This window comes from Neltuma alba, unplaced genomic scaffold (assembly GCF_004799145.2).
Source record: "Neltuma alba isolate B1F8T4 unplaced genomic scaffold, ASM479914v2 tig00011740_pilon, whole genome shotgun sequence".
In the NCBI taxonomy this organism is placed as follows: domain Eukaryota; kingdom Viridiplantae; phylum Streptophyta; class Magnoliopsida; order Fabales; family Fabaceae; genus Neltuma; species Neltuma alba.
In genome coordinates, this window is record NW_021636368.1 from 64,940 (window position 1) to 137,028 (window position 72,089).

The 72,089-nt window shown below is 33.2% G+C and overlaps 2 protein-coding genes across 2 annotated transcripts; one reads left to right on the top strand and one right to left on the bottom strand.

The window, feature by feature from the left end:
- Window positions 1–6,270: 6,270 nt before the first annotated feature.
- Window positions 6,271–11,014, bottom strand: LOC114717488 (outer envelope pore protein 24, chloroplastic-like). Its single transcript, XM_028902627.1, has 4 exons — window positions 10,811–11,014; window positions 7,474–7,842; window positions 6,538–6,612; window positions 6,271–6,430 (listed from the first exon to the last, which is right to left on the bottom strand). The coding sequence occupies exons 1-4, from the start codon at window positions 11,012–11,014 to the stop codon at window positions 6,350–6,352; spliced, it is 729 nt and encodes a 242-aa protein (XP_028758460.1). The 3' UTR covers window positions 6,271–6,349.
- Window positions 11,015–19,722: 8,708 nt separating this feature from the next.
- On the top strand, window positions 19,723–22,209 carry LOC114717500 (probably inactive receptor-like protein kinase At5g41680). Its single transcript, XM_028902643.1, has 3 exons — window positions 19,723–19,801; window positions 20,151–20,957; window positions 21,337–22,209. The coding sequence occupies exons 1-3, from the start codon at window positions 19,738–19,740 to the stop codon at window positions 21,999–22,001; spliced, it is 1,536 nt and encodes a 511-aa protein (XP_028758476.1). The 5' UTR covers window positions 19,723–19,737; the 3' UTR covers window positions 22,002–22,209.
- The last annotated feature ends 49,880 nt before the right edge of the window (window positions 22,210–72,089 follow it).

Sequence of the window (72,089 nt, forward strand, 5' to 3'; positions counted from 1 at the left end):
TTGGCCAAAACTTGGCCTAAAGGGAGGGCAAGGGGTATATATAAAAGCAAGCTTAAATCTTGGCCATTGATCTTGTGTATGTGTGGCTTAATCTTAGCCATCCATTTTGCCTCTTTGTCTTGTGATGACATATGTTCTTATGATATCATGCTTATATCATCTTGCTTATATCATCAAGTCATATGCTCTTCCCTTATATCTCATCTTCCATCCAACCGTATACGTAATACCTTCTGCTCCTATCTACTTGTACATATAACTCCTTACATGTCTCTTCATCATTTTGGCATTAAAATAGGGAGAAAATTAATAGAAAATTTGTGCAAAATGCAGTCCATAGATATTCATCCACCTATCTTTCCATTCTGCATAATATTTGGTACTTTTTCGAGTCTTGACTTACTCGGTACCACCAAGACATGTTCTGGCACCTTTTCTCATCTAAAATAAGTCCACATATGGACCCATCTCAAAGGGGCATAGAAAAAAATAGTTAGCTCTACTGACAGGCTACTTAGCCTAACTGAGTCATATAGTAGAGATTTTGCTGTATCAGATAGACACAGGGCTGTCTAAAACGTACCCGTACTGTATTTTAATTTTTTATTGTCCATAAATATTCCCTGGTGACTTAGTATGATGACTCGTAGGCTCATTAATAGTATCTTGATTCATTTGCTGACTTAGTATGCTGACTCGTATGCTGACTCAGTATTTTCATAAATGCGCCATCATCACTTTTAGATATTTTCTCCTTTTTTGTGGCCATCATTTTTCTGGCTTATTTAAAACAATCCAGAGCTCTAAAAATTCATCTATCCATACCACAAACTTCCTTTAATTCTAAAGAAAATCTATGAATTTTCTTGGTCCATAACTCGATCCATAAGTATTTATTTTTTAATTTTCCAAAAATTGCCCTTTTTCAGCATAAATAGGCTTTAAATATTTTTAAAGCCATACTATTAGTCTTCTAGGGATGAGACTAATTTTATAATTTTCTACAGCCTCTTCATTCCTGAATCCCCATTTTTACTTACTTTTGTAAGATTTTCTCATGGCTCAAATAATTAAATTTGACTGTATACCTCAAAATGAGTCAAAATTTTTAAAATTCATTTAAAGTCAAATCAAGGACATTTTTGTAATTTTTCTAGAATTTTTGGTCATAATTGCAATCTTTGTCCTTTTCGGCCCAAAACTTTATAAAATTATGATTTTGCCTTGGATTCGGCTTAACTCCATAATTTACCTCATAGAGGTTTCTAACATAACTTTTAGCCTACATTCATCTTTATTTATTATTCTTAGGGCTCAAGACTTCACCAGAGTATCTAACTTCCTCTTATCTCAGTTCCAGAAAATTTTCTTTTTGCGATTTAGTTCTTGGGAATCCCTCTGTCCCTTCAGAGAACCTCCGGGACTGTTGCCACAAGAAGTCTATTAGTCTTCTCATTTCAAGCTAATTCTTATATTTCTAGATCCAAAATTCACAATGTTACAATTTTGGGCACTTAGAATTTGGGTGATACAAATTTCCTAACCCTAGGATAGTTATGTTTGAATGTCATATTCAAATTCCACTGTGTTACTAGGACTTAGGATATTAAAAATTGGATCGATAATTAAATTAGTCAAAACAATGATTCCATAGTTAGTAGTCTAATTGTGGTTAAACTATGATCAACTCAATCCTGAACAAATTAACATGATGTAGGGGGTGTTTGGGTAACCCAATAAGCACTTTTCCTCAAATTGAGACAAATTACTCTACATATTTACTTTGTATACCGTAAAAGTACTTCTGAAATTATGATGTTGATTTTACTCAAACACCCTATTAATTAAAATATACAAAAAATATATAATGAAAAGTTAAAATATACATAAAAAAAATTAGTATACAAGTAATTCAACAAAACAAAGTGATTGAAACACAAATTGATGGACTTCCACTTTCTCAACTCAAAACGATGTTATTTCAAGTTGAGCAAGAGGAAAAAAATCAATCAACTTATTCAAAACTTTTGACCAAATGAATAAGAGGACTGATTTACTAATATAACCAAACGATGTGAGTTAAATTTTAATATCATGGAAAAGTCATGGTCCTTTTTTTTTTTTTTTGGTAACAAACGAGGGCTAAGGTCCAAAAAGAAAGGTTAGACTAAATGGGGACTAGTTCCCACAGTCTGCTTCCACAATTGTCCCGAGATAGCTGGGCAAATATCAAAAAATGAGGATTTAGTATCCCTTTTTTAGGTAGAGCATCAACAACTCTATTGCTTTGTTTGGGAGTCTGTTGACGAATGATATCTCAGTTGTACTGGAGCATACTCCGGATTTGTCTGATCATTAAACTACTGTTGTTGTAAGGCTTTCCATCCAGTAACAGATCGATAGCAACCTTTACATCTGATTCAATCATAATCTGTCTAAACCCAAATTGCCAAGCAATATGAAGACCTTTATAAATGGCCCATTTCTCCGCCTCTTGTGCACTGCATTTCCCAATCTTATAGGTAAAACCGGCTATCCAGTTTCCATTGTGATTCCCAAACACACCTCCACATCCTGCCGGACAAGAATTTTTTTGCCATAGCTCCATCCACGTTGATCTTAATCCAGCCTATTGGTGAGGGAGCCCACTGCCAACTCAAACTAATGCCATTCTTTTCCACAGGTTTGACAATAGCCCGCTGCCGAGAATAATGCTACCATATATTCAAAATCACCTGCGCTAGTTGATGAGGTTTCTCAAAGCTTTCAGAAAAAATAGCCTCATTTCGCCAACTCCAAAATTTCCAAATAGCTACACCCCATAAACATTCCCAATCATCAATTCCAGATTTTCCTAAATCATGTGTCAAATTGGCAGCAATCCAATCTTGAAGAGGGTACTAAGTACCTTTGCTTTAACACACCAAGCCACAAGGACTTTGCATAATCACAATCAATCAAGATGTGCAAAACAGTTTCCGTTTCAGCATTACAGTGAGGACAGATTGTCGATACCTGTGACCAGCTGCTTCTCCAAGCATTAGTAGGGAGTCTATCATTAAAAGATCTCCAAAGGAACACTCGGATCCTCTCTACACCTTTCCACTTCCAGATGCGTTTGTAAATGGGATTACATTGGTTGATAGGATTTTCCTCAATCAGGAAATATGCACTTCTAATACTGAATTTGCCGTCAGGAGTAGCATTCCAAACCATGATATCATTTCCGGATTCCTCACAAGGAGGTAGAAGGCTAGCTAAACGCTGTAGGACATCCCTATTCACCATCTTTTGAAGTTTCTGAAAATCCCAAACTCCATTTACCGCGCAATCTGCAACAGAGATTTCAGTTTCTTCTGCTGCAATTTCCTTCACACACATATTCTTTAATTTTTGATTATGGAAGAGCCAGTTATCATTAAAGCAATTTATGAGCTTCCCATTCCGTAGTCTCCATCTGGTTCCTTCTTCAATAATTTCCCTTTGATGACAAATAAACCGCCAGATTTTCTAATCGCCTTTCTGGACAGCGAGCAAGCTTTCTTCATTGCGCACCATGTATCTATTATTTAGAAACTCCATCCATAGATTCTTACCATGCGACTTTGAGTGGTGCTCTTTTGCAACCCATTTACATCGTCCTCAGTGAAATCAATGGATCAAAACACGTAACTTGAACAAAACAGTTTTAATTGGTCGAGGCTTTGATATATCTTTGTATATTGAGTAAATTTAATTGAGATATTGGTAGAATCTTTGCTCATAAATATATTTGCCAAAAAGAAAAAAACAAAGAAACAAAAACATGTAACTTCAACAGCTGCAATATGAAACCTTCACTTCCTTCTTTAATCTCTACGGTTGAACACTTTCTCTAGCCCTTCATTCTCAATCCAATCTCTCTTGCATCATTATTCAATAAATTATGAATATATACCATTATAACTACATATTCTATTTAATATATACAAAACACCATCATAGTTTTTTTTTTTTTTTTGGGGCCATCAATTGTAGTGTTAATAAGAGCTACAAAACTGCGTTCCCAGGTCTATTGATTTATTATGTTGAATATGTCTGTCAACATGTGTGTCTATGAGAGGCGGCACACGCGCGCGCACACACGCACAGAGTTAGCTAGTTAACTTCTGTTCCTATTAATAAATCAAACTTAACTAATTGGCATAAACATAATTAGTTAGTTAGTTAACATTAGTTGCCGATGAAAAAATTATATTAATTAAATATAAATTCTTGATTAACTATATCAATATCGTTCCCTCCATCATAATTATCCAGCAATATCCATATCAATGGCATTATTAGAAAAAGTTATTAATTTATTCAAGTATTGAACAAAATGACTTACAAGAGGATAATAAAATTTTCCTTCTCTTGTCCCATTTATCAGGCAGAATGAATTTTTTTGTCATATTTATAAATTACATCATTAAACTTTTCATATGAATGTACATTTTTATCTTTCATATATCCTTGTATAAACTTTGTACACTTGGAATAGAATGTGTATATTTAATATGGGGACATTGAAAACTTATTAAATTTTAAAATGAAATTAATGAGGTTTAAAATATTTTTTGATTATTGTAAATTATGTTAAAAGTGACTTATAAATAAAAAAAAAATTCTTTAAAAAGATACTTAAGTAACCCAAAATTTTGTTTGGGTTATTGAATTTATCGAATCCCTAATTACGTCACATAACCTAAAGAGGGATTTAAAAATTTTATAAAATGACTCTAATATCCTTTTCACTAGAAACTTAGAGAAATGAGAATATTCTGTTTCTTTTGAAGTTGTTAATTTAAAATTAAAATGTGTTAATCATGTAATTGAACTTGTTAAGTTTGAAATTGTATCGTGATCATTTTTTTATTCAAAAACTTATTACAAGTATATTTTAGAGACAAAAACTTGTTAATTTATAATTGAAACATGTTAATTATGAAATATAACACGTTACTTTTCAAGATTATATTGTGATAAGATTTTATTCAAAAACCTATAATAAGTATGTTATGGAGACAGAAAATTATTAATTTAGAATTAAAATGTGTTAACTATGGAATATAATGTGTTAATTTAGAATTCTCTTTTAGTTTCTAATTTTAAAATTTCTCTTTAAGTCATATGATCTAATTAGGAGTTTGATAAATTTAATAACATAAATAAAAATTTGGGTTATTTAAGTGTCTTTTAATGGATTTTTCCTAAATAAAATCATATGAATATGGCATATTGTTCAAACGAGAAGTTAAATGATTCTATGATGTATTAAATAAACTTTCAGGAATAAGTCACACTATTAATAACACATGATTGCCATTAGGTGACTTTCAAAATACTATGTCAAGTATTAATTATAAGATATTGTTTGTAGTCTATAAATAAAGTCTTATAATTAGGACTGGAGGTAATATTAAATAAGTAGAGAGACAGAGTAGAGTAGAAAAATAATTGGAAATAGAGATTATTGCTCTGTTGGGTTAGTGGCGACGGCCATTTATAAGCTACTTATGGAATTTAAGCATAATTGAGTAATCTCTCGTGTTTGGAGCAACTTTTTGTCTATTTGGCTTTTGAATCAAAAGTTGCTTAATTTCATGCGTTTGTAAGAAGCAACCTCCACCTATTTTTTGCTTTTAAATCGTGTGATTGTGTGCTTCTTTGTCAGCACATGTATTTCACTTCTTTCGTTTCTTTTATCTCTTCTTGCTTGTCCCTTATTTGCTGCGTCTGAAACTATCTGTCACTAATTTGATGTAGTTTTTTCTTATAATATTTTTAATTTTTTAAAATTATTTTTCATTTTATATTTGCATAAATTATTCTTTATAATGTTTCTAATTTTTTAATTATATTTTAGTCATTAAATTTAACTTCTTCACATTAAAATAATTTTAAATTATTATATTATGTAAATTGTTTTTCATTATTTAATAAAAATCATACACATTTTGTAATTTTACAATCTCAACTTACTTATTTAACCATAATTCAAACAACTTTTACGTTTACAAACTAACTTATTTATAAAAGTCATTCCAAACATAAATCACATTATCTAATCTAAAAAATCACTAAAAAAAAGATTTTGAAAATTGAAAAATTACATACAGGAGCCCGTTCACAAAAATTGTTATCATTTGCTCATCAATTGTTATCAAAACCCACATTAATATTGTAATGGGTCCCTATTTGCAATTTTTCTATTTCCAATGTCTTTTTGTGCAATTTTTTTTATCTAATCTAACTTTTACTCAATCTTACTTTTTTAAAAATCAGATTAAAAATAAGTTATTTTTTATACCATCAATCCAAATGAGCTCTATATCTCCAAATGGAAAGTGGTTTTGGCACTAACATTGGGAACTCTCGATTTCTCCCCCAAGTTTAAAGATGCATTGATCTGAAACACAAAAGCCCAATAATTGAGAAGTCAAAAGAAAAAATAGTGCAAAAATGTTTGTTCCAAAATCATTAAATAATAAACGGGAGAAATCACTATTAATTCACCTCGAAACTTCCATGGGGCTTTGAAGCCAGCAACCATTTCAACCCAAGGATCTTGCTCGATGTGTGGTACGAAGTCTTTTAATTTGAAACACAAATGACAAAAATAATTTAATAAGTCAAATAGTTCATATATATTATTGTCCGAGACATTATTAAAAAAATACTTTGTTTCCTAAATTTATAATCTTTTTATTATAGTGGATCTCTAAAGTTTGATAGAATTTTGATTTTGATCCCACTACTTTCATTTCAAATCGTAGTTTTTGCTCTCTAAAGTTTCATAAAGGCTTGATCTTAGTTAATGCTATTAAGTATGAGAATCAAAATCAAAACTCATTAAAATTATATGGACAAAAATCTAAACTTGTCCATATGATCCCATTCTTTTAATGAGTCTTTACTTTTGCCCTTACACTTTATAAAATTAAAAAATCAAATTGAAAACTCCTATAAAATCATATAACTAAAAACATACCTTTACCTAATTATGAAAAAGAAGCAGACAGATTATTTTTGATTTAAACTCTATCCTAAATATCCTTAAATCACATAAAACAAGGAGAAAAGTAGTTTCGTTATTCCAACAAATTAAAACAAACAAATAATAAAAGAATACTATTTCTGATCCTTATTATAAGAGTTACTTTGAAATTTAATTTGATCTTAAATATAGGATCCTAATTCACTTTGTCTCTTATATTTATTTATTTTCTGCAAAGTAGTCATTGTAGCAGTTACACATGTCAAATGTCTCATCAAATAATAGTTCTAGCTAATATATATGATTAGAAAGGATGTTTTAAGAAAGATAATACCTATTTATGATAAATAACTAACTTAATAAACTTTTTTAATTTACTTAAATTAATTAATTAGCTCTTATATTAAGGATGCAAATTAGTACACATGCACATATATATACACGCGCGCACTTACCTTGAAAGTACCGTTGTGCTTTGAAGCAAGCGCCCACCCAAGGCCCAGATTGTTGTCTGATGCCTTGTAGGATGCTTCAAGCGTGTGAATATCAAGAAGTTTCTGAGAAACTGCAAGATCCCAAGAATCGCTAATCACTTCGTATGAAGAGCTCACTTTGGTGAGTCCCTTGTGATTGTAAGTGTACTTCAACTTGTACTTATTGTTATTTTTGGAGCCCAGCGTGCAATCTGCGGAAACCTTATTATCTTCATCCAATTCCAATGTTCCTTGTAAATCTGTGCCTTTTTTGCACCATTCATGTCCGTATGTAAGTTTCAATGGCTTCTCTAAAACACTAATTGTGTTCATGAACTTGAAATGACAATCCTGCATGCAGAGGCCGATAAAGAAACCATATTCAGCGTAGAAGAAATTAATCCTATAGAGGCTATATGAGAGACACCCCGCATCTTTTAAATTGTTTTTTTAAAAGAAGACCAATAAAATACCATTGAAAAGGGACTGTAATAAGAAAAATCCTAAATTGGTCACTTGTACCAAAAAGGCATTTCAAAATGTTGGTGCATTTAAAATTTTACCCCTTGCTTTTAGGGGGAAAAAAACTCTCATATGAAATACTTTTCCAATTTTAAATATAAGACCCATTTTATAGTGCAAATTACACTATAAAATGAGTCTTATATTTAGGACCGGAAGAGTACCAAGTATTGGCCAACCACTAGTCAATGGTCTAACCAATGAACCATCAAAGCTCTTTTTAATATAATGCAAAATTGTAAAAGTAATATGGTGTGGTAAATTATTAAAAATTATTTACCCCACTATTAGCGGCATTGACAACACTTTCACCAAGTTTTACTATTCGTTAACACCCTTTACAATTACTTTTTTAAATTCAACACTTTGAAAGGGTCCTCTTAATTTATGATACTACTAACGGTATTGTTAACATTTTTACTGAATTTCACAACTTTGTTAACATCATCAACTAGATGTTTTTATAATTCCAACTCTTGAAAAAAAGATCAAAATAAAGGGCCTTGTTAAAAATCATTTACCACACTACTAATAGCACTGTCAACAATTTTACCGAGTTTCATTATTTCATTAACGCTATTTACATCAACTTTTTTTAAAAACAATTTTCATACTTGAAAAATCAATTAAAACTAAGGGCCCTATACTACTAACAGCATGAACTACATTATTACCGAGTTTTACTATTTCATCAGCGCCATTTACAACAATTTTTTTTTTTATAATTTCAAAACATGACCATTTACCCACATTTCTAGAGGTAATCCCATCCTTTATGAAATTAAATTTAGGCCCCGCGTATTGCGTTGTTGTCACCACAAATGATTAGAAAAAAGGGGTTCAATACTACTTTCAGTCCTCAAAATTTGATTTTATTTTGATTTTAGTCTTTAAAATTTGAAATCAGTAGTTTTTGTTGTTAAAATTTGATCTCACATTTAGTTTTGGTCACTGAAATTTTAAACTAGTGGTTTTTAATTTTTAAAATTTGATTTTATGTTGGTCCTTTAAGATTGTTGGCCCTTAAAACAAGGATCAAAATCAAACTAAAGTTAAATTTCACAGATCAAAACCATTTGTTTCAAATTTCAGGAACTAAAAGGGTGTTTGGATGAAACCAAACTGTGATTTGGAAAATAGATCCTGGAAAATTGATTCTGGAGATAATAGATTTTGTGAAAAAGTGATTTTGAGAAATGAGAGTGTTTGGATGGTTGTTATCAGAAGCACTTTTTATATATACAAATTACTAAAAAAAGTATAAGTTAATATGATAATTACATAAAAGATAGATTTTATGATATATTTTAATTTAAAGGAATAAAATTGTTAATAATATATTTTTTACCAATATAATTAATAATACATAAGATAATATAATTAATATGTGTATATATACTTATAAGATATAAGATTAAATATCTTTATAAAAAATAATTGAGGGGTATTAAAGTCATATTATTGTTGAGATCTATTTTGACAGACACAGTCATATTCTCCAATTTGAGCCAGAAGCAAAATAAATTCACTTCTCTTGAAACTATGGTTTTCTGCTCCATAATTGATGCTGTTTGGGTAACATCCCGTCGAAACTATGGTTTTGCCTCCCAAATCATAATTTTGGGGGATACCCAAACAGGCCCTAAAATTATTTGTTTTTAAGTTTCAGGAGCAAAAACCGAAATGAAGTTAAGTTTTAGGGACAAAAAATTATACTAATCCAAAAAAAATATGAATTAGAAAATATGAGCTCAAATTTTATGGCAGATATGAGAGTGGCTGCTCATTGCATATACTCTTATTGTCCTATTTAAAAATTATTTCCAACATGTTTCAATCAATAAAAACCTTAAACTTAATTTTTTTATCAAAATTTTTTTACATTTATTAACTTTACTTTAAAATTTAATAACTTTCTAATATTATTTCTATTTTGTATACATCATACTCCATGAGAAACAAATTTAAAACAATAAAAAATAAAAGATAAAATTGTACATTATATAAAAAATTTCATGATGTGAGTGATAAATATAATTAAAAAATTCTTTCTTTCTATGCTTTGTGAATAGAACTAGAGGAAGATGGTAAAAAGATGGGTGGGTTCTGTATGATTTATACTTCATCTGTCCTTTTTGATATGATCTAATAATGTATAAAAATATTGTTTTAAAAAAATCATATTATATATATAATAATTAACTAATTTATTTAATTTTCTCGTCTTTGCTACTAGCTAGTCAAGTCATAATTCATTATCTAAAGCATCCGTATAATTTGAATTAGTAAAATTGGTCAAAAAGCCATATCCATCACTTCTCAATAAATCACTGTCAACAAAATGTCTAAACAGAGAGCAAACTGAAACACTCTGTTTTTCAAAATAAAACATTTAAAATTAACATTTTTTCCTTTTATGGGGTAAAATACATGTAACAATCTGCACATGTCATTGAAGCTACCAGAAAATATGCTCAAATTTAGTGAAAATTATATATATATGTGTGTATGTATATCATTTCCGGTTTTTAGTATAAAAACCAGATAACTATTTGAGCACATTAAAAAATTAAATTGGTTATTTATAACAAATATATATTGATTTTTTTAAATTATCTTATTTAATCATATACAGTAGAATTAGCTTCTGGTGAAAACCTCTTGTATATTTTGAAAAAAATATTATAAATTTAGAAGATAAAATGAATTGAGATCTTGTATTTAAAACCAAATTCAACTCCTAATTAATTTTTATATTTAGAACTGGAGATATTATATATATACACACAGTACATACCCGTTTCAGAACATGGTAGTCAACGACGAAGGCGTCAGGTTTCTCGAGAGCCAGAACCACTCCTTCTAAACAGGGACCTTTGCTTAAGATAGAGGCATCTGTAACTGTTGCTCGAAGCTTGACGTCTCCGGCAGGGACGGTGACCGTCGCTTTGGCGGTCGGAGATTTGCCTCTTTCAAGATTCGAATCCAGAGCCACCTTCATTGTAAGCAACGGAGAAGAAGATCAGATGAAGCAGCAGCGAGTATGGGAATTAGGACAGACAGTTCTGTGATGAATTTATATATATATATATTAAATAAATCATAAAAATACCTTGCTTGCTTGCGGAAAAGAATTAGAAGGCTAAGCAGGACAAAAGGAATAATATTTATTTCAAGTTGTTTATGTTGATGAGGTGAAGTTTTTTTTTTGGATGAATGATTAGGTGAAGTTCTTTAATTACATATAACCATATGTTCTATTTTTAAAATATTAGTATTTAATAGTATTAAATTATAAATTCACATGAAAAAAAAGAACACATGACGATCTGTTATAAGAGAACTTGATATAATAGATATAAGTAATTTGGTCAAGTCTTTCTCTAAAAAAAAATAATACCCCACTTTTCTTTTCTTTTTCTTTTGGGTCTTTTGGATTCAAACTGTATGATGATTTTTTTTTAAACGGTCAGAATTTTGAAGCTTGAACTTGAAGGACATAAAAGCGACAAAGCATTTTTTTAAGTTTGAACAAGAAGGGTCTTGTTGCTTCATATTTCTGGACTTTTTTTTTTTTTTTTGGGGGCCTTTATATGTGGTTTCTCTCTTCGGACTCTTTAGTAAAGAAATAATTATTTATCAGATATCAAAATCAATATTAAGAAATAGGAAAAATGGCAAATAAAAACCCTCCAATATATGAAATTGTGATATGGGACCCTTAATTTGGAAACTAGCAAATAAAGACCCAGTTCTATATAGTAATTATGAAATCTTGATGAAATGTCTGAAATGCCCTTCGGTCAAATGACAAGTTGACTATAAGAAATGACAAGTTCACTTTAGCGAATGACAACTTCAGTAGACTAAATCACAACTTGACTAAAGGTATATTAAATGACAAGTTGACTATGGAAAATGACAAGTTCACTTTAGCAAATGATAACTTTAATAGATCAAATCACAACTTGGATGAGGGACATTTCAGACATTTTACCAAGATTTCATATTTGCAATATGGGACCGAGTCTTTATTTGCTATTTTTCAAATTAAGGGTCCCAAATCATAATTTTATATATTGGGAGGTCTTTATTTGCCATTTTTCCTAAGAAATAACAATAAGAATCATCCTTTTTAGAAGCAAAAATATATTTTGGTCATCTAATTTTATAAAACAATTTCATCTTAGTCCTTAATTTTGTAAAGTGTTTTTTCAATCCTCTAATTCTAACACCATTAATGGTTTTTATTAAAAAATGTCACTATTAAAATTTTAAATATTAATAAAATATTATCAAATCTTCATATATTATGTTTATTATTTAAAAATAATAATAACTAGCATAAACAATAATCATTTGTGATTAATAGTGTTGAGGTTAAATAACTGAAAAGATATTTTACAAAGGGAAAATGGCCAAAAAAACCCCCAATATATAAAATTGTGATTTGGGACCCTCAATTTGGAAAATGACAAATAAAAACCCAGTCTCATATTTTAAATATGAAATCTTGGTGAAATATCTAAAATGCCCCTCGACCAATTGATGAGTTGACTATGGGAAATGACAAGTTCACTTTAGTGAATGACAACTTCAATAGACCAAATCACAACTTGACTGAGGAACATTTCAGACATTTCACTAAGATTTCATATTTACAATATGAGACGGGGTTTTTATTTGCCATTTTCCAAATTAAAGGTCTCAAATTGCAATTTCATATATTGAGAGTCTTTATTTTCCATTTTCCTTTTATAAAATTAAAGGATTATATTGAAATTTTGTATAAAATTAGATGACTAAATATACACTTTCATAGTTGATGAATTAGTAAATTTTTAAATTAGATAATTTATCATTATTGTTTTTTTAAATAAAAACTAGGTTAAATTATTTATTTTTGCTAAAAATAGTTTAAATGAGTCAAGTCCCAGGAGTTCACATGACCAAGGCATGCTTCTAGGTTTAAAAAATGTTCATAAAAGTACTTACAGATGACTCACTAACAAAGTCCTCATACAAATATACTATTTTTAAAATATTAGTATTTAATACTATTTAATTATAAATCCACATAAAAAAAAGTACACATGGCTATTTGTGATAGGAGAACTTGATATATAATGAATATAAGCAATTAGATCTAAGTCTTTTTCTAAAAGAAAAGATTACCCCGCTTTTCTTTTCTTTTCTTTTCTTTTTCTTTTGGGTCTTTTGGGTTCAAATTGTCTGATGATTTTTCTTTAAACCATCAGAATTTTGAAGTTTGGACTTTTTTTTTTTTTTTGACCAAGGAAGTTTGGACTTGAAGGACGTAAAAGCAACAAAGCATTTTTGAAGTTTGAACATGAAGGGTCTTGTTGCTTCATAGTTCTGGACTTCATAATGTTTTTTCGGCACTTTATATGTGGTTTCTCTCTTCGGACTCTTTAGTAAAGAAATAATTACTTATCAGATATAACAATAAGAATCACCCTTTTTAACAGCAAAAAATATATTTTTAGTCATTTAATTTTATAAAAAAATTTCATCTTAATCCTTAATTTCGTGAGGTGTTTTTTTTTTCAATCCTCTAATTCTAATTAACACCATTAATGGTTTTTATTTAAAAAATATCACTATTAAAATTTTAAATATTAATAAAATATTATCAAATGTTCATATATTATGTTTATTATTTGAAAATAATAATAACTAGTATAAACATCATTTGTGGTTAATAGTGTTGGGGTTAAATGACTAAAAAGAGACTTTATAAAATAAAAGGATTAGATTGAAATTTTGTATAAAATTAGATGACTAAATGTACACTTTCAAAGTTGATGAATTAGTAAATTTTAAATTAGATAATATATCATTATTGTTTTTTTTAAAAATAGGTTAATGATGATGCCTCTATCATTAAAGCACTCAATTAAATTAGGTTCCAATTAATTTGTAGTTTAGGATCAATCTAGGTCCATTACTTCCAAGGAGCAAGTTATGGGTTTCTTTATTTAAAAATTTAGGTGATGAAAAATGCAATAAATTGGATCTAAACTAAAATGCAAAATTCTAATTTTAAATGCAAAATACAAATGTCCTAAAATCTATATGAAAATTAAATTAAACTAAATGAATGCAAATGCAATTTTTTGGGGGGATTTTTTTAGAAGGAAAAATTAAAATGATAAATAAAGAAAATTAACTAGGTAAAATTGAGAAGTTTCTCTTTAGGTACGGTAGAGGGAGCAACTTAAGATTCGCATGGATTTAACCTTCATAACCTTAATCAGTTAATTAGACCAAAGGGAAGTGATAAGAGAGTGAAATTAATAAGTCTAATTACCTATTTGAAATAAAAGGAACCCTCAATTTCAAAAATCCTTAAACCATTAGAGAACTCATAATGATATAAGATTGGTTAATTAAACTCATTAAGACCAATGGCAAACAATTCAAATTAATTCTAGAAATTATGTTTAGGGTTATCCAATTAAACCATTAGATAATTTACCAACTTAATTAAACAATGAAGAGGCAAAAGAACCCAATTTTGCAATTCAAACCACATTGATAATTAAATCCATAATAAAAACTTAATTATAAATTCAATTAACAACACAAAGGTTTATAAACATATATTCCAGCAAGTGTCTTAGCACAAATAAAAACCAAATATCAATCTAATCTAAGCATAAAGATGACAATCTAGAACTAAATTGTCTCAAGAAAATACAACTCAAAATTATTTAAAACTAAATAATTTCAAATCTTTGAATTAAAAATATAAATGGAACATCACTCCCTTGTGATCTTCAAGTGTTAGCCTAAGGCTTAAGTCTCATTCATGCTTCTCCCAAGTTATCTCCCTAACAAGCTTAAGCTTCCACCTCTCAAGTTGTCTCCCTAACAACCTTAAGCTTCCATCAACATATCTCCTCCTCCAAGCTTCTTGCTTCAATTCACAGACATGTGACACCGGGTGGATGATTCAAGTTATGGGTGAAGTACGCGTGGAGCAATATAATTGATGAGAATGGACGTTGCTGTGTGACTATGGAATGGAATGAAAGAATTATGAGAGGGCGTGAGACTAGAGGGACAGTGGTGAAGGAAGAGATTTGACGTTGGATGATTCCCGTGGGTGTGAATGGAGAAGGAAAAGTGATATTAGGCGTGAATCCTAGCTCTCAAATAAGAGAAATATTTTAAAGGGAGAAAAAAAAATTTTCTGGATCCAAAGCTCAAGCCCGTTAATTTAATTGACCCACTTAATATTAGCCATTAGATTATACTTGAATTACAAAAAATAATCTTACATCATTGGATTTCCTATATGCTATTTCTTGACCTACAAGAATTTAAATGCATCCATTAATGTAGATTATATCTAAACATAATATAATATATATCAAAATTAAATATTAGATATGCATAAAAATAAGGCTAGAAATTGCAAAACTCTCCAAAAATCAATTTTTCTAAAAATATGAGAATTGTTTCCAAAGAAATCGGAAAAATTTATTCCAAGCTCAAAATAGGAAATTACAAAATTTGATATTTTCAATCAAAATCTCAATTTTTATGAAAAATCCAAAATCAACTAATTAATCCAATAATGCATAAAAATCTATTTGAGCTCAAAATTATCATTTAAATTATAAATTAATGTGGGATAAAATATATAAAAATTGAGCTTTATCAATTAATTTATTTATTTTTGCTAAAAAAAAGTTTATGTCAGTTAGGTCCCAGGAGTTCATCAGACCAAGGCATGCCTCTAGGTTTAGATAATGCTTATAGAGTTACTAACGAATTACTCACTAATAAGGTTATTATATCAGTAACAAGATTTAAACTCATGACTATGTGATTATGAACTAATATTTTATTAAGTGGACTGGGTCTTGTTGACAACTAGGTCAATTTATTCACAAGATCAAATGATACAGAATAAACTTTGCCATACTGCATCACACCAGACAAAACTCAGTGCAAACGAGGCCCAAATTGTATTAAAACATTAAACTAAACTAAACTCACTATAGTTCGAACCAATGTTTTGAAAGCCGGACCGGACAATGAACCGGTAGAGACAGCGGGTCATGGTTCATACGGTCGGACCGTGGTCGAACCGCGGTTGGATCAGTTATAATTAAATATATTAATATATTAATTATATATAGTATAATACTGGTCACAACATAAAAATTTAATTTATTTATCATTAAATTTTATTATAGTTTTTAGAAAAGCTAATTTTTATGTTGATGATTTTGAAAATATGGTAGTTATGTTATTATCAATGAGCCCACGTGAAAAGAAGGGGATTGGTGAAAACGTGTGGCAGGTGAATTGTCAGCAGTGGAAACGTGTGGCAGCGGATAGAGATTTGAGGAACTGAAGAGGTAACACAGAGTGAACAGTAGTATTGAGGAATAATGAGGATTTCATTCGAGATTGAAGAGCAAGGGAACTGGGAGAGACGAAGACCATCGGAGGCTGATACATGCTTCTCTTCTTGTAAGTGATTTTCTTCTCTCACTCTCAAAGTGGTTTGTTTCTGCATTACAAAGAGACTGAGATTGAAGAGTTGAGGGTGAATTGATGTCAGATTTTCCTCCTGTTTTTCCTGATTTCATTTTCCATCTCTGCCTTCTTTTTTCTCCCTAGCCGGCTCTCTTCCAATCGTCCCGGTTCCCGGGTTTTTACCGATTTTCGGCCTAAATACCGGCTGAAAACGGCTTAATCCGGGCAAACCTTTGAAGCGGCTTAATAACATAAAACGGCCCGCCATTGTTGCCGGTTGACGGTCAGACCGGTCGGACCGTCCGGTCCGGTCCGGTCTCAACAACATTGGTTCGAACGTCCACAATAAAGGGCACCTGCATTTAAGGCTTCACGGTGCCCCGAAAATTGTCTTTAATAGGAGAGAGCATATCCTAATTAAAGAAAAAAGGCCCAAGCAATCTTAATTATAATTTTTTTTGTGAAATATTAAAATTACCCTTAATAAAAGTCATTAGTTAGAGGAGTTCAATTAATTAATTAATTAATTACAATGTCTCATGTTTTTTTCCTAAATATCTAAGCATTAGATATTAAAAATGTTAAGTAGAGTAAATAGATATTAAAAATGTTTGGTGGGAGGGGTTTAGAAATAATTTTCTTAGGGGTATAAGATGAAAATTTCTTATATAAATCTCTGGCCAATCTTTCTATAAAGATATCTTTTGTTAACATCAAGTATATTGGCACCGGATAAAAAAATGATAACCTCCCTTTATCGTGGTTTAGTTCCGGAAATAAAATCTACAAAGAATTACACTATTTATAAGTTATGAATAATATGCATGGATTATTCTTACCGGTTAAATTAATCTCTATGGCGAGACATTGATCATTATTAAACCAAATAAATTGTAGTGCAACTTACTTATACATTTACAATTTAGTTCATATGAATGAAGCATGAATTAGGATGCTTATGGGTTGAATAAGAAACCTAATCTTAAAACCTTGGGTGGACCAGCCCATCACAACACAAACTTCTCAGCTATGTATGTATGCGTGCATGTGTAGTGGGAAAATGAAGAGGATATGTTAGAAAAATAAAATAAAAGAGAGGAGAGAACACGTATTGAGTTTAATTAGTCTAGGTTGGATCATCGAAACTTTACAGGTTGGGTAATTAACGCTCATACAAAGTTTAGACTATTAGGATCTAAACTGGGGTGACACAATAAGTACGCACAAAGAAAGGCGAGGAATAATTGAAGGAGACACTTTCAGTTTACCATGTCAGAACCACAAAATACAAGGAAGATGTAACTTCTGATATATTTTAGGAAACTTCCTTCAACATATTTCACACGCTATGAGGAATATTCCTTTCTTCCCTCCCTAAACTAACAACCTCGCAATAAATATGATATTGAGCAATAATTAAATTCTGGTTTAATCTATGTTTTTTTTAATTAGAAAAATTCTAATTAAAATAAACCGACCTATCAACCTATCAAGAGCAGAAAGCAACTCCAACAGGGTGAAACTCACTGCTTTGTGTTCAACAGGTTACCCAATAATGGAGCACTACCACGACAAAAATCTAAGAGATTTTTGCAATCATTATAAGTAGCTTATAAGATGAAATAGCTTATAAGAGCAACAGGCTCGTTTGGAATAGCTTGTAAGTGATTTTTCAATTGTGATTTATAGAATACGATATAAATATGTGAGAGGAATTTTGTCTCGGCTTACATGAAATGTGTTTATAAATGATTTCAATCATGATAGCAAATAAGGATGTTGTCTACTCTTGAACATACATCTATTTTTTAAAAAAACAGTCTTGACTGATCGCGACTTCCAATGACTCATCAGCCGTTCCTTATAGAGTTCATTCCACCCAATCTGTTCATCAAATAATTTATATATATATATATATATATTGCAATTAGATAATATAGTAAGTTGGGTTGCACATGGGTTTAGCTGGGCACAGCTAGATCCTTACCTGATGTCCAACCCAAACACTACCCTACCTTGCCCTGCTTGATAAAAGATTAAGTAATTTTGGGCAGAGCTAGGCTAGGCAAGGTAAGCGTCCTTGTCCAAATGGTAACATCTTGTTCATATTATGTAAAGACCTCCATAGCCGAACTCAATATTTTGGACTTAAGTATATTTTATAATTCCACAACTTAAAATATTTTAAGAGAAGAAATGTAAACATTATACTACAAATCCACATATTTATCTTTCACTCCATATCCCCTAGTAAGTTATAATTACAAGATCAAACACAACTTGATATTTTTCTACACAAATCCATGATCAAATATGTCAACAATTTAAGTCGTGAAATATTTAATTCATATATATTTAATACAATTACATATAATGAATATATGCATACTATATATTAAATTGAATTGTATATATAAACTTTGAGTAGGGCCAAATGGACAAAGTGGCATACCTTGCTCGATGACTTGACATTTGGCCCACCTGAAGATGCCCAGCTATTTTTCAGGCTGTTTTTTCGGGACAAGACTGAGCATAATTTTAATAGACTTAGGTGGGTATTATGGGTTTTTAGGCTTCATGAACACCTATATATGTGTGTCCAGGTTAATAACGTAAATAGTTAAGAATTCAAAAGAAAACCTTCAACTTAACCCAAGTTTCCCTTCAACTCACTCAAAGCCTTGTTTGGTTCATATTTTCCCCTCCAGAATGATATGCTTGTGTGCTAGTCTTACTGTATAAGGACGGCGTGCTACTTGGTGCTTGCTTACAAGGTCTCAGAGCGCCATTCATATCAATTTTACCGCAGATCCCAAAAGCCCAAAAAAAAAAAAAAAAGAGTACTTACACACATAGAGAAAGAAAGAAAGAACAAACGAAAGCCTATCCTTGGTGTTAATGAAAAGTTAGACACCTCTTGAGAGCTTCACAAGTCGTATCTAAAAGCCAAGTGTTTTTCAGATGTGGCCCAATGAGCTTCACTCAAAGTTCTGAAACATTCTTTATTTTGGAATGTTTCATATGGACAATGAAGACGTATATAGTGATAATAACAAGAGGAATATGATAATCAAACATTGTAATCTATGAAAAAACTTTTGTCCTTATCCAACTGCATAAAGAAAGAAGCCAGCCGGAGGAGTGTATGATTCCAGTTTTTGACTCGTGAAGAAATTTGTTATGAAAAAGAAGGAACCCCACTAGCAGAAAATGGAGAAAAGCCTGGCTTATTGCATTCTTCTTCTTCTTCCTCTCTTTATCATCGTTTTTGCAGGTGAGTTCTCAGAATCTGAATTTTTCTTCAGTTTTATCAGAGTTAATGATCCTCAAAATGCACTTAACATGAACTAAGTGGGTTTTTCATTACATCCATGCTTGCTTGATCTCAATTTTATCATAAGATGAAACTCATATGCTTCCAGTATCATAGAAATAAGCCTTCACAACATGAACCTCGATCTATGGCATATTATATGTCTGATGGCCCCACATTGAGTGATTAGAGAATAAATCACAACTCTATAACTGGTCAATCACTTCAAAAGAGCTTAAGCTATTTTGGTGCGAGTGACTAGCCTTTAAATGTGATTAATGCAAACTCTAATATGGCAAAATCAATGCAGATTCCTCTTGTCGGCTTCAATATCTGGAAAGTGTTCCTGACTCAGTTTTGCGCTGCACAAGGTTGGTGCATCTAAATCTAAGGAGCAATCAGTTGAGTGGGAGGGTACCTAATAAAGTCTTAAAAAAATTGAGATATCTCAGAACATTGGACTTCTCTAACAATGATTTTTCTGAGGATTCAAGACTACCAAAGAGGAATACTTTTAAAAGTGAAGGGTCAAGGTTAAGGAAACTGATGCAAGATACATCAGAATCAACTCCTCCTGCCAACAGTGAATCTGGCAGTTCCAGCAACAAATGGTATACGGATTGGAAAAAACTAACACCAATACTGGGTGGTGTTGGACTGTTAGTGTTGGCTGTTTTCTTTTTGTTGAAGAAGGGACCTAAGTTAAACGAAGAGATGGAGAAGATGAAAACCCATGGAGAATCTTCGGCATCCTTGCCGAAAAAAGACATTATAGAAGATGTGAAGCTGAAGAAGAGAGATTCAGAGCTTGTGTTCTTTGTTGAAGAGCATGAAAGGTTCACACTGGAGGACTTACTTCAAGCCACGGCCGACATAAGAAGTGAAAGCTTTTGCAGCAGCATGTACAAGGTAATACTGAAGAATAATATGCATTATGCAGTGAAAAGGCTAAAGAATTTGCAGGTATCCCCTGATGAATTTGGAAAAACATTAAGGGACGTAAGTAACTTGAAACACCCAAACATTCTTCCCCTTGTTGGCTATCGCTCTACCAGTGAAGAAAAACTCCTAATTTACAAATATCAAAGCAATGGAAGTCTGCTATGCCTTCTAAAAGGTAAGTTGAATTAATTAATTTCAGTTTTTCAAGTGTCTGCTCAAACATATTTACATGTGCATTTTAAGTTCTCACTTTTCCTCAATTTGGTCCTTCAAATAGTACTTTATCTTCAATATCATTCTCATGTTAAAGATAGCATGACTATCATGGAAGCATATCATAATTAAGCACCTTAAAGCATATAGTACTTTGATTAGTTTGGTGTTCTAGTAACTTTTCATGACATGTTAATGCCAATAATTCATTAGTTTAAAACCGAAGGTAAAAAATTAGTAGAGAATTATCAGATCTCAGACAGACAATTATTACATATACTTCAGAAATCTATTATTCATTTGCTCAGCGTAAAAATATATTTTTCCTCCTATTGCTACAGAATACATGCAAGGTAAAAAAGAATTCCCATGGAAACTGAGACTGTCTATAGCAGCTAGAATTGCAAGGGGTTTAGGGTTCATACATCAGAAGACAGAAGGAAGAGAGATTATTCCTCATGGGAACCTCAAGCTGTCAAATATCCTTCTTAATGAACACAATGAACCTCTGATAAGTGAGCATGGAATATCAAAATTCTTACACCCTAACAGATCATTCTTCTTTTCCTCTCATGCATACACTGCTCCAGAAAATAGTTTGACAGAGAAAAGTGATGTTTATAGCTTCGGTGTGATTCTCCTCGAACTACTAACAGGAAAAAGCATAGAAATAAACAACATAGACCTACCAAGATGGGCCCAATTTATGGTGAGGGAGGAATGGACAGGAGAGCTGTTTGATAAGGTAGTTAAAGAAACTGAATATGAATGGGCATTTCCCACGCTGAACATTGCCCTTTCGTGCGTGTCACGTCTTCCTAGAGATCGACCAACCATGGAAGAAGTTTTGGAGAGGATAGAAAAAATCATGCAGGAGTATGAACATATTGAGATGATGCCGGATGAATATGGTTTAACATGTTACAACAATGGAAGCCAACAAGTTTGTTGTTCACTGCACAACATCATACCAGAAACTTGGGATTCTCCTGGATCAAATTACTGATTCTATGCATTAGTACGTCTGTTGTCTCATTCAGAGATGAAGAGTGAGAGTACAGCAATTACAAACATAACCATTATTCCTCTTATCTATATGAAAAGTAGTGGCATCATCTAGCATATGAACATGGGATACATTGTTATATATCAGATGTTTGCGAGTTAAGAAGGCTGTCTTCTGTAATTATCAAAATAAGGATCAAAGTTCTTTTCAATGGTTTGATACTCTTATTGCAACTCTGTAACCACTAATTTGTAAGTTAATTTTATCTATTTATGAAAGAAAAAGGAACATTTAACTTTGTTAAAGATACCATGATTTCTCATGATTTGATACTTACATTCTCTAATTTGCAAGTGAGATTCGTCTACTTATGAAGGAAGAGGAATAGTTTTTATGACTTCTAGTGTTTTGATACTCATGTTCCTTGACTTTTAACTTCGTAACCATCAATTGCAATTGAAGTTCATCTATTTCTATTTGTAAAGGAAAATGGACACTTTAACTTGTAAGAAATATTATATCTTCTAGTTAATTATTTGATATTCTTATTTCTTGATTTGCAACTTTATAACTATAAATTTGTAAGTGACATTTGATAGAAATGGCAACACACCTAAAAGGGAGATGGATCGGATGTTTACGAAATTTTTGGATCTTCAAAAGCTTTTGATAATAAAACAGAGTATAAGTCAGATTATAAACAAATCAAAGTTTAGAATCCTGTTTGCAAGAATGCTTGAACTATTTTTACAAACTCAAAGGTCTCGTTTGGTATGAAGCATTGAGAATACGAGGTAAGGATTGGGATTGTGGTTGGAATTGAGAAAAACCATTAAAAAAAATTCAAATATAAGTAATTGCTTGTTATGTGAGATTAGGCAAACCTATAGATATGAGATTGGAGAATCTCAATCCCAATCCCAATTCTTACCCTCTATTTTCAATGCTTCATACCAAACCGAATCAAAGCATATATGAAACCGTATAAACTATTTCTGAAACATTGTTTTGAGTAAAATCTCATACATACTTCATACACGAATTATAAATGTAAAGAGATTAGAGATAGAGAAAGTGCAAACAATGATTTATCTTGGTTTGGCATTCCTACCTTGAGCCTATGTAGAGTCCTCAAGCTCCTCACTTGAGATTTTCAACTATTTCCACAAGTTTGATCTGAGCACTTGTGAAGTCATAGTAAATCCCAAGGTCTTGTTTGGTACGAAGCATTGAAAATGAGGGATAAGGATTGGGGTTGGGGTTGAAAACATATGTTAAAATGATATTTAGCATGAATAAGTTCTTATCATATGGGATTAGTGTCACATCCAGCATTATGATAATTAGAGATAAAAAATATTCTCAAATTATTGAGGATTAAAAATGATAAGGAAAAGTCAAAGGATTTTGGTGGAAAATAATTACAGTAATTTTCCAAGCCAATTATAGGAAATTGACTAATTAAGGAAAATTGGTCAAATGTAAATAAAGAAAAATATTTCCGAGCCTTGAAAAATTAAGGAAAAATGAGGATAATATCTTTTGAGAGTTATATGAAATTATAAAGTTGGTTTTATGACCAAATTACCCTTAGAGAAATTATGAGAGAATTAAAGGGTGATTTAGGCTAATTAAGGGATTTTATTTGGAAAATTCCAAATAAATATTTTTAAGGGGAATAAAATTCCAAGAAAATTCCTATGAGATCCCAAAAAATTATAAGGAATTATGGAATTAAATGAAGATTCTCAAGTATCCAAGATTTTTCCAAATAATGATAAAAAGTGGAAAAATCCCTAAAGAGAAGGAAATTAATTTTCCTTTTTATTCAAATATTAGGAAATTAATTTTGAGACAAAGAGGGCAATTTGGGAAGATAATAATGAGGAGAATAAATTAAGGATCTAACAGAAAATAATTACAGAGGCTAAACTACTGTAATTATAGAAAAGAAATTAAACTCAGAGCCTAAAGTATACTGAAAAAGCAAGATTGGTGTCTTGCAAATCCAAGGGATCCTATTGAGCCATGTGTCAAGCTCTTGAAGGAGAAGATTTGAATTAGCCAAGTGTCATTCCATAAATGAAGAGGATCTTGACTTTAGTAATTAATTTCATTTGGAATTATGTTAATTAGGAAAGAGGAATCAAGACTTAGTAGGGTAATGACACTTAGACTATCATTAAAGAAGGTGGTTGGGATATTTTGAAGCATTAATCAAGCTCTTCTCTCTCCATTTTCAGATGCTCATTTCGTCCGAGGGAGAAAATAAGAGAAAAAGAGAGAGTTTGAGAGAAAAACAAGAAGAAGCAAGCACCTTTGATCATCCAACCAAGGTTTCAAGCAATTTTTTAAAAGCCAGACCAGACATAGAGCCGGAAAGACTAACGGGTCACGGCTCAAACGGTTGAATCGATTAGACCGTATGTGTAAAACCCTCAACCTTAAAACGTTATAACTCGTCATAAGACCACTACTATGGTAGAAAAAGAAAGATGTTACAACAACTACAATAGTAGAAAGAAATTGCGTAATTTTAGAAAAATTAACATTTAAAACTTGGTTCCATCTCAAACGCAGTTGCATGCAACTATCTTCATTCAATCGCAATCACTGGGCCTCCGAGCCTCCGGCTCGAGTAACAAAAGACAACAAAATTAGCCCATCCAAATGGTTTCCAACCATGTAAATCCAAGTTCCATAATCAGTAAAAAGGGGCCTCCGGCCCAATTAAAATAAGAAGATGATACACTTCCTCCAGTTTACAAATAAACCGGGCAATCAAAATATTTTAAAAGGACCCTAAACGTGGCAATATACAACTAGCCATACATCAACAAAGGCTAGAGGCCTAAAGCTAACCAAGCTCAAGCCTCTGCGTCTCTTCCCGAAGGCGCACGCCTAAAACCTTCACCTGAAAATATTGTAAACCACGGGGTGAGACAAAGTCCCAGTAACCAACCTTTCCAATACTAGGTACTACTAAATAGGTGCTCGTGAGGTGTCAAGTGGGGTAGTTCACAAATCATATATATATATTGATAGCCACAACAATTCATGCAAGTGCAATGATGCAATCTCATCAATCAAATCCCTCGCTTTGGGGGATTTTCAGGAGCCGAACCCAACCTATCCCTCACTATGGGGGACGTAAGGAGCCATAAAAGGCCTATCCCTCACTCTGAGGGACGTAGGGAGCCAAAAGGCCTATCCCTCACTATGGGGGACGTACTAAGCCAACCATCATGCATTAATGGAGGCCTTACCACGTGGTAGTAACAAACAAGACTCTCACCAATTCCCAATTAATGCATCATGCTCAAATCATAAGCAAAGAGTAACAATCATTTCACAATTAACCTCATTCAGTGGCATATCTTTCACAATTTCAAGATTCATTCATCATAAATCAAAACCCCACAAGACGGTTTTCCCTTTTTATATACAACATATAGTTTGAACACAATTACTATTTGGAGCACAAAACACAAATCTACTCACAATACCACAGAAGCAAGTACTAAGGATTGGAAAGTGGTTACCTCTCGCCTGAGCAAGGAATAACAATCAACAATGTGGCCCTGTGCACCACCAAGACTCACAACCGGTCTACACAAGCACACAAACATACAACCAACATATATTAGCTTTCAAACTAATAATGTGGCCAAAACAACACTTGGGGACACAAAATTCCTATCTTCCATCAAAACTCTACCCAACTCAAAGGGTATAACTATTAAAACAACACTCCAAAGTCCTCAAAGTCTATTAAAACATCAAGTCTCCTTCCAAGCATCAATTAGAGTTCAAACCTCAAGGACCCACTATAGGAATTCAACCTCCAACATCTCATTTCAGCAATTAAGGTTCCAACAACAAATCTAAACCGATTAAACATCCAATTTAACCCTCCTTAACATAACCCAATTCACAAAACTCAAAATCAATCTCTACATTATCATCCTCAATCCCAAATCATCCAATTCCATAAACCCTAGCTCCAAAAATTTAAGATTCTTTAAATCCAAGGAAACTACACCGATTAAACACTTAAACTAACCCAATGCAATCAATTAAACTCAAAACAATCGGTCAAAAACCTCAGTTCCAACACAACCTAGAAAATCCTAGGGTTTCACCATAATTCCTTATAGATTCCAAGAAATCCCAAGAAAGGAAGAAGATTAGAGGTTAAAATCACTTACTTGAGGTAATGGATCCTTAGAAATGCCTTTCCCAAGCCTCAACAACGAAACCCTAGCAGAGCTCCTCTCTCCTCCTCAGATTTTCTTATTTTTCGCACGCTGACTGCTCTCGCGAATATATAGATTCGCGACCTTTCGCCGCGGCGAACTAATCCCGAGAGGAATTAGTCGCCTGAAAACCTGACTTCGCCGCGACGAACCCCAATTTTCGCCGCGGCGAAAGCTTCCCGAGAGGAAACTCTCGCTCGCCCAGAAAACATTCGCCGCGGCATACCCCTACCTTCGCCGCGGCGAAACCTTCCTGAAAGGGAAGCCTCGCTCACCTGAACAACTTTGCCGCGGCGTCCCCTAGACTTCGCCACGGCCAAACCTTCCCGAGAAGACACCCCCCTCTGAAACTCCCGGTGCGCCGCGGCGAACATACCCTGAGAGGGGTACGTTCACCTATGCCTCCAACCAACCTCAAATCCAACCCAAACACCAAGATCAAGATTAAATCACTAATCTATCCTCAAAATCAACCCAAAAGAGGCCATTAAAACCTGATAAAACTTAGGATGTTACAGTATGGTTAGACCGGTAATGTAATAATTAAATTAAATATCATATTATATGCATACAAATATAAAAAATATTTATGATAGTATATATGTGTGTGTATATATAGGCACTCATAGAATCAATTTTTTAATCTAAAATAAGGGATTATTTTGCTCCTTAGCTGTACATCACTTGATGCCTAGTAGCTAGTAGGGGTGAGCAAAACCGAACCGTAACCGAAAACTGAACCGAACCGAATTTAATTTCGGTTTTTCGGTTCGATTATTTCGGTTTTCGGTTATATATTCGGTTTTTATTTTTTAAACGATTCGGTTTCGGTGTTCGGTTCGGTTAGTAAAAAAAATTTCGGTTATAATCGAATAACCGAAATAAATATATCATATATTTCTATTTAATAAATATTATTATAATAAATATATATGTGGGTATATGTGAACTTTTTAAATATATTTATATTCAATAAATATGGTTATAATAAATCATATTGAATCATGAAATATTTATTAATTAATAGTTGTAATTGTGTTTTATTATTATTTTTAATTTAAAATCATTTTTCATATTTATATATTTCAGTTAATCGGTTATCCGAACCGAAATTTTCGGTTAATTCGGTTTTGGTTAGTTCGGTTAATCGGTTTCGGTTCGGTTTTTAAAATATACTCTATTCGGTTATTCGGTTAGTTCGGTTATCACCGATAACCGAACCGAAAAACCGAATACTCACCCCTAGTAGCTAATACATAGGGTGCTATAATTACAAGTCTTCTGTGTTCAGTATTGGGAATGTGTTGGCCGCTGAAAAAAATAGTAGAAAACAAGATTAAATTGATAGACGGTGGAGATGAATGAAAATTAAGGCAATTTTTACTTTTTTAAAATAAAAATTAAAGAGTCTAATAGTAATATGTCTGAAACGCAACATCAACTTTTACTTTTCAGTTTTTAACTTTCTGGGTATTCAAACTCTTTTAGCTTCTCAAGCTCAAGCGTGTCGCTGTCAAAATTTCTTCTTCTCCGGTATTTCAAAATGCTTTGAACTTCATACTGGCTAAAGATGACGCTCGTTATTTTTTTCCTCTCCAATCTATCATCTTAGACTTTTTTGTTGTTGATATGATAGTTTTGGATATAATCAGTGCTAATCTCGTGAGACATTCTTCTTCTCCTCTTCTTTCTTCTTCTTCTTCCTTCTCTTCTTTACACTCTTCTTCTACTCCTCCTCTTTTCCATACCCATGACAGAGAAAAGAGTCGGTGCTGGGGACATGTAATCAACGTTTCCAAACTAGTTTTGAGGTATTGAATTTTCTTTGATGGAAGTTACAAGTGGACTCTGGAGGTGGAAGTTTAGACTGGTTCTGGCCGGACGGCTTTCACTTAGCCGCTCCGGTTCCCGGGTTTTTAACGGTTAACAGCTTAATAGCAGCCTAACGCCGGGTAAATCCGGTTTAACCTTTGGAACGAGTTTTTCACTTGGACCAAGCCGAAGGAGTGTCCGGTCAGCGGTTCAGCCGGTCAGACCATCCGGTCCAGTCCGGCTATTTAAACACTGGTTTCAAGGTTAGATCTTGGTCCTAGAAGTGTTCTTGCTTTGGTTTCTTTCTCTTTTATGGTTAAAAATCTGTCTCCTCCCTCTCTTAATATGGACCGAACTGATTAATAAAAAGGGGAAAGAAGTTTTGATCATCACACTTGCTAAGACACAACAACACAAGCTAGATCCTAGTGTTTGCAAGTGAGTTTAAATTGTTTTAAAGCAGTTTTCATGGTTGTTTTCTTGAGCTTCCATTTCGGCCAAGTGAGGAAATGAACCCTAGGATGAGTTTTTCATTGTTTTAAGGCTTCCTTGATGCTTAAAATGAGGAATGGTGTAGGGTAAACTAAAAGGAACAAGTGTTGGAAGCTTTAAAGCAAAGTTGTGATTTTTGGTTTAAACCCTCTAGTGGTTCAGTCAAAGTGTGGCTGGAAGAAGCAATTTTATTTTCCTAGATCTAAGCATATATTTGAAATCTACATGAAAAACCATGTAGGGTTGAGTCAAGGAGTGATTTTTAGGGTTAAAGAGAACCAAGTTCAAAAATAGTGAGCAAAGGAGGGAACTTTATGGTTCAAAAATCATTTTGATGTATGTTCTTGCTTTTTCATGGTTGGATAATGATTATGGCTGCCTTTGTTGATGGATTATATGGTTAGGGTTTGATATTTGTCAAGGGAAAGAGGAGAAGGAAGAAAAGCTAAGACTTTTGGAGCAAGGTAGTAAGTTAAACCTAGCTACTACCACTAACTAGCATTGTTGATTATTGTATGGTTAATTACTATTATTGTGGTTGATTGTTATGTGGCTGCTCTTTATAGTATCTTGCTTTGGCCTTTGCATGTTTGAGTTTGCCAAATGATAATCATGTTAGTTCACCAATAGTAGCTAATATGACCATGCATAATAATGATGCTTGCTTGGTGCTATAGTTGGTTAATTTGCTACTGGGATTTTCAAAAATCTCATCCCCCAAAAATAATGTAACATTTTAGGGCCTGAATCCTCTAAGGAAAAGCTACAGATTGAAGGCTAATTTGTGGGGTTTAGCCACAAAAAGTCGTGAGCTCATTTTGGTTATGTAAATATTAAACTAACAGTGCTGGAAGCACACTGACACTGACTGGTTCACATGACTTTTTGATTATGCTCTTGAACTCGTTTAGTCATGAAATTTGACGTGATGAAATATAACATCCTGAGCTTCAATTTGATAGCTAATACGTTAAAAATGGCCTAGTATACGATTTATAATGGTTTTTCAAAGTTAATGGACAGAATCTGGGAATCAGGGTTTTTGGCAAATGGACAGTGTTGCTTTTCTCAAAAACCTGATGCTTTCTCATAAGGAATTGGAAAATGAAATTATTTTTCCTTGAAAGAGGACTTAAATAGCTTTAAGTAGAATTTTGAATAACCCCAATTGGATTTTCGTAGAATAAGTTATGAATTTTTGAAGTTGGGCTAGAAAAACTGGATTTTCACCCGATGAACAGTAAAAATCCAACAATTAGCGTTTTTATAGAAAAAAATGAGTCCAAGACCATCCAATGTGGTCTAAAATGATTTTGGAAGGAATCTAAGTCAATATAATAGTAAGGCGTGACAATTAGGTAATCCTATGTAGATAGGATTGGAGAATAGCGCTTCCCCTCATGGTATTCTTCAATCTCACATATATGGGTTTGTCTAATCCTAAGTATCACACAATTACTTATACTAAATACCTTTTTAATATAGTTTTTTACTCTCAATCTCAATCCTTATCTCTTATTTTCAATACTTCGTATCAAACGGGACCCAAGGGTCTTCATACCCTTAAACTCTCCTCACAGCTTAAGAGATATGATTACAATTCTCTCAAGATTTCTCAATCTCAAAACATTCCTCTAGGATCTCCACCTAGAAAATCTCTCAAAGAAATTATAGAAGACAAGAGTAGATCTCTCATTTAAATAAGAGAAGATGATAGCTAATGAATCAAATCATTGTAAATATGTTTCTCATTTATAAATTTGTTTCCCCTATTTCTCTCATTGATCCATACTTGCACAAAGATCCTATTTATAGTTTTCCTGGGTAACTAGCCGCTAGAATAAGTTGTAGTCATCACTCACTCAAACTAGAAGTTAGAAGATGCAATAAGTGCATCTGTTAAAAAATGTAGTTCAACACTAGGCGAATGCTACTCAATAGAAGAATAACCTTAGACAACCCAACCTAGTAGTAGAATACTGAAGAGTAGGCAAATAAGATTTTGAATTTTCAACTCCAACAGCTATTTTCAAGTTCAATGCTCCACTTTAATCAAATTTGGTAGTCAAATAATATTGAGTAGCCGGATAAGAGTTTTTCAAAAAGAGAATCAGTAAATGAATAAAGCTTGGTAGAAGTTAAAGAATGGATGAAATGGGTTCAATGAATTGATTACCACTGGACACCCGTACTTATATTTACATACCAGAGTACAATGCTTAAGCATAAATTACTATACAGCTAAGTTTTATAGCTGGCATACTACTTGTATTTGTTACAACTAATTACATAACAACTCACATGCTTAATTCTAACATCCCCCCTCAAGTAAAGGCAGGTGTGAAGATGATGCCGAGCTTGGTTCTGAGAGTCCAGAATCTTGAGTGAGGCAGAGCCTTTATTATGCAGTCAGCTATCTGGTTATTAGAAGGAACATGACCAATAACAACTCGTTTAGCTAAAACTTGATCTCGAATGAAGTGAGCATCCAGCTTAATGTGTTTGGTTCTTACATGATACACAGGATTACTGGCTAATACCTACGCACTAGTGTTATCACACCAAATTTGAGGAACTCTTGTTAATGGAAACTGCAACTCATGAAGTAAAGATTGAAGCCACAACAATTCACTTGCTAAATCAGTGAGAGCCCTATATTTAGACTCTGTACTAGACCTGTATACAGCTCTTTGTTTTCTTGAATTCCATGATACAAAAGAATTTCCAAAGAATACACAACAGCCACTAACTGATTTTCTATCATCTAGGCATGCTGCCCAATCTGCATCAGAATGGCTTATAAAATTCAAGTCTTCACTGGGTTTAATACAGAGACCAAGAGTTGCAGTTCCTTTTAGATATCTAAGCAACCATTTTACTACTTGCCAATGCACAGAAGTTAGGCAATGCAGAAACTGACTTAATTGATTCACAGCAAAAGAGATGTTTGGTCGAGTTTGTGTAACATATTGCAACGCACCAATTGCACTTCTATATTTAGTGGGATCAGTCAATGGTTCTCCTTCATAAGCAGACAAAGATTTTCCAAAAATCATGGGTGTAGGACAAGGAGCACAAGTCAAGATTCCATATTTAGCACATCAGAGATATATTTAGTCTGACTGAGAACCATACTATTTGGGGTTCTTTTTACCTTAATGCTAAGAAAATAGTGTAGACTGCCCATGTCTTTTAAGGCAAACTTGGTGTTTAGTTCTTTGATAAATCCTTTAATTTTTATAGGATCATTACCAGTTACTATGATATCATCAACATACACCAATACTAGCAGTATGATTCCTAACCTCTTGAACTAGAAAAGTGAAGTATCACACTTTGTATTTTCAAAACCCCAGCTTAATATAGTGTTTTTCAGCTTCTCAAACCAAGCCCTAGGAGCTTGCTGTAGACCATACAGGGCTTTTTGAAGTTTGCATATATGATTGGGCTTCACTGGATCAACAAACCCTTCAGGCTGTCTCATATACACTGTCTCTGCCAAAGTACCATCAAGAAACGCATTATTAATGTCTAGTTGATTCACACACTAGCCTATAGACATTGCAATAGTAAGAATCAATCAAATTGTAGAAGCTTTGACCACTAGACTAAAAGTTTCATAATAATCTACACCAGGACTTTGCTGTAATCCTTTTGCCACCAACCTGGATTTCCTCTTAGAAAGTTTGCCATCTGAATGAAACTTGCTCCTAAAAACCCATTTACACTCAACTATACTTTCTCTACCAGTAGGAGGAACAAGAACCCGAGTGTTGTTTCTGACCAAAGCATCAAACTCCTCTTTCATTGAAGCTTTCTACTTAGGTTTCTTCAAGGCTTTAAGTACTGAAGAGGGTTCAGGTTCTATCTCCAGTACTTGTTTTGCCACTCCTACAAAGGGGTGCTTTGGTTTGAAAATTCCAACTTTGCTCCTTGTCATCATTGTATGAACATTTTGTTGCTGCAAGGGTGCTTCACTAGTAGACAAATTTGATTCAGATTCATGTGAAGAAGACTCAGGATATTCCTGAGATGGAGACACTGGTGTTGGCACTTCACTCTCATAAGGAGACATAACACTGATTGGATTCTGTCCTTGATCAACTATTTGTTGCTGCTGTGACTACCCTTGAGGTAGAGAAATATTAGGCAGCATAAAAAATAAAGCATCAACAACAATATTATTTTCTGTCTACTTAGTATTCAAAAAACTAGCCTTAAATGGAAAATCAAGCTCTTTGAACACAACATGTCTAGAAATAAAAATTCTTCCTGTAGAGCTTAGGCACTTGTAACCTTTGTGATCACTACTATAACCCAAGAACACGCACTTTATTGTATGATATTGTAACTTGTGTGTATTGTAAGGATGAAGGCAAGGACAACATACACTGCCAAATACTTTTAGAAAATTCAAATCACGAACAGTCTTATATAGAGTTTCATAAGGTGATTTTCCACTTAATACTTCGGTTGGCATCCTGTTTATCATATAAACACTTCATTGAAATGCTTCATACCAATAGTGCAGAGGCATAAATGCTTGTGCTAATAGACTTAGCCCAGTTTCTACTATGTGGCGATGTTTCCTCTCTGCACAGGATGTATGTGGACACGGATGCCTAAATTCTATGCCATGTTCAATCATTAAACCGTAAAACTTCGAAATTCTCCTCCCCAATCACTTTGAACAGTCTTAATTTTTCTTTCTAATTTATTTTCAACCAATTGCTTAAACTGAGCAAAAGCACTTAATGCCTCTGATTTCTGCCTCAATAGATATAACCAGGTAAGTCTACTGTGATCATCAACAAAATGTACATAATATCTAAATCCAAAAGTGCTAGCAATGGGTGCAGGACCCCATAAATCTGTGTGGATTAGATCTAACACATTTGAAGCTTTACTAAAGGATCGATGAAATGGCAGTAAATGAGACTTTCCATATTGAGATGCATCATAGAAAACAAAGTCAATCTTATTGATCTTGATATTGCAAGATGACAAAGCTTTATTCATTACAGATAAAGTAGGATGTCCTAGTCTCTTATGCCACATTTGAGCTAGACTGTCCTTGTAATTCTTTTCTTGTATGGTTAAAGCAGTTGGTACTTTCATAGCTTTGTCTGAATACTTGTTTACTGTTCCTGCCATTTCATAGCCTCCTTCTTTACGAATCCCTTTCTGTAGAATTTCCTTGGTGTCCTGATCCTTCACATAACAACCATGTCTATCAAATTTAACAGAGACATTATTATCGGTTATGAGTTGAACAACACTTAATAAATTGTGTTGTGATCCAGGAACATATAACACATTATTTAGACTGAGTGACTGAGAAGAGCATGGCAAAGAAGAAGATCCAGTTCCTAGAATAGGCATTTTAGAACCATTAAAACCAATCATAGACCTCTTACCATTCATATTTACTGGATCTTGAATGAGTGTAGGAGTATTCACCACATGATTCGTTGCTCCACTATCAACAAGCCAAGTAGGATCTGTGACCATTTGAGGTGTAGCATAATACACTGCTGGTTGAGACGAGGAAGCTCCAATGTTTGTGTTCTACTGACTATGCAGCCTCACATTTCGATCAAAACAAAAATAGCAATCTGAAGCGATATGACCAGTTCTACCACAGACTTGACACACTGGTCACTGATTTCTTGATCCTCTGCCTCGTCCTCTGTTTCCACGTACCCCTCGATAATAGGGTCCTCCGCGATCACGAAGATTGTTTTCTGTACGAGCAACATTAGCAGAGGGAGCAATGGAAAGATTAGCCATATTCCTATAAAGATCCAGTCTATACTCAAATATAAGTAATTCAGCTTGTAAATTGATCCATGTAAGATCAGTTCTACTAGACAAAGTACAGACTACATAATTATATTCCAGATCTAAGCCAAATAAGGTGATAGTAATGAGCACATCATCTGCAATTGGAGCTCTAGCAAGACTAAGTTGATCAGCAAGAAAGCAGACTCTGTTCAAATAGTCCTCCATAGTCATTGAATTCTTTCTAATACGTTGAAGCTTCGACTGATGCATCACTACTTTGGAACAAGTATATGCTCCAATCAGATCTTGAGTGGTTTTCCAGAGTTCATGTGACGTCCGGCAGTGAACCAGCTTGCTTCCTATCTCCGGCGTCATGTTGGCTAATAACCAACCAAGAATGGTTTGATCATGCGCAATCCACTCCTCATATAATGGATTGATCTTGGACTCGTCTGTGAGCCACTGTGATGGACACGGCTTTGTACCAATAACATAGCCATCAAGTCCTTGACCTTGAAGAAGAGAAAAAATCATCAACTGCCAATAGAGAAAATTATTTCTATCCAGCTTGATAGGAGAAGGCTGAGTAACGGCATTAGAAGAGGAAGAAGAAGATGATGAAGAAGAAGATGAAGAAGGAAGAAAGGTCAAAAGTTTCAGAAGGGAAGAAGGGGTGGAAGTAGTGCTCAGGATTGGGGAACTCCCCATGAGAGAGAAAAGTGTTTTTGGCTTGTGATACCAAGTTAAAGAATGGATGAAATGGGTTCAGTGAATTGATTACCACCGGACACCCGTACTTATATTTACACTGTTTGCCAAAGTATAATGCTTAAGCATAAATTACTATACAGCTAAGCTTTACAGTTGGCATACTATTGGAATACAACTCGTATCTCTTACAACTAATTACATAACAACTCACGTGCTTAATTCTAACAGTAGACATCTACTAAGTTTTTCAGAAACTACATTTCAATACAGTATAGCAGATACTAGACTTACACTATAGTTTTCTCGAAGCATATTATATATATAAGAGTAGATGAATAATCTTGAGTAGACGAATGCATAAATTTCCCAACAGCAATACTTTCAAAAATAAGAATAGTAATAGAAGAATAAAGCACTATAAATGTTTACTGAGGTTTAAGTATATGAAACTAAAGAATAAACCTTCTTGAGCCCATCTTTTTGGACTTTTGTTCTTCCATTCTTTAAGCATGGTCTCTACCAAAATTCTCTTCCTATCACTTCAACTCATATTCTCTTTTTCTTCAAGAATGTTTTTCTATTGGCTTTTTTATCTAGGTGCTAACACAGTAAAAAAAAAAACCAAAATGCTGTAATTTTAAAAGTATTCACCAATATGCTATATTTAAAATCATTCTTGATAAGAACAATTTTTAAGTTGTAGACAAAAGTAAAATCTTTCTTTGCATAAATGATTTCAGTTTTTGATTAATCAAAAAGCAAAATCATTCACGTGAAAAATAATTTCACTTTTTGTCTACAACATTCCTGCATTGTATGCAAGAATTCCTTTGTGTTTTCCTTCCCAATGCTACAATATTCACTTCTATGCAATATCTACTCATCGAGTCAAACTCGTCCTCTCCACGTAAAGCCACAACAAATCTACATGCTTTTATATATTTTGCATGTTCAACTTTGCTTTCTCACTCCGTTCCTCTTTCTTCTCAAGTTCACTTTTCTTCTTCTTCATCTCTGGTTTATTTGCTCTATCTTCGTTGTTCTTTTGCTCTTTTATATCTTCAATCTTGCTTGCAAATACTTGACACGCTTTTTTACTACTATTGCTGTGAGTATATTGTTTCTCTTCTTTTTTTCCCCCCTTAATTTGCCATTGTAATATTTAATTTGATTTTCCATCGGTACGACCCTTGATGAACTGATATTTTATTATTCTAATCTTTAAGAGGTGAGAGGTGGGTTCAACAATCTGAAATATCTATACTCTTTCGAGATTAGGTGCATCTTATTTTAACGGTAAAACTATATTATTTTAAGTTTTCAAGATTTTGATCTAAGCTTTAATCTTTTTTAAGTATATGATTATTACTTTTTTCTTATAGAAGTATATGATTACTTCTCCAAAAGTTTAAAGTTGGTAGAATAAAACTGACTAATAATTATATATACGCTCTAAATATCAAATTACATATACGGTATACATAATAAGTAAGAAGTTGTCGGAAAAACAATAATAAGTAAGAAAGTGAGCTACACAAATCAAGTGAACTCTTGGTTCCATACGGTTTTTTTAGGTAAAAATCGGGTATAAATAACCTGAAATTGAAATGAATGAAGGACCCTTATACATTTCTCCCGCCCCCCTATTTTGCTCTTTTTCTCCATACTATTCGGTATTTTTCTTTTTTAATTTCGATGCATTTTCTAAACTGATCGATTTTTGTGGGTATAAAATTAAAAGAATGATGTTATTAAAACTGGTCAATTAATTGAAGGTAAAAATTATTGAAATTAAAAATGGAAAATTTTAGATATAAAAATAAATCTGAAAGATGTTATATATATTTAAAATTTATTATTTAAATAAAAATGAAATTAATGAAAATATTAAGAGATACATATATATTTAAATTTGTAATTGTATATATTGAAATCAATTAAATATGTTTATTTAAATTTAAATATATATATATATAATAACAAAAATATAAAGAAAGAGAGACTTGAAAAAAAAAAAAGCAGAGAGAGAGGAAAATCAATTGAAAACGAGAGGAAGAGAATGATAAAAAAAAAATCATATATATATATGTATGTATGTATGTATGTATCAAAAAAGAGAAATTATTGATATCAAGATGAATAGTTTCATTTCAATGTGTCGTTTTTCCCTAGATATGGATTCCATTGTATTTTTTGTTATAGAGGATATTTCAAACTAACAATAAATTTTGATTTTGATTTTACATTGTTAATTTTTTTTGCAAACAATGATATGAAAAAGAATGTTAGAAAATCTGATTATAAGCTAACAAGAATGTAAAAGTTATGTTTAATTAGTTAGAGGCAATTTACATATTATCAATAATTTATAAAGGATAATATAATGATAGAGTTAGAAAAATGAAATATATATATTTTCATAAACAAAAATAAATAAAAAGGTGAATGTAATTATGAATCATGATTTTGTGTTATTAAGGTTGTGATGACTGTCACACCCTGATAATTTTATTCTAATTAATAAATGATTTGTGACTGACTATGGTCAAGTAGTATAGTAGACTGGTAGAGGACCCAGGCTATGAGGAAAAATCAGGATAGGGACATAACGGTTATTTTTGAAAAGATCGGTCAAGAAGGGGCAATATTGGAAATAATGTCCAAAATTCCTGAAAATTTCTAGAAAATCATGAAAAATAGAAAGGAGGGTACAAAATAATATTTGAGTTTTAGAAGATGAATATAAGATTAAAAATAATTTATCAAGGAATTATTTGTAATTATTGGAATTTTTGGTTAATTAAGGAAAATTAGCCAATTTCTATTATTTAAAATATATAGAGGCCTCAAAAATTCAAGGAAAAATATGGATAAATTATGTGACATATTATCCTAATTTATAAAATTACTTCCCACCTTTGGATGTACAGAGGTTAGCTTAAAGAATATTTATTACCGAATTATTATCAATAGAATAGTGATTTTTGACAGAATAAAATTTAGAAAACTATAGAGATAGGTAAAACTTGAGAAAAATCATGGAATACCCTTAGAATGAGGAGAATTTAATGAGGTGTTGAAATCAAAATTTTGTGACAGTAAATTGGACAGGATTGTTGGAAAATCGGACCGGAAATACACAAATAATCAGTGGATTGCACTGATTATTGGATGAGTCTTTTTTTTCCCAATATTAAGAGTAATATTTCGGCCAAAAATAAAGGGGGAGGACAAAGTTGGAATTTTTCAAATTGTTCAAGGGCATAAAGGGAAATAAGAGACAAAACAATAAAATAATATTTTATTTCCACATGAAAATCACATGGTGATTAGGTGTCCATCCATGTGTCAACTTCTTATGGTGTGTGCCCTAAGATTTGTCCATGTGTAAAGTAGAAAAAAATGGACGGCCGAGATCGCATCTTTTTCCCGAAGGGCATTTTTGGAATTTTGAAATATCAAAGCCTATAAATACCCCCCTTTCATGAAGAATTCGGCCAAAGTGGGTTGCATGAGAGGGAATGTTGTGTTCTTGAGTTCTAGGAGAGAGAAAGGAAGAAAGAAGAGAGAGAAAGGGAGAAAGCAAAGTTAGACACCTCTAATCGCCGATTAAGAGCTAATTAAGGTACGTTTACCTCCCTAAGTGTTAATTATTTTTAGTTAATTATTTATTTGAGGAAGATTAGGATTAATTACCTTGATTAATTATGGTTTAGTGATAGCTAAGATTAATCATGTTATTTGATTAAAGATTAGTAAGTAATTAAGGTTAGCTACCTTGATTAATCAGTAATTAGTGATTAGTTATGCTAATTGAAGGATGATTAATTAATGGTTAATCATGTTGATTAGAGAATGATTAATGGATAATCCATAAGGGATTAGTGACTTAATCTTAGAAGATTATGTTGTACTAATGACTATGTGACTTGAGGACTTTAATTAAATATTGGATTAAGGATTAAGGGTTAATGATTAACCAAGAAAGCATGATTAATCATGGATTAAGGAAGAATTCCAAGACCTTAATTGAGGATTAAGGTTTGGTCAAACCAAAGTCAAAGGTGCAACACCTCATGTTTAAATCAATTAACTTTCCTTGCGGAAGCATTTGGAATCACTTTTGAAGGCTACAATTGATGAAAAATCAAGTTTGAAAATTTTCATTTACGGGTTACTATTCATTGTCACCTTAAAATGTGACAAACTTCGAAAATTCGTAACTAATTGTAGAAAAATTAAAATTGAGTGATTCCAAGTTCTACAGAAAGCTCTTTGGATAAAATTTTGAGAAAAAATAGTTTCTAAACTGATTGCCTTGAAATTCGAGCTCAATTTCCTTTGAAAGAGTTACTGTTCATTTGGTCATTTTCGGATTTTACTGTATTTTTGCCTAACTTTGGAAAGGTATAACTTTCTACTCGGTTATCGGAATTGGGCAACTACCCCTCATTTTAAAGATAAACATCAGATCTCTTTGCTTGCCAAATCTTATGACCTAACTTACTCGTTTGATAGGTCAAACTGGAGCTACAAACTCACTGCTCTAGGACTTACGTTTTATCCCTTAACATCTCTTTAATTCTTTTTATTTTTTTGGCATACATAACATGGCCTTACTCTTTCCCATTCATGCTCAAACACTTTCATTCATGCCATAAATATTATAATTAAATACATGGCATCATTGGCATCCATAACATAGTTCACAAAATAGTAGAATTATACATTTATCAACAGTCTCATCCATTAACAAGAATAATTCTGCGCTTACTTCTCCTTGCTTCTCATGCCATTATTGCCCATCATTGATTGACCTAAATGGTTGGTTAGGGAGGGGTGAGATTCGAGGGAATCTCAGTAGCAAACACGACCCATAAGCATGCAAGACATAATGCACATGCATGACATGTTATAACATTAACACATGAATGCCATGGAAAGTAAGCTAAAGCATTTCATGCTTTCATAACATATTGCCAAGGCAAAACATAACATAAACTTGCAAACATAACTTTGCAAACATTTCATCATAGCTTAGTCACATCATGGCAACACAATCACATCATGCAAGCATACATATCAAGCACACAGTATAGGTAAGTTCACTACCTTGTAACATGGCTTTCCCTTGCTTTTCGTTTGATTCCCTGGTCTTTCCAACCATGTGGACATTCGGTCAACATCGCCAAACATCCTCTTGGATGTTTCAAAGGTCCTAAACATAGTCACATTGATCATACAATCCATTAGGACCATTAGATTACATAAAGTTCAAGACTAGCTTTCTTGAACCTCAACCCTTTCTCTTAGTCTTAGGGTTTTCTTTCTAACTTTTCTAATATAAATCTTATCATTTCCCATCCTTAAGATTCATTTCTTGTCAATTAGGACCACTTTAGATGGCCTTAGATTCAAGAATACCAAATCTGGAAATTTTGCTTCCGGGTACTGTTCACGCAGAATTTCCAGAATTTTTGCTCAATTTTGAAAATTCATAATTAATTCTAGAAAAATTCAAATTGAGTGGTTCCAAGTCTCACTGAAAGCTCCTTAAGTTAACTTTAAGGGAAAAATAGTTTCAGGAACCAGTTCTACGCAGAACAGTACCGGAACTGTACAGAATTCGAAACTCTTTCAAAAGTTCAACACCGTTTCCAGATTTCAAACCCTAACTTTGAAAAATCACCATAAATCGTACACATATCCAAATGAAGTGTTCTACCCATGGATTTAAAGCTCACAGAGTTTACTTTAAGCATGCAAAATTTCAGAATCAGATACGCACAGTAACTAATCCGAAATAGGCATAAAATCAGGTGCTATAACCATCACATACCTTGTTTTAGAGTTTGATCTGGCTTGGAACCACTTGGCCTTTCTTTCTCCCTCTTCTTTCTCTCTCTAGAAACCATTTTGCAAGAGCTTCCCCATGGATTCCTTATGCTTGGACGAAATGGTAGGGAGGGGAGGGGGTATTTATAGAAAAGCAGACTGAATCTGGACCGTTGATCTTAAAATACGTGGCTCGATCTGGACCGTCCATTTTCTCTTTTGATCTTACGGTGACAAGTGTCCTATGACATCATGCTTACCTCATCATGATGACATCATGCTTACATCATCAAGCCACATGTCTTTAATCCAACCGCACACGTGTCTTGCATCCGACCGTACACGTGTCTTACATCTAACTGTACACGTAATATTTTCTTTTTCCTATCTAACCATACACTTGTCACTTTCATGTCCTTTCATCATTTATGGCATTAAAATAGGGAGAAAATAAATGGAAATTCGTGCCAAAATATCTCCTTAATTATTTCTCCACTTATCAAGCCAATCTTGCATCGTATCGGATACTTTTCGGGTCTTGACTTACCCTGTACCACCAGGACATGTTCTGACACTATTTTCTCATCTTAATAAGTACATATATGGTGCCACCTTAGAGGAGCAGAGGGAAAAATAATTAGCTCTACTGACAGGCTACTTAACCTTACTGCGTCATGCAGTAGAGATTTCACTATAACGGGTAGACAAAAGACTGTCTAAAATATTCCCGTACTGCGTTCTGATTTTTATGCTGTCCATAAATATCTTCTGGTGACTCAGCATGATGACTCGTAGGTGTCATGATTACGCTTGATGACTCAGCATGATGACTCATCGGTGTCATGATTACGCTTGATGACTCAGCACGCTGACTCAGCATCGTCATGATGGCTCTTAGATATTTTCTTTGGTTTTGTCTCCTGTTTAGGGGACAAAATTATTTAATATTTGACTGGAGCATTTATTCAATCCAGAGCTCCAAAAATTCATCCAAAAATATCATAAAATTCCTCATATTTTAGAGAAAATCTATGAATTTTCTCAGGTCATAACTCAACCTGTAGCCCCACTTAAAAATCATTCTTTAAAATGCCCTTTTTTGCCACAACTAGCTTTTAAGTATTCTTAAAGCCATTTTGCTGGTCTTCTGGGGATGAGACTAATTTTATAATTTTATATAGTTTCTTAGATCATACATCCCCATTTTATCATAATTTTCTGAGGTTTTCTTATGACTCAAACAATTAAATCTACCTTTACATCTCAAACTGAGCCATAAACTTATAAATTCCTTTTAAGTTACCTCAGGGGTATTTTCATTATCTCTCTTCACAAAAGAGCCTTAGAATATTATTTCCCATTTTCTGGGATTTTCTTAGAATTTTCTAAGTACTTTTCATTTTTTACCCCTGATGGCCGTAACTTTCTGAATTTACGGTTTTACCCCTGCTTAGGCTCAACCTCATAAAACAATCTCTTTGAGGCTTTTAACTTAACCTTTGGTCTGTATCTAGCCTCTTTTCTCTTTCTGGGCCTTTGAGACTTTACTGGAGCCTCTAACTTTGATTACCCTTTAGCCCCTTAAAACTTTCATTTTGCAGTTTAGTCCCTGAAACTGCTTTAACTTACTTTCTCATCTTTAGGACCTCTACTAAAAAGGGGTCTGGTAGCTTATCTCATTTAGGCTATTTCTAGTACTTCTAGGCCCAAAAATCGGGATGTTACAAAAGGGTAAGGAACGGTATACAGAAATTATAAATTGAAAGGCATAAGGGTAGCATTGTATAGAGAAAGAATTGTATATTGGATATGGAATTTACCATACCCTTACTGTATGGTTGATAGGCAATTTTCTGGAAACCTAGGAGGATCTCCAGCAAGGAAACAAGGAGGAAACATTAAGCGTGGAACTGAGGTAGCGTGAACTGCAATTATTTTGTTGATCTGCATTTGGTGTTTCTGCTATGTGTATTTATGTGCCATGAGAATGTTTATGTACAGATGATGTGAACTCCTTGCAATGTATGCCTTGGCTCTTGCATGATTGAGTTTTGACCAGAATGATTATATGCTCCATGATATGATGACATGGATACAGAATGATTATGGCATGGCATAAAGACTAGCAATGTTATTTTACTGCATGTAGCATGACATCTTATGCATGTTGACTTGATGGTTGTATGTTCAATGCTACTGGGATTTCTATGAAATCTCATTCCTCCTATAACATGATATCCTAGGTGCCACTACTGCCAAGGAGAAGGGAAAGGAAATAATCATGGCTTGAGGAAGTTATAAATTATGTATTGTATTATATGGTTTTGAACCTTTCTCTTTCAAGCCATGTAAGCATACTCTGATCATGAACACATGATATGATAACCTTTTTGAATGTATTTTAATGGTAGAGCAGCTTTATATGTGATTATGGTATGATTATAGTGAAAAACGTAATGCTGTTAGAATTAGTGAAAAAGGGGATAAAAATGGTCTAGATTTGACCAAACTTTAACCAACGAAGACCCTGGTCAAATGGTTGACTTTTTCTCTGAAATTTGGCATGCAAATGGATCTTATTTTTCCCTTTAAAATGAGTGGTAAAGCGTCACAATCGGAGCTCTGTGTAAGAAGTTATGCCTTTCCGAAGTTAGGCAAAAATCCTGGAAAATAGAAAAATGACCAAATGAACAGTGCTTTTCGAAATTAAAAACGGATGCGTTTCTGATTAAATTGGAACCTGAGGTCATTTTTCCTTGATAGATGATGTTAAGAGCTTTGAGTGAGACTTGGAACGACCTTGTTTCGATTTTTCTAGAATTAGTTATGATTTTTCAAAGTTATGTCAAGTTTAAGGTTACAATGAATAGTAATGCGGGAAAAGAATTTTTCAAATTCAGGTTTTTCAACCCGGTAACCTTAAATTGCGCTTCCGAATGTCTTAACTTGGCACAATATAAGGTCGTAAATGTAAGGTGTTACAATGACACCATTGTGTTGATAATAAATATATTTGCATTATAATAATCTTTTGTAAAAAATAATAATAATGGTATAGTGTAGTTAATTTATTTGTATAACTTAATTTTTCTTGACTAATAATTGTAGTTAAATAATTAGGAAGTAGAATGGATCATAGAAAGGAGTTTGTGTGCATATTGTAACATCCCAAAGTTTCTAACCTAGAAATAGGGAAATATGTCATACCCTGATATCTTTAGCATGATTAATGAAAGATTTAGGGTTGACCAAGGCTAGGTGAGATAGATGATAGATAAACAGCACAACTGAAGTGAGAACTGAAAAAGGACCAAATTGTCATTTTTAAAATGATTGGTCTACAAAGGGTATTATCGTAATTAGTGTCCAGAAATCCTAAAAATTTTCAGTAAATCATGAAAAATAGAATTAATGCCATAGAATAGTATTTGAGGTCTAGAAAGTAAATACGGGTTGAAAATAATTTATGAAAAAAATTATTTTAATTATTAATATTCTGGCTAAATTAAGAAAAATTAGCCAATATTAATTATTAAAAATATCTAGAGATCTCAGAAAATTATGAAAATTTAAAGAAAATTCATTTAGGAATTATGGAAATTTATAAAATTAATTCCAACCCTAAATGATGAGGAGGTTATCTTTAATCGAATTTAGAGCTAAATTAATATTGGTAGATTGTCTGTTTTTACAGAAACGGCAATTTAAGGAGTTATACAGGGAGAAAATTATGAAATTAATCAGGGAAGTTTTCTTTACTGAGATATAATTAATGGTGAGCTGATATAAGAATTTTGAGATACTAGAATTTTTCGGCTATCAGATAAAATAAACCAGTACTGTATTAAGACTCAGTGAACTGTCAGGACAATAGGGGTGATAAAATTTCCTATAGATTGTCAAGGACACATGTCACGGCCAAATTGGCCAAGAAAGGGAAAAAAGAAAAGAAAAAGAGAATAATAAATAAAATTAGATTAAAATCTAATTAGGGATAAGTAAGATGATTAAGGTTTAAGCCATCTTCCATAAGATCTTGACACATGGCAAACATAGTTCATTGGATGGCTAGGATTTAACCATCTAACTTTGAAAAGTTAAAAATTTCTAGAAGGGCAATTAGCTAAGTTAATCAAGGAATTAAGAGAGTTAACCTTGATTAAGGCCTAATTAATCTTAATGGATAAGAAGAGATGACATAAGCCCTAATGACTCATCATCCAAGTGTCAATATACTAAGCTACATAGCCTAAGATTTGTACATATGGAAAGAGGTAAAAATTGGAGGGCTAAGATTAAGTCTTATGCAAGAAGGTCATATGTGGAATTAGTGAAATATGAAGCCTATAAATACCCCCCACACGTTCATTTCATGCAAGACCTTTCAAGTAGGAAACCTCTTGCAAATTTTCATGTAGAGAGAGAAAGAGAAGAATTCTAGTGAGAGAAAGTCATTTGGAAGCAAGGTAAGCTTCTAAAACTCTTCTATTTCAAGTTATAATGATGGTATGTTAGTTTTAGGCTATTTCAATGATGATGGGAAGTCATTTTCCTAAGGGAAAGTACTACCCAAATTTTATCAAAATGATAAGGAATGATTTAGATGAAGTATGATTAGGATTAAGAATGGTTAAAGGTTAAGGATTAGGTGATTGCATGTTAGTTTTTTTGAAAATCCTTTTCCCTATAATTATATACATGGTTCGGTCAAGTCAAGTTCAATGGGAAGAGATTGGATTTTCATAAAACTAATATGATAAATGGATTCTACATGAAAAATTATGTAGAAAAGCCCAAAAAAGTTCAAGAATCAAAGCTAGAAAAATAAACCCTAAAAACCAAGAAAAAGGGGTTTAAGGGGTTATGTTAAGTTGTGAAGTTGCAATGATACTTAATGTTGTGTCATTGGTTGCCTAATAGGCTATACACAAAAAAGGGGCAAAGATCTAGCCAAGAGGAAAGAGTTCAAAAGGAAGGAAATCATTCAAGGTAGCTTTTGCAATTCATTATGTTAGAGTGTCACCTTACTTTGTATGATTATGGCTATGTGTTTTGCTAACCTGTTATGTTATGAGGTGGATGAGAATGTTATGTTATTTGATGTTGCCTCCATGCAAATTATGCCTTGGCTTATGCTATGTTGAGTGCCATGAATGTTTATGATGATATGTCCTTGCCATAGCATGAACATAAAGTTAAAGTATGCATGCATGTAGCTTGATTTACAATGTATGGTGTGACCTTGATAATGTATGCAATTGCTACTAAGATTCCCCAAGAATCTTACCCCAATATTTAAACAAACCCTAGGGCCTTCAACATCCAAGGGCAACGGAAAGGAGTTGGCTCTTACTTGAAGAGGTAGTAAGCTATAGTAACTTTATATGGCTTTAAACCTTTCTATTTGGAGGAATGTAATATGAAGCAGGCTTTAAGTTTCTAGTAGTATGATTAAGGCTAGAGGTATACAAGCATAAGTAGAATAGTCCAAGCATGATTAGAAATAGCTAATATAGCTAAGGAGAGTATGCTATGATGTTAAGTGGTCAATTAAGTTAAGTTACCCTTCCAAAGGGGGTAAAAAGTCAACTAAAAGGGATTAAAGTTTGACCAATGATTATTTGAGTAAACGAGTGAGTTAGATTTTGAAATTTTGCAAGTTAAGAGATCTTATTTTTCTCTTTAAAATGAGGGGTAGTTCACTTGATTCTGATAACCGAGCAAAAAGTTATGCCTTTCCAAAGTTAGGCAAAAATAAAGTAAAAATCCGAAAATGACCAAATAAATAATAACTTTTTCAAAGAAAATTGGGCTCGAATTTCAAGGCAATCAGTCCAGAAACTATTTCTCCTCAAAATTTTATCCAAAGTGCTTTCCATAGAACTTGGAATCACTCCATTTTGATTTTTCTATAATTAGTTATGAATTTTCAAAGTTGTCATATTTTAGGGTGACAATGAATAGTAACCCGTAAATGAAAATTTTCAAACTTGATTTTTCATAACTTGTAGTCTTCAAAAGTGATTCCAAATGCTTCCGCAAGATAAGTTATTTGGTATAAACATAAGGTGTTACACATATTCACAAATGGACGAATTTTTAATGGCCCAACCGCTGTAACATTTGGGTCTGATAGTGTGAAAATCATTAAAGTTGAGAAAAAGCTTCCATGTATGCATGTTATTGCTACTTGTGCACAAGAAGACATAGAACATTTACAATATGTCAATCTTTTTTTTTATTGTAAACCATGCAAAATGGTTTATAATAATGAGTTTCAACCAGTGGTAAATAAGATTTGAAATTTTGTGAGCCTTGAAAAAAGCAGTAAGTATCTGAAATTTCACTGTCGACACACTCTGGATGCACATCACGTGCCGTTGGAAGGTCCTGTGAGTGATTTCACACGCCGACGTTATAGTACAGTCATTGACTGATTTTCAAGAAAATTACATGTTTTGACCTCAATTTTTGGTGAAATTTCACTATGTCCCTAGATTTCACCATTTTCAATTCCAACTTTCTGTAAACTGAGAAGAATTATAAGAGCACTTTTGGGGTAAATTTCTTTACATACTCTAGAGATTGCTGTTGTTAATTATTGTGTTTCTACTTTATTGCTTGTTGCAATTTATTAGGGTAATTTGTTGCTAAATTTTATTTGCTGGCTTTTATTTTATAGCCAAAAAAAGAAGAGGAAAGAAAAGGAAAAAAAAAAAAAAAAAAGAAAAAGAAAAAGAAAAAGAAAAAGAGAACAGAAAAAGCAAAAAAGAATTTATTATTATTAATTTTTTCAATGGTACCTTTGTTTTTTTAGTTGTTTACTACTACTCGTTATTTTATTGCTTATCCTTTTCATGACCATTCATGAAATTCTAGATAGACACAGCCTTTGAATTAGAACTCAATTCTTTTAGACACAAACTTTATCACAATGAATCCCAAATGGACCAAAATTATCAAACCCTCCAATCCCAAATCTCTGAACTCACTAAATGCTTAAAGGAATAGATGGCCAAGATTAAGCAACACTTTAATGCTAAGTACTAGGAGCTTAGAGACTCTAACACGGAGTTTAGGAAATTTTAGAAAGAGCTTTAGGAATCCTTAAGAGAAACAAATAGGCAAATATCAAGAAAAGTTGCAGATAGTATACTTGGGAAGACCCTTGGGGGAAACCGATTAGGCACTAAATCTAATGAGGCTACACCATCCCTTTTTAAGGACTCTCAAAACTCTATGGGTTCTAATAGCCATCTCCCTAGGCCACCTAACAATGATTATCTCTACCCACTTGTTGAGCAAGAATAGGACCTCTGGGATGAGCGTGACATAGATTATATTCTGGAGTCTCCAACTAGAGATAGGCGCACTCATAGAGATTACCTAGCTAACCGTAGGTAAAACTGTAACCCATCACCTCCTAGACAATATCGAGATGCCCCATGACAGGACTACTATGATGATGCGATGAAAAGGGTCGAGGTTAAGGCACCTGATTTTGATGCCCGGTTAGACTCAAATGCTTTCTTGGATTGGTTAATGATGATAGATGACTACTTTAAGTGGTATAACATGAGTTACCTGCAGTGAGTTTGTTTTACCAAAATGAAGCACACTGGGTCTGTGAGAAAGTATTGGCAGAATGTCCAAGAAAACCTAGAGTGTTTAGGGCAGCCTCTGATTGCAACTTAGGCTAAGATGAAGTTAAAGCTGAGGGAAAAGTATGTACCCACGACCTACAAGAGCCAGCTCTTTAGCCAATTACTTAATCTCAAGCAAGGGAATTCCATAGCAACTGACTATATGAGTCAATTTGATGACCTCATGATCTGTAATGATTTGAACGAGCCATATTGGGTTACCATCGAACGACTCATTAATGGTCTTAGGATAGATATTCAAAGGGAACTTCAAATAAATTGCCCTAACACATTAGAAGAAGCCTATCATAAGGCTAGGGAGATAGACTTACTATCTTAATACCCATGTGCTCGATGTACAAATTTCTCAAGCATGGAATCCTGGTAAGTTCGCACATTCCCTACTAATACTATGAGCGAGAAGACCAGTTCTCAGCTTTTAGGATCGAGTGCTTCGAGACCAGGAGTATCTTCAGCATCGAATACCCATACCAACGGCTCGACCATTAAGTGCTTTAAGTGCCATTCAAAAGGGCATATCTCTTCGAAGTGCCCATAGTGCGCATTGATAATAGAATCTCAAGATGATGAGGCACTCATTGAGAATACCCTGATGTTGTCATTGCCCTGGTCAAGAGTCCTTCCGATAAGGATGAAGAAATCATTACAAACGACATTCCATTAGAGCATCTTAGGGTCATATGTTGTCTTCTCACTGTCCCAACACCAGATGATTCTTCGAAGAGGAATAGCATCTTTCACACATTTGCGAAATGTGATCATAAGGCATGCAAGCTAGTTATAGATAGTGAAAGTGAGAGAAATTTCATATCAAGTTGTGGCGTTACTCGTCTTAGACTGAAGGTAAAGCCTCTTTCCAAACCTTTCCGTATCGCTTGGGTTAACAATACTTCTCTACTAATTACCTAGCAGTATCGTGTGCCTCTTTACTTGGGTGAGTACAAGGAAGATGTCCCATGTGTTGTTATCCCTATAAACGTGTCTCACATTCTCTTAGGATATCCCTGGCTTTATGATCATGATGTCACCATCCATGGTAGGGCAAATACCCATATGTTTAAGCATGAGGACAAGACGATCTTGCTTCATCCTACTAAACCTAAGCCTAAAGGAAAAGGCCCCGCCAGCATAAAGGGATCAATCCCTAAGTGCCATAACCTTCACCTCTTGAAAGAGAGATAATTCATACAAGAAAGTAAGGAGGTTGACTTTATTCTTGCTGTCGTCTCTAAGGTTGCTACTCTACCTACATTGGTAGCCAGTGATCTACTTGGCGAAGTGATCCAACTCCTGAATAAGTTCAAGGACATTGCACCAGAGGAGCTACCTTCTGATCTACCCCCTATAAGGGACATTCAACATGAGATTGACTAGGTTCCTAGATCACAACTCCCTAACCTACCACATTACAGGATGATCCCAAAAGATTAAGGAAGAACAGGAAGAAAGAGGAGAAAGCCAAGAGAGAATAAGTCTGTAACTTCAATTGTATAACGCAATCTGTTAGAGAATGAAACCCTAAATCTAATTATACTAAAATAATAATAAAAATGAAAATAATAATAATAACAACTAATCCTAATAATAAAATAGTAAAATACTGATAAATCTAAATAAATCCTTAAAAATCTAACTAATCTAAATATCTTAGATAATTCAAATATTAAAATAATAAAATTAAAATTAAAATAATATAAGTTCTAATTAACGATATGGTTGAGCTTATAGGAGTCTTTACACTTTTTGCATGTTCATAACCATATTTCTTCAAAAGTTCTTTGAGATACTTTCTCTGAGATATGAATATTTCATTCTTCTTCTATTTAATTTGTAATCCCAGGAAGAAATTCAATTCCCCCATCATTGATATCTCAAATTCACCCTATATTAACTTGGCAAACTCTTGGCAAAGATCTTCATTAGTAGCACTGAATATAATATCATCCACATAAATTTGACCAATTAAAAGTTCTTTCTTATTTCTTTTGATAAAGAGTGTTGTGTCTACTTTACCTTGTTTAAAACCTTTTTCTATCAGAAAAGTGCTAAGTTGTTCATACCATGCTCTAGGTGCTTGTTTTAAACCATATAAAGCCTTTTTCAATTTGTAACCATGATTAGGAAGATTTGGGTCTTCAAAACCAAGGGGTTGTTTAATAAAAACTTCTTCCATAATGTAACTATTCAAAAATGCACTTTTAATATACATTTGATACAGTTTAAAATCTTTTATGCAGACAAAGACTAAGAGTACTCGTATGGCTTCCAATCTAGCTACTGGAGCATATGCTTCCTTGTAATCAATACCTTCTTCCTGATTATAGCTTTTTGCCACTAATATGGCTTTGTTTATGAAGATTTGTACAGATTCATCGAGCTTATTCTTGAATACCTATTTGGTGCCTATGACTGGATGGTCATTAGGTTAGGGTACCAAGTCCCAAACTTGATTTCTCTCAAATTGGTTCAGCTCTTCCTGTATTGCTGTTATCCAGAATTCATCAGATAGAGCTTCATAAACACTGGTTAGTTCAATATTTGATATGAATGTAGAGAAACACATTTCATTGAACACTTGTCTCTGAGTTTTGACCCCTTCATTGACTTCACCAATGACTTGTTCCAAAGGATAGTTTTTGTTATGCCTCGAAGATTTAGGTTGTTCTAGATTTTCTTGAGAACATGTTTCATTTAAATCATCTTTATTTTCAACATTTTCTTCACAAGAAATTTTGTTTGAAGACTTGTTTAAACTTAGTTTTTCAAAACTTTGAATGATCTCAGCATTATCATCTAGAGGTTTCGAAATCGATTCAGTTTCAGCAAAAACACAACATGAATTGATTCTTCAATAGTAAAAGTTCTTTTGTTAAAAACTCTATATGCTTTACTACGGTTAGAATAACCCAGAAATAACCTTCATCAGTTTTAGGATCGAATTTATTGAGATTTTCTTTATTGTTATTGTGGATGTAACATTTGCTTCTGAAGATCTTTAGATGAGCTAAGTTAGGCTTCCTTCCTTTGTATAGCTCGTAAGGGGTCTTTCCTAGTAGTGTTCTGATATATGCTCTATTGGAGATGTAGCACGCTGTACTCATGGCTTCTGCCCAGAACACTTAAGATATCCCTTTTTCATTCAGCATCGCTCTGGCCATCTATGTGAGCACTCTGTTCTTTCTTTCCACAACTCCATTCTATTGAGGAGTTCTTGGTGCTGAGAAGTTGTGATCAATCTTATACTCGTCACAGTAGTTAGTGAATTCATTGCTCTCAAATTCTCCTCCAGGATCAGTCCTGATTGACACAATAGAGATACCTTTCTCATTTTGGACCTTTTTGGCAAAAATAATGAATACACTAAATGTCTCGTCTTTGGAGGAAAGAAATAAAGTCCAGGTCAATTTGAATAGTCATCAACTATTACAAGAGTATACAAGTTTCCACCAAAACTCTTGACTCGTGATGGACCAACCAACTCCATGTGGAGCATTTGGAGTGGTCTCTCAGTCGAGACTGTCTTCTTTGATTTAAACGAGGACTTTGTTTGTTTACCTTTTTTTACAAGCATTACAGATAATATCATGTTCAAACTGTATTTTAGGTAAACCAATGACTAAATCTCTTTTTGTTAATTTTGAAGGCTGATTCATATTAACATGAGCAAGACGTTTATGTCAAAGCCAACTTTCTTCATTTTTACTAAGAAAGCAGTTTTCAGATAGTTTAGAACCAATTTGAACAGTATAGCAGTTATCGTCCCTTAGAGATCTAAGCTTTACGTTCAATTCTTCCTTCTTAAGTGGTAAGTCATCTTTGCTGATAATTAGGCATTCTTCTGAATCAAAGATCATCCAGTTGTTCTTGTTGGTACTCTGACTAACACTAAGTAGGTTGTGACATAAGCCTTCAACACAGTGTACGTCTTCAACTTTCATTCCCTTGTCACTTCCTATTTCCCTGATTCCAGCAATTCTCCTAAATTGATTTCCACCAAAGCTCACTTTGCCTCCTTTTTTAGGTTTGAGTGATAAGAATTTGTCAATATTACCCGTCATATGTCTGGAGCACCCACTATCGATATACCATTTGTTTGTTTTGGATGCTTTAAAACATACCTGCAATAGAAGAATCACATTTTTGGTATCTATACCTTCTTGGGTCTTTTTTGGTTAATATAGTTTGTCTGAGGTACATAAGTACCTTTGGGCACCCATTTTAATGTCCAGTAGGTTCTTTCTTCTTGTGATGACAAGAAGAGGTTGTATGACCCTTACAGTTGCAGTATGAACATAATGTAAAAGGATTAGAAGAATGAACAGCATTTCTAAAGAATATTAGATACAATCGACCACCGCTTTTCTTCTTCCCTTTTTCTTATCTTGAGTAGGATTATATCCTATTCTGAACTTATCCATCTTATAGCATTGAGCTCCCAGAATTACTTTAAGCATTTCACTGCCCTTTTTGAACTTCTCCAGAGTTTTAATGAACTCCTCAGTTTTCTTTTTGTTCTACTCACATTCTGTGCAAATTAGACTGCTTCGCTTGTTGTTCCTCCAGAATCTTTATCTTCTTTTTGGAGTTTACTAACCCCTTAGCTATTCTTACTAGCTCAGAATATAATGCATTATATTCATATTGCAATTCATCATAAGAAGGTTTAGAAATGATTACCTCATCGTTCTCTGAATCTCCGTCTTCTTGTGCCACAAGATAAATGTTTGTTGTTTCTTCATCATCACTATCTTCTTCTTCTGATGAGCTATCTCCCTAGATTAATGTCACTAATGCCTTCTTCTTTATGAAGTTCTCTTTCTTTTTGTCTTTTTCCTTCATCTTAGATAGTTGAGGACAATTTGCTTTAATGTGTCCAGGCTTCATGCATTCAAAGCAAATTATCAGGTCTTTGGGCTCATTTTGAGATGTGGTCACCTTATGTTTTGATTGGAACCTCCTTCCTACTTTGTTTTTATAGAATTTCTTAAACCTCCTAATTATGAGCCCCATCTCTTCATTCTCCAAATCCTCTTCGTCGTCATCTTCACTCTCTTGAGTTCTGAGAGCAATACCTTTATGATTTTTCTTATTCATTTCTTTCTTATATTTCCACTTCTCACGTACTGTGCCAAACTTCCGAACAATGCAGCAACCGAGCCAATTAACTCTCCTTTTGTTTTTTCTATGGTCATCACCTTCAGTTCCCATTCTTTGGTGAGACCGCTCAGTATTTTTCTCACTTGATCTTCTTGACTATACTTCTTGCCGAGTGCAATGAGGTGATTGATGAGATATGAGAATCTTACTTCCATATCTCAAATGCTCTCTCCATCCTTCATTATGAATAATTCAAACTCTGTGGTGAGAGTGTTGATTCTGCTCTGTTTTATGCCAGTTGTTCTCTTGTGAGCAACTTCAAGTGCTTCCCATATCTCCTTCACAGTTTCCAAGCCTGAAATTCAGAATTGTTCCTTTTGGCTCAATGCACAGGTTAGTATGTTGATTGCTTTGTCATTCAACAAAATGAGCCTCTTATCTTCTTCTCAAACTCACTCGGACTTTTGGGAACTTGTTCATTATCAACGGTTTTCTTTGGAACAGAGTTCCCATGCTCGATCACGTCCGCAAACCATATTTGGTTGCTTTGATGAAAAACTTTATCCTTATTTTCTAGAATGTATAGTTTTCTCCATTAAAGCCTAGTGGTTTTGACATTAAGTATCCTTCGGGTAGCACACTATCTCCAAAACCTGCCATTGGATCTCTCTTCAGACGGTTAAGTCTTAAATGAAGAGGTTTGCTCTAATACCAAATGTTAGTGGCAGCTTCACACAAGACGGGGGTGAATTGGGTGATATATAAAAATTTGACTAAATAAAATAATTGAACATATAAAATAATGGAGATGAGTTAGGAAGGTTTCACCAAAGAACAAAGACGAGGAGCTTATACTGGTTCGGTCTCAACCACTTGACCTACGTTCAGTTCTCAGAGCAACTCTGAGATTTCCACTAAACTTTCAAGATTAAATGGCCTCTTGGTGCCTCAGTACAGCAATTAAATCTCTCAATCACTCCCTATTACTACCCATAAGGTTACAATGCCCTCAAGAGTCCACACTCTTAAGTTACTCTCAGTAATGGATAAAGAAAGATATATCAAACTCTCTTATAAAGTATATGAATGATAAACACTGAAGTTTAGTAAAATAGAGTATTGAATGCAAAAGTAAAATTTTAGCAGACAGTAGCTCACGTATTCAATCCTTCATTTAATTCTCTTTGCACCTTTTATAGTTAGAGTATTTCAATTATCCGTTAGACTGAAGAGCTTCTAGCTGTTGGAAGATCGCTTGTGTATGTTTGGTAGTTACAATGGTAGTTCGCCATTAATGCTTTTGGCACAGTAGGTTAAAGGCTATAATATATCCGTTGTGTTTCGTAATCTGCAGAAGTCTCTGGGCACAAGTAACTTTTCTTCTTCAAGGAAATAGGAATGAGTAATGGAAGAACTGATGATTCAGTTGAAAAACATGGAATCAATCATCAGATACTTAAAAAGTAAACTCAACTTACTTGATCGATATCTTGATCAATAATTCTTTGATTGATCATATTATCGATTAATTACAGGAGAAATAGACTTAGCAGATGTATGCATTTATTGAGTAATTTATGGATCATACAATGATTAAACAAATGATCAATAAATGGTGAAATGAAAACACAGTGACCTTCGCAAGTGAAGTATATTTAAATTTTGTGCATGGTTTATTTCTTTCAAATTTTGTTTGCCTCCGTATCTTTTCAAAAGAGAATTATATGACAAAAGAAGGCTAAGAAGAGCTTGAAAATAAAATGAAAATAGGATTTATGAAAAATCATCATGGAGAACTGTTTAAGAGATGAAATGATGCATTGATCAAACAAATGATCGAAAAACGATTGATCGATCATATTATCGATTAAGCTAAGCTAGAGTGAATTCTATTTTCAAGCTATGATGACCAAACATTTCTTCAATAAAAGGTTGAACAAGTGATCAAAAAGTGGTTCAAGGAATACTTTGACTATGGTGCACAAAGAAGAGTTGATGATCAATTAATAATTAATCGATTAAGTGATTGATAAATGACTCTAAAAAGTTGTTTTTAGAAAATGCCAGAGTAAGGCTTTGATTGATCAAGTGATATGAAAAGATGATGCAAAGACCATGATGATCAATCATATTACTGATAAAAGGATGATCGATCAATTGATTGATCATGAACTGTGAAAAACTTGTTTTGCAAAATAACATAGAATATCTTGACAGAACACATTATCGATTAACCAAACATGATTTGACACATAATGTTCGAATAAGTTATCGATAAAATAATTATTGATACAGTGATGGATAATTCATGAACTATTCTACATAGTAATTAAGTCAGGGAACCTTTACCAGATATCTGAGTCTTCATCGAATAACACTTGATCGATCAAGTGGTCGATAAACGTTATGTTATACTACCGATAATTTATAAATTGACAGTTTTTTGATCAATAAATTGTCGATTAAATGATCGATAATTTGCTGCAACATCTTATATTCAACCAATGTTATTAATGATCGATCATATGATCGATCAACACATAAGTTTGAATTATCTCACACATTATCGATCAAACTTAACAGTAAATGATTCAAAAAGAACTACCAGTTATCTGACAAATGTTTGATTAACTAGTGATTGAACATTTGATCAATTAACTTGACAATTTCCCAGAGAAATAGAAAAGCTCATTTTGTTATCATCAAAACCTTTAAATCTAACAGAATGTGATTTGGAATCGATAATCAAATTGGAAAGTCATTTGGATTCTATAATATTATTTTATTCCATTTCCATCAAATGCCCTTACTTAACATAGAAATTTAATAAATACCCCTTGAATATGTCACAAAAATGGGGAGAAAATAGGGAGAAATATTGATTACATATAAACTCTAAGTCAATACATTAACCCATACTATAAAATTACTTCGTATCGGGTCAATTTTCAGGTTCTGCCTTACCCGATAATACAAATTTTTCTCCTACCAGTTTTGTCTTATAGTACACAATCATCTCTCATCATTAATGGGCTCACGGCTCAATGATGATAAGAATCTAGTGGAAATGACATTTAACGATTTTATTCTCCTTTTAGGAAATATCAAATTACTTTATAATCAAAAATTTTGACTAAATGCTTTTTGATATTTTCTTTGCTAAAAAATTCATCACTTGAATCTATTAATTCCCTTTTATTATAGGAAATTTTTCTAATTTTTCTTAAGCCAAAACTAGGCTCGGGACCATTTCTGCTGGAATTTCTCGAAAGTTGCCTCCTTTCAACAGAAATAGGCTTTAAAATCTTTTAAAGCCAACCACTATGTATTTTGGGGGTGACGTTATTTTTATAACTTCACATAATTCCTCAAATAACCAATCCTTATTTTTCTCCAATCGTTTGAGTCCTCATTACATTTTTAATAATTGGATTTGGTTAAATATCACTTAATTAGCCAACATTCTAAAAGGGTAAATGTGCAAGTAGCACCCTGAACTATTTTTTCAGGGTCATTCAGCATCTTAAACTATTAGGTAGTGCAATTTTATTCCTAATCTATTAAAATTGGTGCAATTTCACCCTAAATTAATGGATTGAAAAATGTCTATTTTTCTCCCCTTCAATCCCATGCATCTCATCCTGTGTCAATTGGCTCTATCTGACCATGCATCTTTTGCCTTCTCCTTCCTTTCCCCTTCTTCCTTTTTGTGCTTTCATCCACCTCATGTATACTCTCTCTTCCTCCTCTATTCTGTAATGTGCATTTTCTCTTTGAAAATCCTCAACATTTTTCACTTCAGCAACACTCTAATTAGGATCCTTAATTTCTTGATGTTCATCTTCCCTATTCCTATTCCTATTCCTTGGGTTGGTATTTGGCTGGACAAACACTTCTCCATTTGGCTATCCAACATGATGAAAGTTTGTGTTTTTAATAATTTGTTCATTAGATGTTACCAAAAAAAATTTGTATGAGTGATAGGGGTGCTTCCATTTGTTTCTAATCAATATCAAAATTGAACAAAGGTTGAATGAAATGATTATGTAGGAAAGAGGGTCCTTTTGCTAGAACCTCATTGGGATTGAGATTCATCTTTTATAGACACACCACTATATGGCCAGACTCTTTTCTTTTCATAATAAAATAGCATTGCGATGTGGACTCAAACTGCTTTTCATGTGAAATAATTTGTGTGGTTTTGCAATTTCTCGAATGGCCTCGTCAAAGTCAATGAGAGAAGACGATTCCTCCGCAAGCTGAGGTCGAAGATCTGCAACAATCTAAGGATCTTAAGACAGGGAGCTAGAGAGTGTGATTGTGGACAATGAGGAACAAGGTTTGGTAATAGAATTAAGGATTCAAGAAACGATCTGATGGGGGAAAACATGGTCTCTAATTGCACTTTTCTTTGGGACGACCAGAGATCAAGTCCGCAGATTTAAGAGGACGAGGATGATGTTTATTTGGTCAATCTTAGTTTTAGGCTTTTTGAAATGAACGTTGCGAACGAACAATTAATTGGACGGGCAGAAAAATAGAAGTTTTGAGTCCATTAATTTAGATTGAAATTACAGCCATTTTAATAAATTAGAAACAAAATTGCACTACTTAATAGTTTGGGATGCTGGATGCTCCTCGAAAAAAAGTCGAGGGTGCTTATTAAACCTTAACCCATTCTAAAAATATCATAAATTCACTTTTTGAGGTATTTTAATTAATTAAAACTTCAAATGGGCCTTAAAACACCATTTCCTATATTCTAAAAATTTTCGAGGATTTCTAGGCATATTTTATATAATTACCCTTTTTTCAACTAGAATTTTTTAAAATTACGATTTTCTCCCTACTTGGGCCTAACCTCAAGAATCACCTCATTGAGGTTTCTAATATGAAATCTGGCTCATAAGCATCTTTAGTTCTCATATTTGGCCTCCGAGACTTCGCCGCAGCCTCTAACTTCATTACCCCTTGGTTCAATAAAACGTTTACTTGAAAATCCTTCTATCTTTCTAGAAAATTTTTGGGATTCCTACCAAGGTAGTTTTGGTGGCCTACCATTTTTAGGCTATTTTTTGTACTTTTATGTCTAAAAATTAGGATGTTATATTGGCCACCTACAGATAGATTACATGGGAAGTGACTACTTATAAGTTGGTTAGAAAAGAACTTTAATCACCTACTTGATAATGCAAATGATATCCAAGTTTAACAATTTACTCTTGCATATATCCTTAGATTGATTAGCGGATATCCAAAGCCAGATAGCTCAAGTAGTAAGGTGTATTTAATGTACCTTTCACTACTTTACAATCTTCAAGAAGCTGAAAAATTTAGTTGAGGATTGATAGTTTTAGCTCATCTCTGTAGTGAATTATGCATTGCTGCTAACCCAACTGAGGATGGGATTGAAGGATGCTTATCATTACTGCATTTGTGGGTATGGGATCGCTTTCCTATGCTAGTAGTACAATGACCTGTGTATCCAAATCCATATTCTAATATCTCCCCTCTCTTACCTCCCTTGGATTTTAGGTATGCTAAATTTATCCACCAACTATTTGATATGCACTTATATTATTAAAATTATACAATTGTTAACATTACCTTTTTGTAATAACATATGAAAAAATGTGAGATAATACCCACATTCACTTCTAGTGTCTTTACTCCAATAAAGAAGTTTTCTAGACAAAATGACCAATGATGAGATAATTTGGTAGCCATATGAATCCCTTGATGTACGCTAATTGATTCGAGAGTATTGCTTAGCAACACTTGAAATTTGGCATGCTTCAGTTCCTATGAGATGTTTTAATATTATAGAATGCCATCATCTTGACCATGTATAAAGGCAATTTGGTCGTTAGCAACCAATTCCTGTCACACCTGTTTATTGGAGAAATTACTACACAATTCAATTGCGAGGTAGAACAACTACAAATTGGATTAACCAATACTCGAACTTTATTCAAGCATGGGATGAATAGCCACATGCAATTGTTTATGCTCCTATGGAACTTGATGAAATTGATCAAATATCCCAATACATGCAATGATAGTGGAGACATACGAGAGGATAGATCCAACGTATCAGTAGTAATGCTGGTCATGCGGTAAGTTTTTTATCTTTTCCCACCATAACCATCTTTTTCTTTTATATAAAAAGTGTTATTAGCTTATATCTTATTATTTATTTCAATTTGACGTAGTGGAGGAATTATACAAGTTATCAATTAATTCTCATCCAACATGCCTTAATTGTATTGATTATCGAGACAGTGTTACTCACGACCAATGTAACATTTTACTTGCACTTAGAGAAAATGCTTTAATTTGAACCCCAGCCTGGTCCACCAATATGTCACCCTTCCATCATCCTCCTTCACCTCTCCTAATTGTACACACCTTGAGCCTCATTACATGACACCCTCATCATCATCCCCTTCCAACTCAAATAATCCTTCTCAATTTTGATCATTCACGATTTTATTAGATAATCTCACACAAATTTTAGCCAAACACAATGCTTCTACATTTGAATATGCTTGATAAATCCCTATTTTAATATGTTATTTGATATCTTTTTAGGGATATTTTTCAATTAAAGTGGGATAATTTGCATTGATTGTGAATATTTTGAATTAAATACTAATTGCACAAAATTAGAAATTAAAAAAAATCTTATCATATTTTTATCTCCTTTTAAATAATTAATTTTGGGCTTTATGATAGTATCTCAATTCATCTTTTGCAGGCCTCAAAAAAGGAAAGAAAGATAATTGGAAAGCTAAAAGAAAAAAGAAAAAAAGAAACAAGAGACGGGCATCAAAGGATTATGTTAATATATATGTATATATATTGAAGGAGGGGAGACTCTGGACGCCACATGCACAGCCACGCACACATACACAGGCCGCAACACTTCAATTTTAATCTTTCAACTTCATCATTTTCTCCTTCATCAACCATAAGCCGCTACCTCCGTCTCAGACCCTCATACCATCCACAACCCCATCTTGCACGTCCACCAGAATCATTGTCTTCCATGGGTATTGTCACACCTCCTTTACTACTTTATTATGTAACAATTGGAACCATTTAGGGTTATTTTATAACCCTTAAGTATGAGAAAATTTTAATTTCACAATTTTAATTTTCGGATTTCCATACACTGTTGACAGCAATTTAGGCCAACTTTGAAAATTCATAACTAATTGTAGAAAAATTGAAATGAGTGATTCTAGGTTCTATGGAAAGCTCTTGACATGCTCTTTAATGGAAAAATATCTATTGATATCCAGATCTCATGCATCAATCCCAGATTTTGTTCAAAATGGTACTGTTTATTTGGTCATTTTTCAATTTTTCAGGTTTTATGCCCAATTTTGGAAGAGCATAACTTTCTGCACAAAACTCCAAATTTAATGAATTACCACTTTTTGTAAACATAAAAATGAGATCTATAAGCATGCCAAATTTCAGATTCAGATTCATCCAATTGACCAAAATCACATTGGTCAAATTTTGCTCCCAAAAAGTCAACATTTATCCCTTTTTCATACAATTCTTGCTTTTCTTTTTCTTTTCTTTTCATCTAGCTTATCCAATCATATAACACGTGCATAACCATTATTTCTTAATCAATTGCTCATAGATAGAGCATTCTTAATTATTAATATAATATAATATTTCACATAGTTTACAATAATACATAACAACTCATACTAATTTACAAATCATAACTTCAATGACATTAAGCTTAATCCTCTTCCAATATGACTTATAATCCTTTCTCCTTGCCCTTGGCAACAACACTTGAGGTTCCTATTATTGTTTATACATTGAGGGGAGTGAGATTTCATATAAATCTCAGTAGTAATAAATCATAATTATCATGTCAATCAAGCTTCACATAATGTGACATGTTACAATACAAAATAATCAATTCCCATACCATGAATAGCACATTATTCCATCAAGGAAATTAGTACATATTCACATTTCATATCAATGTGCATTTGACCAAAGCAGATCAATATCAAAAAGCATTCCATACCATAGTATAAATCAATGAATTCATAGAAACATAAAGCAAGCAACGCATACACATTAAGTAAGCAAAAAAACAATCCAATTAGATTCAAAGCTACCTCTTTTATACTTGAACCAATTTGGCCTCTTCAATTCCTTTGGGTTCCTTCTTGTTCTCTTGCACAATGCCTATCAATTCATGAATAAACACATTCTAATTCATCAATAATTCAAGCATAAACATTAATGCTTGACATTAAACTCAATTTCCATTAATCTCTTGGTCTATTCCTGTACAATTTTTTTGTGTAGAATCCAAATATTAATTCAAATTTATAAAAATCAAACTCCTTCCCTTTCATCTAAGCTTGGCCAAATAGGGTAGTATGGATTCCAAAAATTTCATTTTTGGTTCCAATGATTTTAAGCACTTTCCCTTGGTGTTTCCCTACACAAAAACATCTTTTGAACTCATTGGAATTATCAAAACACATCAAAACAAACTCCTACCCCAAGAACAAGTCATGGCCGAATAGGGTGCTATATAACTCTAAGTTTGATTTCTTCCAATATCCAATCCAAACATCAATTAAACATATAGTTCCAATCCTTAAATCATGGTTTCTATCCTTCCCTAATCATTCTTCATGTCAACCAAAATTGGACAGCATATTACCCTTGGAAGACAACTTGAAATTCCAACCAAAATAAGCTTTAAATTCAATCAAAACAAAGCTCAAACTTACCTCAATCAATCCTTGATCAAAGCTGGACACTTTATCCTTAATTTTCACGGTTAGAAGCTATCTTTGAAGGTCAAGAATTCAGTTTGGCAGCACCTCCCCTATGTCTTTCTATTTTGGCCAAATTTCAAGTAATATGAGGGGGTATTTATAGAGAAATAAATCAGACCTCTCCTCTTCATCTATGGATAAAATTTGGCCATGTGACTGCCATCCAATGCCCCAGTTTTTAGATCATGACAAGTGTCCAGTCTCCAGAAATTTCCTACTGATATTTTTACTGAAATTGGGCTTAAATCCAATTAATTGTTGGGCCACTTATTTGCACGAAATTTTTGTCCTTCCTTGGCCCAAAATGAAGCCTAAGTCTGGTCCAAAAAGAAAGAAAAAGTGGGACCCACTGATAAATATTAATTTCAACCAAAGTTGTAGTTTATCTGTTACTATTTACTTGTAATTTTTCATAATTTTTCTAAGCCTTCAAAATTGCATTTATTTTCATTAAAAATCCTCTTTTCATATACGGACATGATCTAAAAATTTTTAGAATTTTTCTCCACCTCTAACTATTTATTTTGAATTTTTCCTGATTAGACCTTTATCTGCGTAACTGCTAGAAAATAAATTCCCTAAAATTAATTCCTATACTTTCAAGGCCTAAAACCAATTTTATAAATTCCCATAAATATTTAAATAATTAATCCATACTTCTTCTTAAATTATTGAGGCCTCTAGCTATTTAAAATAATTATTTTCCACTGCTTTTCCTGAAAAATCTTTGTGTTTGGGAAATTCTGTAGTAATTCATTTTTACACTGATTTTACCTCTAGGGTCTCCATTGAGGTTCCAAAACCTCTAATTCACCTTTTTACTATTTTTTGAGAATTTTCTAGAATTTTTTTCTGAATTTTCCCATTTTGCCCTTTTTGGACTGATAATTTGAAAAATGCCGGTCCAAACCTTATCCAGATCTTATGTCATGCCTAGCTTGATTAGTCAGTCTACCTTCCATATTGGCCCTTGACTTAAATTTTTATCCCTTCCATCAATGTTAAATTCGGTGAGATGTGACAACTACTGAATTATTGGAACATGTTGTGACTAGAGAGCTATGAGAGACTGAGCTCCCTGTGCTCTTTGGGATTGAATTCAATGGCTTAAGTTTGGAAGTTACAAGGGGGAGTTTAATTCTAGTCCTTATTTAGACTATTTTATTGATGATTTCTAGTTTGAAGTTTGTTATATTTGGTTTTAAACTACGAATTGCTAGTTGTAATTCTTGGTTTGGATTGGAATTGTTGAGATTTGGATTGGTATTTATAAGCTTGAGTACTTAGTTTATACATATATTTATGTTTATGCCTTTGTTGATTCATTGTTAGTATAATTTTTATGCGAGTTGTATAGAGATTATGCTTGAAGTGAATTTAACAAGTAATTAATGTTCTGGTTGAGTATTAATTTCAAAGGAATAGCTTATATAAACCAATCATAATCACTTAAGTTGCTCCCGTATCATTAAACAAGGTAGGATAGTCATTGATTCATTTCCAAAAAGCATTCTCATCACTGATTACTTAAAATTCAAATTTCTATTTTTTATTCTCTTTTTATTAAAATATCGAAAAAAGTAGTTTAGATTTATTTATTTATTTTCATAATCAATTTTATAAAAAGAAAAATCCCTTTTCAAACCTCTCCTTTTTTTTTAATGCTTTTGTCACTTAGTTGACTTGGGAATTAATAAAAGGCCTTCAAGAGACATGACTTGAGTTGTGCTTTATTGCATAATTTAGTTTTATTTTTATTTAACCCAAGGTGACTAAAAAGGTTCAAATCAAGTGGCGTTGTTGTCAAAGAGCCAAGTAATTGTTCCCAGTAAACTAAGTGTTAGTTTTTTTTCCCTTGCATTTTCTTTGAATTTATTTTTTCTTCTTTCCTAGTTTAGGTTGCAATTGCTTATCATTAGAATTTCTTTTCCAAAAAAAAAAATCAAAAAAGATCATGATTTTATTTTAATTTTTTATTTTATTTTATTTTATTTTACTTTTTTGCATACCATGCATTGCATTTTGCATCTTTGCACTTGTACTTCAATCTTGATTTGTTTTTGCATTTTGCTGCTTTGAATTTCTCTGTTGCATGCCTAGAGATAAAAAAACCCTTAACTTATGATCCTGAGCTTGAGATAACTTTGAGACGATTAAAGAAGAAAAAGAAAAAGGGTCAAAAGAGTGCAAGTGAATTTTCCTTAGAACACTATACTCCTAGTGGACCTAACCAAATTCTAGACATGGCTGATTATATTGGTAATGGGGATAATGGTGAAAATGGTGGAAACGGAAATGGGGGCAATGGGGAAAATAGTGGTCATGGGGAATATCATGTGCTTAGGAATAATGGTGAAGACCAAAGGAGTCTTAGTGAAATAAATAACTCTGTTGTGAATTTTGATCCTCATGGTTTTTACATTTTGATGCTAATTTTAAAATCAAAGGTAACTTTATTAATGTTTTGCCTAAATCTTTTGACCTTTCAAGAGATGATCCCTATGGACACATTAAAACTATGATGATGCTATGCTCTACTATGAAGCCATAGGGTGCAAATGTAGAGGAACTCTTGAGCAGAACCTTTCACTTTACCATTGAAGTAAAAGCCAATAAATGGCTAAGAACTTTTCCCCAATACTATGATACACTTACCTAAGAGCAACTCAAGACTGCTTTTCTGGAGAAATTTTTTCCTGCATCTTGGTCTTCCAAGCCTAAGAAAGCTATCTTTGGAGCACAACAAGATGAAGGGGAATCATTTTATGAATATTAGACTAGGTTCTTAACCATGATATCTCGGTGTCCTAATCATCAATTGCCTAAGTCACAATTGGTTCAGTACTTCTATGAAGGTCTCTTGCCATACTATCAAAGGACTGTTAATGCTGTTGCTAATGGTTCAATTCTGGATCTTGCTCTGCAAGGTGCCTAGGACCTCTTTGAGAAGACTGCCACAAATGACCAATAATATGGCACTAGAGATAGACAGTGTATTAGAGAAGTAGCTTCATCCTCTTCTAATGATGCGCTTAAGTAGTTTATGGAGAAGATTGATAGGAGACTGGAGAAATTAGAGAATGAAGGCGGCCTTAGACAATGTAATTCTATGGAATCTCCCCAGTGTTAGTGGCTCCTAGTTGTGATTATTGTGGTTCTCCTATGCACATAAGCAATGTATGTCCTTCAAGATACGAAGAAGTTTCCATTATGTTTCAGGGACGCCCTACAAACCATAAGTGAAATCCCTATTCCAACACGTATAACGAAGGGTGGAGATAGAACCCCAACTTTAGTTGGAAGGATAATGATAATAGAGGGCTGAACCAATTTCAAGAGGGAACTAGTGGACTCGGTGCTTCTTCAATCCATTTTCAAGAACCTTCAAGGATGGTCATTCCACTCCAGAACAATTTACTTTCTCAACCAAAGAGTGATGAGACCAACCAACTGTTGAAGAGTATGGCTGCCCAACTTAGCAATGGGGATAACCAGTTGAAAGAAGATAAAGCCTTGAATGATAGCCAATTTTCATCCATTGCCACAATTTTACAGAACATGCAAGGTGATAATACAACCATTTGTAAGAAGTTGGAAGAGTTAGAGTTAAAAACAACACTGTGACATCTCATCTAACTCAAGTGGCCAATACTGCGAGTGATCTGCAAGCCAGAGATGGAGGCATACCCTCTAATACAGTTATCAATCCCAAGGCCCTTAATGCCATCACTCTGAGAAGCAAAAGGAAAGTACACTTCACTGAAGAGGATGTGGATGAAGAAATAAAAGCTAAGCCTGCTCCACATTCTACTACACTAAGCAAGAAATTGGAGAGCTTTAAAGAAAGAGCATTGCTAGCTAACAGGAAAGAGCTTACTGAAGGGTAAGAAGAAGAAAAGAACCATATTGAAGTGGGTCCAGATGGCAAGTGCACAACATTGGAGCACGGTGAATTAAGCCAACAAGGAACTATCATACATAAAGGTAAAGAGGTAAAAGTCAGTGATATTCCTTTCCCTCAATCTTTTCTCAGTTCACAAAAGAAAATGCATAATGAATAACATGATAATGAATTGATTGAGATGTTTAGTAAATTAGAGGTTAACATTCCTTTGCTTCAATTGATTAAGAAAATGCCTCAATATGCTAAATTTTTGAAAGATTTGTGCACTAATAAAAAAAATTAAGCCACATGATAATGTTCAGTTAGGGTTCAATATGTCTGCTATGTTTAAATCCCCTCTCCCAGTCAAGTGTCAGGATCCAAGTTCCTTTACCATACCCTGTACCATTGGTAAGAGCACCATTCCCCATGTATTATTAGACTTAGGAGCTGCTATCAATGTAATGCCTAAGTCAGTTTATGAGTCTTTAGGGGTTAATATTCTTAAACCAACAAATATAGTACTCCAACTTGATGATCAGACCACTAAGTATCCACACAGAATACTTGAGGACATCTTAGTAAAAGTGAAAGACTTAGTCTTTCCAGCTGACTTTTATGTGTTGGATATAGCTAATGAGTCTAAGAGTAATGGTTCTTTGATACTAAATAGGCCGTTCTTTATGACTGCAAATACTAATATTAACTTGCCAAGAGGGACTATTACTATGTCTGTGGGAGATCATTATGTGCATTTTAACATTAAAGATTCCATGAAAAGATTGTATGAAGATAATTCATTATTTGGTGTTAGTGTTATTGATGCTTTAATTGATGATGCTTCTAGTGAACATGGGTTATCTCTTGCACATGCTCATTCTGATGGTTATATGCTACCCCCCACTTCTCCATCACATTCTTCTCCCTCCCCTATACACGGTGATGACATGAAGTACTCTACAGTTGCTTATGAGGATTGCACTCTTTTCACACCATGTACTTATGAAGTTAACACATCAAATGTTGCTCTTGTTTCTGACTCAAATTGGCTTGAGAAAGAGGTCAAGTCCCTAGAAGCTACTATAGCAACTCTTGCCCATTCTAAAGCCAACAAGAAAAAGAAAAAGAAGAAGAAGCAAACCATATTTGTTTAATTCATCTTGCAAGCTAACCCCGACTCATATGGTGATTCTGATAGTGTTGAAGTACAGAGTGTAGAGTCTCAAGAAACAAATACAAAAGAAGGAAAGTATAGACTCACATCTTCTAACATCAGCCACCTTATCGGCGATCTCCAAATACTTGATGTTCCTATTGATGATCCGAAATTTACAAAAGATGAAGGAGCAAAATCATTGGCCGTTGGTAAGTCAGTTTGGATCCAGTTCTCTAAGTTCAAGATCCCAAACCATGAGAGGAAAGCAAGATGGATCAGACTTGTGGTGATCACTTTTGTTTGCCCACATGAAAAGAAAGTAGTGGTAAAGATTGCTAAATGACAGTGGATGCAAGTGAAGTTGGATCAGCTCCGACTTTACCATTCAAGTTATAAGCATTCATAACTTGTCAGGTTGTCCCCTTCCTTCCCTTGATTCATTTTTTCCATGTTTTGTGATTGCTCATGATATCTGTTTGACATGTTTGTTTGACTTAAGTGTGGGGGCAAGGGGTAATCCAATAGGAAAAGGTAGCTATAGTTGTTGTTAATTCAATCAAATCTCTCCTTTGTAGTTTTCTCTCTCTTGTCTTTACTCCACATTTGGATTATGCATTGGGGACAATGCATGATTCAAGTATGGGGGAGGTTTCATATTCCTGAGTCTTTTTATTGCTTGTTGTGGTCCTATAACTTGTTGAGTCCTATTGTTTTTGCTGCTGATTTTGATGATTCTACTACTCATTGTACCCTATATTTAGATTTTTGCTACTCCTTGTTTTGAAAAGAGAGAGTAAAAATTATTGGAAGAAGTTTGGGCCTAAATTTCTTTCCTTGTGTGATTATCCACTTAGTTTTTCATTCTGTAGAACTTGTTTCAATTCTTAGTCTAACAATATTGTGATTATACGATGAATATAATTGAGGCATTCTTATTCATATCCCTATTTTTCCAAGCACAAACCACTTTCATCTACACTATTTGCGCACCCTTTTTGAGCCTTCACTTTTTTGTTATTATTTGGCAAGTGACAATGCATGTGCATCTTAATTGCATTTTCATAGCATCTTAACACATGTATACCTTGTTATATTGGGATATTGTTGCTAATTTTACAAATGTGTTAGAATGCCAGCTCAAAAAAAAGACAAGGAAAAAAAAAAGGGGGAAAAGAAAAAAAAAGAGAGACAAGAAAAGTGAACAAAAAACAGAAAAAAGAAAAGAAAAGATGAGCATACGAGAAAAGCAAAAGAAAGAAGGGAAATAAGACATTCTTGTAGGTCTTGTGAAGTAGCAAATATATTATTGAGAGGCATGATTTTATCATAGAATATTTAGTTATGTTTAGGATGCTTATCATTTATTGTGCATGCATGGTTCTTGCCAGTTTTTTTCGTTCATTCCATTTGACCTATTCTCATCATTACAATCCTTTAAAGTCCTCATGATTCATTGTATACTTGTAATAGTAATTAAGATAGTAAAATTGTTGCAAGCCTACGATAGAATGTGTATTAAGTGGTTTGAGTGAAAACTACCCCAATGAGGCAAGTTGAGTGAAACACTATTATCTTTTGAGTACTTTCTCTCATTTGTTCACTTTCAAGGTTGATTACATACTTGACTAATCCTTTGTATTGGTTTTAACTATGAATTTTGCTACCTTGTTAGAGGTTATTAATTGGACCATTATGTTCTTTTCATGAATTTTTGTAACTCTTTAATTGCTATTGGTGTTAGTCTTAGTTTTTCATGTGATTGATTGTTTTGCCTAGGAGTGCAAAAGTTCAAGTATGAGGGAGTTGATAAATCCCTATTTTAAGATGTTATTTGATATCTTTTTAAGGATATTTATCAATTAAAGTGAGATAATTTGCATTGATTGTGGATATTTTGAATTAAATATTGATTGCATAAAATTAGAAATTTAAAAGAAAATCTTATCATATTTTTATCTTCTTTTAAATAATTGATTTTGAGCTTTATGATAGTATCTCAATTTATTCTTTGTAGGCCTAAAAAAATAAAGATAATAGGGAAGCTGAATAGAAAAACAAAAACAAAAGAGAAGGCAAAAAAAGAAACCAAAGAAACGAGCGGCGGGCATCAAAAGATTATGGTAGTGTATACATGCTTATTGATGGAAGGGGGACTCTGGACGCCACATGCACAGCCACGCCGCACGCATACACAGGCCGCAGCACTTCAATTTTATTCTTTCAACTTCATCCTTTTCTCCTTCGTCAACCATAAGCCGTTACCTCCGTCCACGACCCCCATACCATCCACGACCGCCAGAATCATTGTCTTCCATGGCTACTGAATTATTGGAACGTGTTGCGACTAGTTTCAGAGCTATGAGAGGCTGAGTTTGTTGTGCTCTTTGGAATTGAATTCAATAGCTTGAGTTTTAGAAGCTACAAAGGGGAGTTTAATTCTAGTCCTTAGTTTAGACTATTTTATTGATGATTTCTAGTTTGAAGTTTGTTATATTTGATTTAAAACTAAGAATTGCTAGTTGTAATTCTTGGTTTGGATTGGAATTATTGATATTTGGATTGGTATTTATAAATTTGAGTACTTAGTTTATACATATATTTATATTTATACCTTTATTAATTCATTGTTAGTATGATTTTTATGCGAGTTATATAGAAATTATGTTTAAAATGAATTTAACAAGTAATTAATGTTTTGGTTGAGCATTAATTTAAAAGGAATAATTTACATAAACCAGTCCTAATCACTTAAGTTGCTCCCATATCATTAAACAAGTTAGGGTAGTCATTAATTCATTTCCAAAGAGCATTCTTATCACTGATTTCTTAAAATTCAAATTTCTATTTTTTATTCTCTCTTTATTAAAAATATCAAAAAAAAATAGTTTAGATTTATTTATTTATTTTCATAATCAATTTTATAAAAAGAAAAATCCATTTTCAAACCTCCCTTTTTTTTTAATGTTTTTGTCACTTAGTTAACTAGGGAATTAATAAAAAGCTCTTCAAGAAACATAACCCGAGTTGTGCTTTACTGCACAATTTCATTTTATTTTTTATTTAATCCAAGTCAACTAAAAAGGTTCAAATCAATGCTAAACCATCAAAGAAAGCATTTGCTACTCCTCAACTGTCTATACATTTAAATAAATCGCCTTGATTTCATTTAAACATACCAACTACACAAACGAGACACTTCAATCTTGAGAAGTTAATATACAACAACAATTGTCACTACATATAAGAAGGAGGGTAAGATGTAGTATTGGACGTTACTATCTGTGAGGTAGATAATTTTTCTCTTATAAACTTAATCATTATTTATTTTTTTATAATAATCTATTCATTACTTTTTATTTTTAATTGATATACATCTCATACTAATTTCATAATTATTTTTAACATTATTATGTAATTATTAATACTTTCCTATAATTATTTAGTCATTTTTTATTCAAATTATTGTTAATTATTAATACTTTTCTCCAATTACGTAAACATGATTTTTTATTCAAATGATTACTAAATCATTATGCTAATCATTCCATTTTTTAATTTATTAGATGAGAAGGTGGGAAATTATTCTTCAGGTGATGAAGTTTTAAAATTGTTCACTAGCAGGACGATTTTAAGTCACTTCACTCGAATGAATGGTTGATAAAAAATTTTGAAGTTTTAAAATTTTGGGAAAATTGCAAATAAAGACCCCTCAATATATAAAATAGCAATCAGGGACCCTGAATTTGAGAAATTGCTCACAAGGACCCGGTCCCAATTTGCAATTATGAAATGATGGTAGAATGTCCAAAATGCCCTCTGTTTTTCTCTCTTTCTTCCTCTCCAGATCATCTTCTTCCCGACCTTGCCTCCTCATTTTCCTCTCTCTCTTCGTTCTCTCTTTCCTCTCCAAGTTTCCTTCCCTCTCCTCACTCTTTTCCCAGAGTATATGGAACTCCCAATGTCTTTCGGTGGTCCTCTCCTCATTGTCATCCCCGTCATCTTCTTTTTATCTTGCTTACCTGCTCTTTCGTCAACAATGAAGCCTTTTCCATCATTCTCTCTGTTGCTGTGGAAGGAGAGGAGAGTCGGGAGTTTGAGGGAGAGTGACAGTCATTTGTAATGCTTGTAATGTTTGCTTGCAATGTGTGTGGTGATTGCTTGGTGCTGAGACAATGCCCAATAAATCTGGATTTTTATTCTTCATTTCTATTTTGATTTTCAGCTTGTGTTCGTAATTGAAAATAACGAGTTTGATAAGTTGTTGAAAATAACAAGTTGACAAGTTCTGATACCCAGTTCACGACAAGTTCAGTAATGCGAATAACAAGTTTAGCAAGGCGAATAACAACTTCTGATAAGCAATTCATAGAAATTCGAGTTTCTCTGTTAAAATGACAGTATTTTCAGATTTCTTTAGCAGATGACAAGTTCTGATACACAATTCATGACAAGTTCAGTAAGGCGAATGACAAGTTTAGTAAGGCGAATGACAACTTCTGATAAGCAATTCATAGAAATTTGAGTTTCTGTGTTAAAATGACAGGTTCCCAGTAGGTTTTCATACTTTTTC

Excerpts from the sequence above, each read along its gene's own strand:
- LOC114717488 (XM_028902627.1), bottom strand. The coding sequence starts at position 11,014 with ATGAAGGTGGCTCTGGATTCGAATCTTGAAAGAGGCAAATCTCCGACC. Across the intron at positions 6,613-7,473 it reads AGCACAACGGTACTTTCAAG|ACTTCGTACCACACATCGAG; the intron begins GTAAGTGCGCGC and ends TCAAATTAAAAG. Across the intron at positions 6,431-6,537 it reads AGCCCCATGGAAGTTTCGAG|ATCAATGCATCTTTAAACTT; the intron begins GTGAATTAATAG and ends TTTGTGTTTCAG.
- LOC114717500 (XM_028902643.1), top strand. The coding sequence starts at position 19,738 with ATGGAGAAAAGCCTGGCTTATTGCATTCTTCTTCTTCTTCCTCTCTTT. Across the intron at positions 19,802-20,150 it reads CTTTATCATCGTTTTTGCAG|ATTCCTCTTGTCGGCTTCAA; the intron begins GTGAGTTCTCAG and ends AAATCAATGCAG. Across the intron at positions 20,958-21,336 it reads TCTGCTATGCCTTCTAAAAG|AATACATGCAAGGTAAAAAA; the intron begins GTAAGTTGAATT and ends CTATTGCTACAG.